The sequence below is a fragment of the Lycium barbarum genome, chromosome 11 (assembly GCF_019175385.1).
Source record: "Lycium barbarum isolate Lr01 chromosome 11, ASM1917538v2, whole genome shotgun sequence".
NCBI classification, from domain to species: domain Eukaryota; kingdom Viridiplantae; phylum Streptophyta; class Magnoliopsida; order Solanales; family Solanaceae; genus Lycium; species Lycium barbarum.
Window position 1 is genome coordinate 34,495,547 of NC_083347.1, and position 69,823 is coordinate 34,565,369.

A 69,823-nucleotide genomic window follows, 5' to 3' on the forward strand; every position below is an offset into this window, starting at 1 on the left:
AGGTGCATAAGAAGAGAATCATGCCTTTGGAAAGAAAGGGACTAGCCTTACATATCTTTAGTCTCCTTAACTACTTAACGTTTATCCTTCCAAGCTCGTAAATCTACATTCAAGAGAATTCATACTATTGTTAGGCTTATCATTATATGCTTGTCTTAAGCTTTCAAATTAAATCACTTTGGAATCTGCCAAAAATCGGGCAGCATCCCCCATGTTTATATCCCTAGCCCGAAAGCACAATACCAACAACTAACACAACAACAACACTCACGCCAACAACATCATCATTCATGCCAAAATATTCCATAAAACATGCCACACGATGTTTATCCAATTTCTCAACCAACAAATTCGTTATACGATCATTTAATAGATTTACCTCCATAAATAAACCTAAATCAATATCAATAAGGAAAGATTCATACCTTGCTCCTGCTAGAACTGCAATATCTTCAATATTCACCTTGATTTCAAGCCAAGATCCCCCGCAATACGATATTATAATCACAACTATACGCTGTCTGAACCTAAATCCGGAGATTCCACTTGATTCGCGCTAAAATTTTATGAACGGAAGTTGGGGGAAAGTTCCAGAGAGTTTGGGATGTTTTGAAGGGTGTTTGGATGAAAAATGAGGGGGTAACCCCCCTTTTATAATGTCCTAGAGTCGGCTTGCACCGACCTAGAATTTGCTCAGCGCGTTCGCTCCACCTTGGGGCGCGTTGGCGCTGAGTTATCCCTTGCTCCTTTGCGCGTTCGCACAACCTCCAGGCGCGTTCGCGCAGAGTTAATCCCTGCTCTGGTAGTCTATCTTAAAATGCTCATAACGTTTGATTCCGATGTCGGATCGATGCGCGGTTTGTTGCGTTGGAAACTAGACTTCATGAACTTCATTTTAGGCTTTTACTTTACCTCAAAACTCCTAATATACTAAAAGATATTCTTTCCCCAATTTAGACCAAAATTATCGTATGAAATCTTACCCAACTTTTCTCCAAAGTTCCAAAAACTTAATCTCCTTGATTCACTTGTTCTCCAGTCATTCCATGACCTATTGCATGAGCTTAAACCCTCATAACCACAAGATAAGCACATATAATCTCATATATCTTTGACAATATCTCCAATGTCCACAATTGAACAACTAGCACCTAGCGAATCTCAACGTACAAAAACTACGAGGTGTAACATATAACTTACATCAATTGAGAATTACGAGGAGAAAGATATAACTACACCAGTAATATAAAATAATTTATAAATGGTTAGAATATATAACTTAAATCATGTAAAGAATTACTAATAGCAATTGATTTTCAAATTTGCAGGAGGCTACAAGCAGACAGATTTTTCACTAGCAATTGTAATGAGGAGGCATACACCAAAAAAGGATTGGAACGGGTGAATACAACTGAAAGCTTGAAAGATGTGCTAGATCGTCATTATCCAGACATGACAGAGAAATGGATGAATTCCAGCAGCACCTTCTCTGTGTGGGATTCTTCTTCAGAACGTCATAATCCTATTCCCCTCTATTTTCGTGCCTCGGCAGTATATATATATCGAGGCAATTACCACATGTTGGGATTTACCATTTATATGCATGTATCAGATTGTGTGTTTGATGTTCTATTTTAATGTGATTACTGAGCCATTTCATAAAATTATTTTAGTTTGTTTTATGACTGATCTGGTTTAAAGTTTATGTTGTTTATCTCATTTATCGTTTCATAACGAGAGAATTATAATTTTCTTTCGTACTATAATGATGTTTGATATTGTTGTGTAACAAGTTAGATCCTAGTATGATTAGATTTTTTTAACTTGACTTCTTAAAAGTAAAACACCGAAAATTAATCAAAGAGAGATCAAGATGATTGGAACGATTTGAAAAAGTTTAATTTAAATTATACACAACAAACAGATTAACCAAAAAAAAATGGTTATACACAACAAACAGATTAACCAAAATAAAATGGTATGGGTCCATTTGACATTGACTCTAGTTAGAGGTCTTGTCCTGTTGTAAAAACCATATTCATTCCATGCTCTGTGCTCAAAGTGACATGCCGATCGCAAATTATCCCAAGAGTTCTGGGACAATGTTAACGAGGGGTATATTTGGCCCTTTTCTGATAGTACAGGGGTATATTTGGCTCTTTTCCGTTTAAACTACTATAGCTTAGTCGGTTATTTATTTTTCAGCGTTTTGGCGCAAACAAAAAAAAGACCTAGTTTAGTTGGTTTAATTTAAAAATTTTAAAAAAAAAAAATGGGAGCAAACCAACCGAGTCGGTCGGGCAAGTCAATTTTTTCCATTTTTTTTTTTATAGTCACTATTAGTTTTTAAGTCCATTCTATTAGTTGACTAAATGTGTTCCACTTTAGCAAGCTCTAAGAGATTAAAATGCTCAAGGTTATATTTGAAAGACCAAAATAGACCTACTCCATAAATAAGGGACAATTTTAACTAAACAATTGAAAAAAGGAACAAATTGATTCATGAGAGCAACTCCTTTTTGGGAATCTTAAAATTTTCTCCAATTAATAAGTAATTGAGCCCCAAAAAAGGTTCACTTTTTTCGAATTCCATCTACCAAAAAATTTCAATTAGTTTTAATACTTCACCGTCTCAAATTATTTGTCATTTTTTTGTTTTACACGTGCCTTAAAAAATATTAATCAGGAGAGTATTTGACGACTTATAACCTTATTTCTATCTAAACTATAATCTCTCTCCATTAAATGTTTTTATTTATGTGTCATCTCTATTAATGACAAAATTCTACTAAGAGTAAAACGGGAAGAACTTCTAAAAAACGATAAATAATTTAAGACAATTATTTTTAATAATCCCGACAAATAATTAGAGACGAGGAGTACTCTCGAACTTCCCTTCTCTATATCTACCAAAGGTTTTTCCTTATGCTTTTTCTTTTTACTTATTCTCCCGATGTACCACATTGGAATTCAACAAAGTTTTAGGGGTTAAAAAGTAAAATAAACAAAACAAAAAGGTAGAGAACACGAAATATATTTCGATGAAATCAAGATTTTGAAACTTCTCACAAGTGATTTTCAAACATGTCCATGTATTTGCCACAAGAAGTGTTGATTGAAATCTTGCTAAGACTACCCACCAAGTCCATCATTCAGTGTACAAGTGTATGCAAGTCATGGTATTCTCTTATTACTAGCTCTAATGTCATTTCCCTACACCTCTAAAACCAAGAAGATTACTTGTTAGTACGACATTGCTCGGGAGAACCATTAAAAGAAATTTATGCTTATTCTATGACAATAAAAAGTTTGATCAGTATGTTCAGTTTGATGTACCATTTGAGTGCGAAAATCACTTTAATATTGTGGGTAGTTGTAACGAGCTTTTGTGCATTTCAGACGAGCTGTGGGATTATAAGGACATTTTCTATATTTGGAATCCATGCATCAGAAAGTCAGTAAAACTCCCCGAACCAATATTTACATTTAAGTCACATGGTCCCTTTGATCATACACTGGGGTTTGGATTTGATCCTGTTACTAATGACTACAAGGTGGTAACAATAGTACACACTGGTTGTAATACTGATAAGGTACCACCTCATGTTGAGCTTTACAAGTTGAGCACCGGTGTTTGGCAAGATATTAGTATTGTTGCCCCATCTTATCTGTTTTTCCGCTGATACCAGGGGTCTATGTAAATGGAGCTTGTCATTGGGTTGCCGCTAAACGGAAAAAAGGAGATTCTCATAATATGGAGTATGATGATTGTTCTGTTTGATATGCAGGACGAGACGTTCTGGGAGATGATGGTACCGGGTAGTTTAGTTGAGAAATTTTGGTTTACTGATGATTGGATTGCTCCTTTTGTGGCTGAGGAGTCACTTCGTTTGGTTGATCATTTGTTTGATGATGATAAAACACTTGATATTTGGATGATGAAAGAGTATGGTGACCCAGAATCATGGGTTAAACAGTTCAGCATCAGTTTATATCACATTATATTCGACTTTGGTGTTGTTGATGATTTTTTTCTTGATGCGTCATGGTGGTTGTCAGCGTCAGATTGCTCATTTGTTGGTGAAGCCAATAGCTTCAAGGAAAAATATTGAAATATTTTGGAGAGCGAACAATGGGATCTTCGTTTCTTAAGATCCTGCAGTTGAAAAAGTTAATAATCTTGGCATTCGTAATTCATAGCATTTATCGTGTCATGGTGCACTTCATGTTAATACTTACAAAGTGAGCCTTATTTTACTTGATAAAAGGACAAACTGTTTTGCTGGAGACACCTGTGAAGAATCATCCAAATTAAGCAAGAGGGAGCCTAGAGGTGGAAGGAAAGTTCTTAGAGGCAACACTAAAAGAGGACTGCAGATTCTCTCCTTTTGCGCATTAGTTTATTGATGTCCATGTCAAAAGTTAAAGCAAAGAGGTTGCGCATGATAAAACGGAAGAACAGGCAAGTTCAAATATCTTGCTGGTCTACTTGTAGGCTGTAGCCCTTAGCTATGTTCTAGTTGATCTATACTTTGTGGCTCTGTTGAGGTTTTTGCTAAAATGCACGACAATATGATAGCTGAGTGAGTCTTTTGAGCTGACATATTATATAGGGAAAATGTGCAAATATACCCCTCAACTTTGCGATTTAGAGCAGATATACCCCTCGTTAAAAAAGTGGTGTATATATACCTCTGTCGTTACAAAATGGTGCAAATATCTTCTATGAGACAAACACGAACATACAAAAGATCATTTTGCTTGTATTACATTTCAACTCTTTTAGTCCTACAAGTTTTTGGATAAAGTTTACTAAAGTTTAGCTGCTGATCATCGTAAACATAATGCAGCTAGTTCTTGTTTTAAAATCTTACTGTCTCTTGCAACTTGAGATTGTTATGCAGGTTTCAGGGTGGCGTTGGGGACCTCCTTTAATTTATTGGAAGGTCAAAGTTTCTTGAATGGGCCAGGAGTGCGGGGAAATTTGTTATGCTCTTGGGTATTAAAACTCTTTGGATAGAGGCTGTAAGTCTAGTGTCATGACTACTACTAGCTTTTGGGTTCATCATACTTTCAGACCTTGTTGTTTTTGCAACTATCCGGTGATTATTAGTACATTATCTACCAAACCTCTATGTTGTAGGACATTTAGCAGTTATAATCCTAAAAACCACTTTGATGAACAGGTTTTTGCTTTCTTGATTATATTCCTTGTCAGCATTTCTTCCTTTTACAATTTGCTGATCTTAAAAGCAGGATTGGCTAATGTTTTCGTAGTTCCTTCATCTTCCTATTCTCTTCTATGTCTTCCTACTTGGAGTGTACTATTTGTCTTTGCTGAAACCTTCAAATTTAGTTGACGTCAACATCCATTTGCATTTTGAGTTTCTTTGATATACTAGAATGCGTTTCCAGCCACTACTTTACCCAAGTATTTTTGCCTCATGATAGGAAATCAGCTGAGTTTATTCTTTGTTAGGTAGCTCCCATCGTATAGTTATAAATCGTTGGTGTTATCTGTGCCCCTTCCAATCTATTTGATAGTTGTGACATCATGTATACCCATTCTTTTATGCCAAGTTCATCATCTTCTTTGGCAGTTGACTTTGTTCTAACTGACCAAAGGAAAACCAACCCTTCATTGTGTACCATTCTAAGGAAAATCTATTCTAATTGTGTCCAGCCTTCTCTTACCCTTCATTGATTTACAGCCTGTTGCTACGTTTGTAGTTTTTGCAAATGCTTAACAAATACACTAGTGGAGACAACTATTTTTGAGTTGCCATATTTGATATAAGATAGTCACAGACAACTATTTTTGAGTTGCCATATTTGATATAAGATAGTCACAAACCTACAAAAGTTTCATTTGTGCATATTATTGTTTTAATAACTTGAATAAGTTTCTGGGTGAACTTAGTTCACTAAAGCTAGGTGCTAATCTCCTTCAACATTTCACAGCTAGGTCCTATCTTAAAATCTGATCAATGCTTTGCAAACATGACATTTTATGTGGTGCTCAAGCTGAGACAGTGAGGTGAGTTTTCTCACTGGATGGGAAAGGATTGTGTTACCTTTTCGATTTTGAACCCCAGGTTGAATGTTGAAAGTTTGACGGATTTCTACGTATTTGAATCCGTTAAAGTGTTAGATTTAACGTGTAATAACCGTTAAATAGGGGTCATCCATTTATAAATCATCAATCAAATAAATCATTTAACTAATATAAAAGCTTCCTTTGGCAAATCTCTCATCTTTCTTATCTAGCATGCTCTTTGCGATCTTGAGTATAGTAAAGTTGGCTTGCCATTGCAAAAAGCGTGAAAAAGTCGTGCAAGATCATAAGCAAATTGCCAAGAGCCGCACGGTGTGCTTAGTCAAAGTATAAGGCCGTGACAGTTAGTTCAAAATAAGGTTGATTATGTGTTTGTTCAAAATTAATTGTCTCAGCAATATTTATGAAGGCTGGGATGTTCTTACACATGGAGGACATCGTGTGACATTTACCACTAAGAGGTGCTAGATATTACGTAAGATGATATAGTTTTCATAATAGTCACTAGATATTACGTATATTGTATTGTATTTTTCCCTTTTAAGACGGTAGTTCTAGTAATTTTAAGTAAAAGCTTATTGCATCGTACCAACTTCTGGCATTTTCTTCCAGGTTTTTGTGAGTGAACCACCGTGGGAAAAAAACAGGGTAAGCCCACCCATAGCTGCTTTTGGCCTTATATAAGTAGGCGTTTGGCCATCAATTTTCAAACCAGCGATCATTAATTTTCAGTTATGGTTTGAAACCTGATTTGAAATCATGATTTAAACCCAAATCATTCAAAAAGCATGGTTTGGGAAATGCAAAATTTAACCCATAAATTAATATTTTGTAAAAAAAAAACCCATAAATTGGTAAATATTTTTAACAATTACCCCCATTAATCATTTATTAATCTCATTAACTTTCATCAACCTTTATTTATGTCTACCAACCTTTAATTTATGTGAAAAGATTATATTAAATACTAATTACATTACTATTCATGTTAAATTTTCAATTTTATTGAAATAAAGTTAGATTAATTAATGTTGCATTTTTTTAAAAAGTCTTCTAGTAGTATACTAATTTTGTTATAAACCATGATTTGCTCATTTGGTAAGATTGTATAAGAATTGAGAATGTTTTGATAGTTTTCACAATTTATGAAATTTTTATGTCTATAAGAGAAAATACAACTTAAAATATCCAAATTGTATATCCAAACATGGTTTTAAACCAGGTTTCAAACCATGGTTTCAAACGGGGCCTAAGTTTTTGTCATACTAACGCTAGAATCTAGGTATAGCCGCACAAGTCATCCAAATCAGACACCAGAAAACGAGAACATGATAGATGGTTCACAAATCAATACAAATTTGCTAAATTACAGAGCAATAAACAACTTTTTTTGCTAGGATCAAAAAACATCCCCGATAGAAACATGTCCATTCATTTAGATATAGGAAAAAGCTCAACATGAGCATGGGAAGTTGCCATTTGACATCACACACAAAACAGCCTATCTAGTTTCAAGAGGGGTGAGGTTATGACCTCTCACATTCAGAGGATACTAAGTCCCATTTTTAATACTTTAAACAAAATCATCAGAATAAAGATGGTACTGCTGAATATCGTAGCGGCCCCTGCTGCAAAGAATCGGGTGCCTCAATGTGCTGTAGTATTGGAGTAAATTGCAATCCAATGATCTGAACTTGGGGATTTGAGTGCCCGTCCAGGAAAACACTAGTAATCTGCATATTCCCCATGCCAAAAGGTTATTTGTATTGCGTGTTGCTTAACTACATCTTCAACAGTCCATCAAGATGTTAAAGGGATTCAATGGAAGGGAAATGCAGTGGTAGCAATTATAGAGTCAATTATCAGAGAAGGTAAAAGAACTAGAAGAACTGTGGCATAGAAAAAACAAATGGCATCAAACAAAATATAAGAGCTGATTCTTCTCTTAAAAAATACTACAGGTTATGCTCATGAACCCTGGAATAGTGGCAGATTGAGGATTTTCACTAAGGGAGTCAAACTGCAAAGTAAACACATGAAAAAGTCGAGGGATTCTTATAACACAATTATTCTTTACCTATTTACACACTAATTTTCCAGCAAAAGGGTGTCAATTGACACCCTACTGCGTGCCACCAATTAGATATCATTTTCTCTCGAGAAAAATTGTATATAAGGACATCTGAATCTAATAAAGTTACATCGATCATCTTTCAATGATAGCAGGAAAAGTCATGCAGAAGATTCTAACTTTACCTTGACAGATGCACAAGAAAGAAGTTTACAAAATTCAAGGTTAACAGTTACCAAAAATGCAACCATCTTTGATCCATCACTTTACCACCCCACCCTTCCCTAGACTCATCTTAGCCCCATGGGAAATCTTTAGTGCTCCTTTCTTCAGATTATATGAAAACTTGATATTTTTTTAACCGAGAAATCCCCGAGGGACGTAGCGCAGTTTGAAACTTGGTGATTAATGAGCCCGCCCCTCTACCCTTGTCCACTTAACAAAAAGTTTTTGTCAGCGGCAAGGTTCAAATAAGTAACGTGAGCCTCACACACACGTCATACGTTGCACTCTTACCACAAGACCAAAGCCTTAGGGGCCAGTTCAAATGAAACCTTAAGATGAATGGACCTCAATTAAATGACAAAATATTTTCTTTCAGTTGATAGAATGGTGCACTAGAGGTGTAAAAGACTCAAGGTTACAAAAACACACGGTCAAAATTGTACAAGCACAAGGAATTCCTATAATTCTACATAATTGAGAAAGATGCCCTTTGTTTTTTACTCTGATACGAGCAGGTGCCTTTCAACACTCCCTGCTGTCAGTCGAGGTACAGGAAAATAGAGAAGAACCCCAAAAGAGTCCCACTATCTTTAGATTTAGTCTCAAAATAGTCCTAATTCTTTGAGGTGGAGCATTAATAGTCCACATTCTTTGATAAGGTGGTCCTAATCTTAACCACCGTTAATTTTTAAACGAAGCATAGAATGTCAGGTGTACCTCAGCTGATATTTTATTCTAAAGCAAACAGGATTTTTTTCCCTTTCTTCAAACAAACCCGACCAGTTCCTGACTAATTGGCTTTGTTGATCTAAGGAAGAATTTTATGTTTGCTTTGTTTGAATCATATATTGCTTTGACATTTACATGCTCTGAGACGGAGAGTAATTACTCTCTTAAGCTTCTTGCTCTAAATACAAAGTGGTCTTTTATAGACGATACTGCAAGACAAAAAGTTTGTTGGTCAACCTTTGGGTAAAATATATATAATATTAATTAATTTTTGGTGTTTGTACATAAATTTATTGTACTTCTCTACCTTGGGATAAAAAGATCACACATGACGACAGCTTCCTAAGTTCTATGTTCGACACTTGGATCCTTGTAGTTTTTTGTAGTTTTATGCTCTGTACTTTGGATAAGCAAAGACTACCTATAGTAAGAAAGTAAGCTCCTAAAACTACTTTTCCTTTCAGTTATTTTATCTGGTGCCAAAGAGAACAATATTTTCCTTATTTTAGATTTAGCCTCATAGATTCATACGAGTGTTTAGGATGGGAGGGACTGAGGAGAAGGGATCAAATATTATTTATATATAAACACAACAGTGATGACCCACTTGTTTCTGATCCAGTTGTGAAAACTTAATAAAATGCATATTCATACTACATTTTCTTACTGGAGGGAACAAGACAGCATTTTCTTTTTTTATCATTAGTTGGAAGTGATCTGCTGGCATGTCTATTATATTCTTAAACTATGTTTCTTCAATTTTTTTTACTGAAAAAAGACTGCAGCAATTTACTTGACTGCATTTTCTCGGCTTGGAGATATTCTGGACATATACATTCTATCATTTTGTACTTAATATAATATTTATTTATTTCTTGTATGGAAATAGAAAATGATGAATTGAATCAATGAGCTTGATGACAAATCAGGCACTAGGGTTCTTCGGGGAGAAAAAACACAGAGAAAAGAAACTCCGGAGAAAGTTGATCTCTAGTTGTGCAAGAGAAGCCAGAACAGAGATATGAGTTTGGAAGACGCACGTGAAATTATTGTCTCCGTTAACAAAACAAACAGTGGTTAAAGTTAGGATAGAAAGTGCACCACTTTATCAAACAATATGCACTATATAAGCTCCATATGAAAGAATTCGGTAGGACATTAGCTGTGACTTTGAATGATCGGGCAAACTCTGGGAGGTGAACAAAGTAAGGCCCCGTTTGTCCATAGATACCAAAAAAAAAAATCACTTTTTTTTTTGGAATTTTGGAGTTGGAGTTGTGTTTGGCCATAGTTTTTGAAATTGTAGTTTTTGGTGAAATGTAGTTGTAAAAAAGTGGAAAAAGTGGGAAAAAAAAAATTAAAAACAAGTTTTTTGAGTTTTTGGTATTCCGGAGTACAACTTCAAGTTGTATTCGGAATTCTCATGGCCAAACGCTGATTCCGGAAAAAAGTGAAAACATTTTCCGGAATAAAGTGAATAATTCTTATGGCCAAACGGGGGCTAAGTTTCTCATTTACCAAACTGAACAGAGCATACCTGAGTACAGCCAAATAATTTTAGTACTTCCAATGACAAGCAGTTATCAACAATCAATCCCAGGGCATCATTTGTCAAGTTGCGGCACCAAGACAAATCCAGACTAATCAGATTTTTTGAGCATTTGGCTAGAGAGATTGCAGTGTTGTGTGAAACCTATAAAAATCATATGAAGACATTGAAAAAAATAAGATTCCTTGACTTTCAGTCTGGCAATAATCAATTGATTTTTGGATTATCAAATTCCACGTAACCAGAAAAATGTAGAAGAGGAAAACTGTGGTCTAGAAATGCAATCAAAGAAAATCTGCAGGTTCAGATTACAAACCCACGGTTCCTTTGCTAGTTCTCTCAAAATTATATTTGTTTGATAAGTAATGTAGATTTACAAACAGTGCAGCACCAAGAAGGTCACCACAAAACTGAGTGGAAGTTCATCCCTTAGGATTGTAGGGAGTCTATGAACTCCATTACATTGTCAGGAACATCTACAGGCTTCCTTTTACACCAAAAGTTGCTCTCAAATTATAGTTGAATAGTTGTTATATCTAAGCAAAGTTCACAACATGCCACAAAGCAATAATCTTGATAAAATGGGTAAACCCTTATGTAACAAACAATACCTAAAAAGCAAAACTGGAAACTAAAATCATTAGAATCCCTTCTTCTATCCCTCTAATGGATTAAAACGCTGATCTAAGACAAAAAAATTTCTGGCTTGGTCAAAGAATTCTACGTCAAGTGTGCGATGCTGGTGATTACTAGATAACAAAGACATAAAGTAGCAGATACCAACTGGAATTCAGCAAAGAGAAGCACAATCAGAACCCAGAACACATTTTCCTAGGACATACAAACACAATAAAGAGGTGATGAGCAATACATGCTGTCAAATACCCTATTAACACAATTGAGAGACAGTTTGTCAAATACCTTATTGACACAATTGAGAGACAGTTCCTTCAAAGACTCGCCACTAGTTTCCACATAAGCAGCAACAGCTTCATCACTGCCATTAATAAAGATAATTGTAAGCTTATACCACTTTCATTTTGCTATTTATGAATTCAAGGAATCCAGAACATACAATCAAAAAAGATGGTACTTCTTTTTTCATTTTTTGAATAATGCATACTGCGAAGATCCTATATGTTGCTTGAAACTACTATTCTAAGCCTTCAAACAAATCCTTTTTTGTCATTTACAAAGAATGCCAACTGGGAAGATCCTATATCTCTTCTATCTTAAGCCTTCAAACAGGAAGCGTCTATCAAGTAAATCTGAAACCAAGCCCTTTAATAGTTTTTGACAAATTGCTCTTAAGACATAAGCACCCGACATTCAAGAAAAGAATAATACGCTACACAAAATGACGATGAAGATTGCAGGCAAACGATTACGGCTAAAGACACTGCATATGCTACACTTAGAAAAGCATTATCTGCTCAATTGCTATATTTTGGAAACCTGAATGCATTGCGATATAGTTTTAGCTTGTCAACTGCTCTACAACCAGTGGCAAGATGTCCAACTGCAGAGTCTGTCAATTTACGCAAGTCACTCAGGTCTATAGCGCGTAATCCAGGACAGTTTTGTGAAATCTCTTTCAGAGAACAGTCAGTCAATTCCCTGCGTCAGATTCAAGGCACAAAGAAAATCAGTATCAGTCAAATTTCTCTGTGGAGCATCATTTGAAACAGGACGAAAACCACTTACATGCATCCCTTCAGAACAATCTCTCTCAGACTCTGACCTCGATGAGTGACAAATTCTTTAATAAAAGCATCACATACAGTCTGGATTCCAGCTAGTGATAGAACTTCCAGATGTTCTAGCTTTAGTAATGCTGGAAGAATAAGCATGGGATCTATTGCTTCGCAATCGTCTAGATATAACTCTCTCAGAACTGATCCCAATGAATTAGATAAACAGCTAATCCCATCACATGTCAGCAAAGAGCATTGGCTGAGATTCATTGACCTTAAATTAGGTGCTGCAGAGATGATCGCCGTAAGCCCGGTATCCGAAAGACGACATGCACCTTTCAAGGATAAAGTCGTCAATGCAGGAAGATTGTTTGGCCAACGAGCTAATGTAGCCAATAGGATATAATCTGGCATACAGCGACCACACTGATCCAGTTGAAGCACCTGGTTCCACAAAGAAAACATCTTGAAGTTCACAATTCAGAACTAACATATCATTGATCTATTACTACATATACAAGCAAAACTTGACTGGAGAGACTGAAGACATTTAAAAGTTAATACAGATCACACAAAGAGGAACACTTTTATACAGGTCCAAGTAAGGAATAGGACAAATTACAGGCTATACATGGATGTCGTTTATCTAAAAGCACGGCGGGAAGAAAACAGCCTTATTTTTTATTAATTTTAGTTCCAACACCAATGCAGTGCTCGAGACCATAGTTAAGCTGAGATTATGCTACTGAACGTGGTCCATTTGTGGCTCCTATGTAAAAGGAAAGTACTTATCCTTTAGTAGCATTAGTAAGTATCATATGTACAGACTGAACAGCAATGCAGGTTTTATTTTCTTTTTCGTGTCTGGTTTTTTTTGGAGGGGTGGGGGTAGGGGGTGGGGGGTCTTGCTTCTACAATGAGAGATGAATATAACTAAAATGTAGTATTCATAAAAATGTTTGATTCCTCAAATGAGAGGTGAATAGGAAGGAGAGAGAAACCAACTATCTACTTCCCTATGTTAAGTATTGATGATTTACTTGCAATCATTTGGTATGCTGAAATGTAATATACTGCATCACCTTCCATCCAGCTTTGGACGGATTGAGAATGATGATGCAGAGTAACGCAACCCTTTCACTTTTACTTCACGTTTTCTAATATTTCCCACCTAACCGAGGAGGAACACGTACACTTCCACTTTTACCAACTACTCATCCAACCATTCCTCTTTTCACTCCAATAAAACATAGCATAAGTAAAAACAAAAATTAAAACTCACCACCAAGTTGCTGGTGTCGCATCCTTCAAAGCTCTGTGTGAACTTCTCCTCGTTCAACCATGAACAATCCCTTATGCGTATCTCTGTAGGAGATCCACGGATAAGAAGTTCAAAAAATTGATACGTCATTTTCCGAGAGTCGCACAGTGACTGGCAAATCCTGTGCCTGAGTGCATCAGGTACACAATCAAGTGAAGTGATTGCATCTGCATTATTCACTAAAATGCCCATGCATAGGTCTTGTAGTGAGGGAACCACCAGCGTTGTAGATTGGCACTGCTGGTCCTTTTTGGGAACCCATACCACTTCAATCTTACTTTTCTCAGATTTACTCTGCTGCTGATGCTTGTTGTTTGTTTCACGATCTCTAATAATCTTCATAGCAGTTGAAAATGGACCGGGCCAGTCTTCTATTTCTTCAGTGACCACTACCTCCTGTGGAATTTCCTCAGAAGCCTCATCAGCGACATTGATCTCCTGTTCCTCTTGGGAAGAGAAATGAGCAAACCTGGAAGCATTTCGTCTAGCAATATCCCTAAACCTGTCTCTATGAACTCTTCTTGTAGCAGTTAGACTGCCATCGGTATCTGCAGCTTGAGTTCCATCCTGAATTGTCCTATTCTCTGATAAATTTATAGCTCCTGAAACGATATCATCGACAAGTACCTCCGCCCCATGCTCGGATTTTACTTCCAATGTATCAATACCATGACGCAAATCATCGACCCCCATCACCTTTTTTCCTTTTTCCTCTCTGCTAAGCTTCCTTCTTGTCTTTGAAGGACCATTTTTTAAAATGGCAGCTTGCCCATCACCCTGAACAGCCAGATCTACGGTTTCTGACAAACAAGCAGACTGAGGTACTGTCTGCTCAATTGGCATCTCGAATGCTACCTCTGATTCCAATTTCACCGAATGAATCACTGACAAACCCTGTTCAGAAACTGTGTCTTTACATTTCTCTTCTCTACTGAACCTCCTCCTCTTAACACTAGAAGGCTCAACTGAAACGCAACTGTTTGACATTCCTTCACTTAGCTTTCCTTGAGACAACTTCTCATCACAACCACTCTGAACATTTCCAATCTTGCCAACGGAGCCACCACTGTTTTCTTCAACTGCTCTCTTCGAGATTTTCTTGCCAGACCGCAAACTCAAAAACTTAGTGTCCCCTTCTACCTGCACTTCCATACTCGCCCTTTTCTCCCCTTTCCCCTCTTTAACATATTGAGCTAAATTTCCTATATCATCAGATTCATTCTGACTTATTTCTTCAACTTCTTCACTATGTAACACCTCTAAACCCTTATCTTCATCCAAAGCCGAGCTTTCTATACCAAAAGCATTTTTCAAACTCTTCGCATTATCAATTTCAAAATCCTTACTCTTTCCTTTATGACTCAAATTTTCGCCAACTTCACTCAAACCGGTTTTAGAAGCCAATCTCAAACTCCTCCTTCTAGCAACACGAGGAATATCAGGACTAGCTGAAGTAGGAGAAGTCGGAGTCACGTCACATAAAGGCTGGACTGAAGTCTCAAGAGATTTCGATGGAGTTGCCGGTTCCAATACACCATTTTCTAGGGTTTTTGAAGAGATTTTAGGCTTGGTTGCCAGAGAAACCTCGCGAGACCTCATAAGTGTCATTATCTCTTAATCCTATGAAGTTACCACAATAAAGAAACCAAAATGAGCCACACAAAAAAAAAAAACAAAAAAAAAAGGAAACATATGCATATATATAAACACATAGTTGATTTCTCAAATGGTTACCCAACTAATAGTTATTATCTCAAAGAGTCACTTTCTTTGTTAGAAGAAAATTGGAATCAAGAAGAAAGGTGACTTTTTGAGATAATAAGTAGAGTACTAGTTGAGTGACCATCTAAGAAATCAACCCTATAAACACAAGTATTCATGTATAGTGCACGAAATAAAAGACAAAATTCAAACTCAGCAGAGACAGATTGAGAAACACTTATAAAGTTTGTTAAAACGGAACAAAGAAAGCTTATCTATATTGACGGATAGAGTTAAGTTGACAGTTGCCACTTCTCATGTACTTGGCAATAATACCCATAATAATTATTGTTTTATTGCCAAGTACGTGAATAAGTTTCTTCTATTTTTTTCTACTGAAACTTAAAGACCTAAACTTTTTCTAATAAACCTTTTTCTAGGGCTTTTGAAGAGGCTTTAAGCTTGGATATCGGTTATCTCTTACTTCTATGAAGCTAACACACGAATGAAACCAAAATGAGCCACACAAAACCACATATGCATATATATAAACACAAGTATTCATGTATCTACAATATAAAACAACACGCAAAAAGGGACAAAAATCAAACTCAGCAAAGAGAATTATTCACTTTTTCCCGGAAATACTTTTCACTTTATTTGAAAATCAAAGTTTGGCCATGAAAATTCCAAATACAACTTGGAATCTGAAAAACACCTAAGACCTGTTTTCACTTTCATTTTTTTTATTTTTTTTTGTTATTCACTTTCGGTACATTCAAAGGACCAAATATTCTTTGCAAAAACTATAACCAAACACAACTCCAACTTTAACTTCAAAATTACAAATAAAATGAAAAATATTTGGTTTCTATGGCCAAACGCCTAGTTAGTTGAGTTACCATTTGAGAAAACAAGTACTCATGTTTGAAAAAAAAAAGTCAAACTTATAAAGTTAGTTGAAGGATTAGAGTAGTAAGTTGAGAGTTAGTTACCAGTGAGGGGGAGTGGTATTTGGGGAACTTAGTGAAATGACGGTACTGTAACGGAGAAGGGTGAAATCGGGAAATGAGAGCATATATAGTGTGACAGTAAATTCCGTTAGTAAGTAGAGCGGCGGTAGTGGGCGAGCTGCTTACTGCAAGTGTAGAGAAGTGAGAGTGGGGTAACGGAGAAGGGCGAAATCGGAAAATGAGTAGAATATTGCGCGGCGGTGGAAGGAAGTGGCGGGAGGTTACTTATGCGCAAATTGGATTGGGAAAGCTTTGCGGACACGCCTCTTGGTATAACTTCGACTTTCCCGCCAATTATATATATTTGGCTTGGCCTTTTAACATATTGGGTTACAATCAGGCCCAATTTTTTTGCTCGGATTGTCCTTCAAAGCCACTGGTTCTTTGATTTTTGTCCCTCAAATTGCTCATCTTTAATTTTTTTTCCATTCGCCTAATAGCTCGAGGTTTTGGGTTCGAATCTCAACTCAGTTGATTTGCTATCTGTCTCACTTTATTAGTGAGGATTCGAATCCCCACATTGTAATTCCCTTTCCCTATCCCCTATGTAATAAAAAATAATTTAAAAAAAAAAATGCAAGGCAGAGATTTGGATTCGCAAGGTAAAGTTTTGCATTCAAAACTTTGCCTGAGGCCTAACTTTAGCCCGAATAGGCCTAACTTTGCTACAAAACTCTATTTTGCGAATTATTTTTTTTTAATTGAACGGGGGTTCGAACGCCAAACCTACTGGTATTAGGCGAAGGGAAAAAATTACATACCACCAATTTGAGGGGCAAAAACTTAAAGACCAGTGCCTTTGAAGGAAAATCGTGAGAATGACCCATATTTAATTTTTGTCCCTTGTATTTGTGGTCTTTAATTTTTGGCCCTGCTACTTATTCAATGAAAATAACCACAGTTACTTCTCAAGGCATAATTTTTATAACATTTTTATTTTCGGAAACTGAACTTTTATCTCGCTCGGCATAAATTCTGTAGGAATTAAGTTATGTAGCATAAGTTTTGTAATATTGTTTAGATTATGTTGAGTGTAGCAAGTTTTGCCTTGTCCGACATAATTTATGTGGATGCTATGATACATATGCCGAAGTTAAACGTAAATTATGTCTTACAAAATCTAAATTATGCAGCGCCAAAAATGGTGAGGGGAAAAAATTAAAGACCACCCAGAAATAGGGACATTTGTGCAGATCATCCACTATTAAGGGGTCATTTGGTAGGAGGATAAGTTATCCCATGTAGATAGGATTGGGTGGGATAAGATGGGATTACTAATCCCACCCTTTATTTGGGATTACGTATCCCACCTTTTATCCCATGTAGATGGGATTGGATGGAATATCAAAGAAGTTATCCCACCAACCAAACATAAGATTAATTTCAATCCCATTGGATTAATAATCCAGCTCATCCTATCCCTCCTACCAAACGACCCCTAAGTGCCTTTTCGAAGACTTTCTAATTCCCAATTTAGTGGATGTATAAGCTCAATCTTTGAAAGAAAACAGAAAGGAAAGTTGATATGATTTTCTAAAGGTAATTTGGCAACAAGTTTTAAATCTTCATTTTTGATGCTATTCAATACAAATGTAGATTGGTTATATAAAGCCCCTTAAGTTTTGAAAATACTAATTCGGGCTAATTACAATCTTAATGCGAGATTAAAGTGTTCCTAGGGTGTTAATGATACTACAACAACAACATACTTAGCGTAATCCCACAAGTGGGGTTTGGGGAGGGTAGAGTGGACGTAGATCTTACCTCTAACTTGGTAGGTAGAGAGGTTGTTTCCGAAGACCATCGGCTCAAGAGAAAACATGACAAAAAAGGTCACATAAGAGTTGATGAAAGTAAAAAAGTCATGATAGAATACTATAGATAAGCAATGCGAAGAAAGGAACAGTAACTACAACAAACTAATACAGTAATCAGAGTAGAAAAATCGAAGGGCAAGAAACTACAAAGTTAATACTACGCCTACTAGCATGGAAGGGTACATGAGACAACGCTTTACTACCTACTAACTTTCTATCCTAATTTGCGTCCTCCACAACCTCCTATCTAAGGTCATGTCCTTGGTAATAAGCTGCAATTTCACCATGTCCTGTCTAATCATTTCTCCCCAATACTTTTTCGGCTGACCTCCACCTTTCACGAGAGCATCCATAGCTAACCTCTCACACCTCTACACTAAGCCTCGGTGCATCTCCTTTGTACATGCCTGAACCATCTCAACTTCACCTCCCGCATCTTATCCTCCACCGATACCACTCCAACCTTATCCTAGATAACCTCATTTCTAATCCTATCTTTCCTAGTATGCCCACATATCCATCACAACACCCTCATTTCCTCAACCTTCATCTTCTAGACATGAGATTTCTTGACCGGCCAACACTCTGCCTCATACAACATAGTAGGTCTAACTATTACTTTGTAAAACTTGCCTTTAAGTTTTTGTGGCACTTTCTTATCACACAAGACTGCAGAAGCGAGCCTCCATTTCATCCATCCTGCCCCAAAACGGCATGTGACATCATGGTCAATCTCTCTATTTTCTTGAATAATGAACCCAAGATATTTAAAACTTTCTCGTTTTTGTATGACCCGTGTCTCAAGCCTCACTTCCAGGCCCTCCTCAAGCACTACGTGTCACGACCCAACTCTATAGGCCGCGACTAGTGTCCGTGCTGGACACCCAAACGTACCCAATAACCCAAATCAACATATTAGCAGAATGTATCAATATAAAAGTCAGTTGGCGGTACTAGTTATCATAGATGAACAAATATAGCACGTGGAAGCCGATAAGGCTATCACAGATCATATCAACCCAAAACATATATAGAACCCACACAAGTATGTCTACAGACCTCTACAGATCATAACAGAACCATAAGACGGGACAGGGCCCCGTCATACCCCTGAATAGCATACATATATATAATAGCAGCAGACTGTACCAACATATAGGCTCTGGACAAAAGAGCACTCCCAAAATAGCAGAATAGATGTCCTAGGCAGGCGGGTCAGCAAATCTGTCGTCTGTACCTGCGCGGCATGAAAACGCAGCCCCCGAAGGAAGGGGGTCAGTATGAAATATGTACTGAGTATGTAAAGCACAGAACGTAGTAAACAAAGTCATAATCGAAGCAGAAGATACAGAAAATGAACTGAATATCCAGATTAGCAAAATGCTGATCATATAGCATAAATAGTATTCGCTGAAAACATATGTCGTACCTGGTCCCATTACGGAACAAGATCATAACCGAAACAGAACTTACAGAGGAGTGAGTGTAATATCCGAAGTATCAAATGCATATTTTCAAAACATGAGGAGTGTGTACAGAAACATATACCATATCATATCCGACCCCTGCCAAGGGACTCGGCAAACAGAACGTGGCCACCCCCCGACGCTGGTGCCACAACACATAAGGAGCAGAATAGGGGATAACCCCGTAACGTAACATATCATATCAGATGGCCATATCAGATCATATCATATCAGAATGTGTGTACATGGCACAACATACTCCACAACCCATGTACATATATACCTGCCCCCTCACATCGAGGCACGGCGAACAATGCAGTGGAATACGCTTGACAACATATCCTGGCCCGGGCTCAGTGTGGGAAACATTGAGGCATCCACGAATGGAGTAGTGAGAAACTAAATGCAATAAAAATACCATATATTTCCAGAGACTCAATGAGGCATATCGAATGACAAATCAAACCAATGAAATCGGACAGAATCATAGTAAGTGTATGTCGTATGTCATAATGAATTACGGAAGAATAATCCTTACTGGGATCATTTTCATATTCCAAAATAGTTTACCAGACTCAAGGGAATCATTAAAACAATTTTCCTTAGTAGTCAAAAGGATATTTAAAACGTTTCATTTTATATTGTTCGAAAATAAGGCAATAGTACAATAAAAGGCAAAGCGGGAATAGTGGGAGACTAAATGAGACACAAAATATCATACCTTTACAGAGATTCAATAAAGTATTTAGAATAAGTATCATTGGTAGTTAGAAGAGTAGTTAAGGCGTTTCCTTCAGAACCTCTTGAAATTAAGTTATAAACACACAAAAAGGGTAAAATCGGAAATAGTGGGCCCACCTCGGGACAACGAAGCGGTGGGCTCAAATTACGTATATTAAGCTTATGGGGTCACCTATAGAGGTTCTAAGGACATTTCATAACTTTCTAGACAATTTGCGGAAATTTACACAAGTCTTTATCAAAACATACTTATAGGGTTCAATTCCATTGAATGAAAAAGGGATATTTTCAAATGCGGATTCCGATGAACAGAATATTTTCCGAGGCTCAAATCCGATCATAGTACACTTAGGACATGCCAAAAGAAGAATCAGGATAACTTTACATACCTTGTATGCTCTCTACGCCTCTCCAAATTCAATTCCCGTTTCGCCCAAAATCTGCAATTGGTCACATTTACCAATTCTCAATTTCCAATCTTTAAGTATTCAATCTTTCTTCATAATTGCTTACAGAAATTTGGGCAGCATCTCCCCTATACATATAGCGTCCCCGAGAATTTAACTCGGCCAAAACAATCAACAACAACCCAACAACAACATCAACAACAACAACAATCACTATAACCACAATATAACTTAACTAGCTATCTTTCCAACATAATGTCATAACCTTCATTTCAACTTCAATTTCCAAACTAACCTCAATGGTTTCACATTCATCATTAATCTAGATCATCACAATATAATTTGGAAATATTTCATATCATTTTTACGAAATATTCACAAGATATACAAAATATACAAACTTTCCACCAAAACATAATTCACCCAAAACTTCAAATCTTCAACCTACATATTCATAACATATTTCCATCTTCCAATTTCATCAACCATAATCATAATTTACATCTTAACAACTTCATTTCCATAATATCACAAAATTATTCTAAGGTGACATAATCTTCTACATTCCAACTTCAACCAAAATTCATTCAACTTTCATTCCCAATATAATTTCCATCATAACCACAACTAGAATACAACATAAAATTCAACTCATATCATATATACAACAATATACACGCACGACTACATACATATATACATACCCCCACTTTGCAAACTTTCTTATTTCCATAATTTCTACTCATTTCCATATACTACAACATAAACCAACCTTCATAACATAGTAAGGAGGGATAAATTCTTACCTTTTCTCTTCAACTTCTTCACTTAACCCAAGTGTGAGATTGATGAAACAAGTGCTCTATTCTCCCAAACAATTGCACCAAGTTGTAGAGGACCCTTAATATAGTAGGAAAGCTACAAGACAATAATTTTTGGAACAAGATTTGGAGGGTTGAATTTTCTATGGCCAAACCCGAAATGGTCCTTTTTTTTGCTCTTGTTTTGTTTGTTCTTTCTCCTTCTAAGTTTCTTGAATCATCTAAGGGATAATGATCCCTTTATAATTAATTTGCCACATGGAAATTAATTAATTTGGTGGGCTTGGACCAGGTATGGCCGGCCACCCTCTCACCTTGGGCCTAAAATTTTTCTTTTCATTTTTTTTGGGCCAACTCGGTTGGTCCCGAGTTGGGCCTAGCCCACTGACCTTTCGACCTTAAAACGTCCATATCTCCGTGTACCGACGTCACCTGGGAACCCACGACCTATGGATGGAAAGCTAATTCAATTATATACAACTTCTATTTCTTGGTATTTTTCCAAATTCCAAACTTATAATACCTTTTTTGCCCCCAAAGGCAGGTCACCCGAAAACGTTTTCTTAAAAATACTCGTTTGGAGGACTTCCACTTTGATTTGGCCCAAGGGTCCTTCTTGAGTTGTGTTTAACTTCACATATGTGATTCATATAATTTGTCACATGTCCCAAAAAATAAATCTTGACGTGTGGGCCCCACCTCAACTTACAATTAATCCGACGTTCAAAAATACGGGATGTAACACTACGTCACTGAACTTGCACTCTAAGTATGTTGTCTTGGTTCTGTTCAATCCGAACCCTTTGGATGTTAGGGTCTGTCTCCAAACCTCCAGCTTACCATTAATTCCGCAGCGGGTCTCTTCAATCGAAACTATGTCGTCCGCAAAATAACATACACCATGGCACTTTAACTTAGATTTTTCGCGTCAGTCCATCTATCACCAAGACAAATAAAAACTGGCTAAGAGTTAATCCCTGGTGCAACCCCATCGCAACTGGAAAGTGCTCCGAATCTCTTCCCGCTCTCCTTACTCTTGTCTTAGCTCCCTCGTAGATGTCCTTGACTGCCCTAATATACGCCACTGGTACACCTTTATCCTCTAAGCATCTCCATAAAATGTCTCTCGGGACTTTATCATACGTCTTTTCTAGGTCGATGAACACTATGCGAATGTCCCTCCTCCTCTCTTTGTACTGCTCCACCATTCTCTTAACAAGATGAATGACTTCTGTAGTTAAGTGTCCCGACATGAATCCGAACTGGCTTTGAAAATAAACACGCCCTTCTTCACCCGCAACTCCACCACCCTCCCCCAATTTTTTATAGTGTGGCTTAGGAACTTAAAACTCTTATAGTGTTGCAATTCTGGATGTCACCTCTGTTCGTGTACAACAGAATCACTATACTCTCCTTCCATTCTTCGGGCATTTTTATCGTCTTCAAAATGACATTAAACAGCCTCGTCATCCACTCCAGACCTGCCCGACCTACGCTCTTCCAAAAAATCCACCAAAAATCTCATCTGGTTCGGTCTCTCTTCCTCTACGCATCCTATGAATAGCACCTTTAATCTCCTCAACCTTTATACACCAACAATATCCAAAATCGCGACGTCTTTCTGAGAGTTCCGGATCCCCCAGCACAAGGGCTCTATCCGCCTCTTCGTTCAAGAGTTTATGGAAGTATGACTGTCATCCCCGTCTAATAAGTGCCTCCTCCACCAATACCTCGTCGTTCTCATCCTTGATGCACTTGGCTTGGTCCAAGTCCCGAGCCCTCCTCTCTCTCGCCTTGGCTAGCTTGTACAACTTCTTATCTCCACATTTATCTTCTAATTCAATATAGAAGCGTTCAAAAGCAGCCATTTTTGCCACCGTAACGGCTAACTTAGCCTCTTTCCTCGCAATCTTATATTTTTCCCTATTCGTCCGCTTTTCCTCCTCATCCTTACTCTCCACCAACTGCGCATCCTCCACCCTCTTTGCCTCCACCTTCCCTTGGACTTCACCATTCCATACCAATCCTTTCGATGCCTACCAACTCCACTTCAGGAGACCCCTAACACCGTTTTTGCTACTTCGTTAATGCAACTCGCAGACCTATCCCACTTACTGCTCGCATTCCCACTACTCCCCAAACCCACATAGCCACCAACTTTTCCCCCATCTCCTGGACACTGGCTGATGAAAATTATATGTTAGGGACACGAATATGGATGGTTGAAAGTGGGGAGAAATACTTTGGAGCAAGTGAAAATGCTAATAGGAAAAGATATCCGAAATAATGCAACAACAACAACAACAACAACCCAGTGAAATCCCACAACGTGGGGTCTGGGGAGGGTAGAGTGTACGCAGACCTTACTCCTACCAAGGTAGGACGGCTGTTTCCGAGAGACCCTCGGCTCAATAAAAACATAAAAAGAGGGATTTCCGAAATAATGCATAATCTAATTTTGAAAGAGTACAACTTTTAGTATAGAAAGAATTTGATTATGATTTTTAAATAAAGTTCAGCCCTTAAATTCTAGTTTCCAACATTTCACATTGTTTCCGGCACTTATTTGTACCCTAAGAAGCTAAGGATTGAAGAATAACTTTTGAACAATATAAATAATAGATAAAAAGTTACTAGAGTTCAGAGAGAAGAGAAGAGCTATTATTCATCAATGAATCCAAATGAATTACTACATTTTGTGTACGTATAGTTGTAGTTAGCTTCTAATCTCCCTTAACTACTAACTAATTGTGTCACAAATTAACTCTTAGCTTTTCTTGTATAATGACTACTACACCCTTACTTATATACGTACAAAGACATGAATAACCTTCCTTCATAATTGATATACAACATTTTGATTCTATATTGAAACTTAAGAACTTAAAACTGTCAAAATTTTATTTACTTAATTACATACAATAAACTTATCAAACTCAACTTATACGGAGACTGAACAAAATTTAAGGAAATTCTTCAAAGTAGAAACGGATCAAATTTGATCCTAATTCCAAAGTTTCTGAACGTAACCTAGATATATTCACGTAACATAGGGGAAAATAGGCAGGGTAAACCATGAACAGTAAGAATAGATTCTGAAATGTTCACGAGGAAATTATACTGACATTGACGGAAGGTAAACATGCATAATTGCTAAGATTCAGAGCTAAAATAAGCGGGATCTATTTCTCTGGTCACCTAGCAAATCTTCAAATTAGTACTAGGAGACAAAAATGAAAGTCCCATTAATTATTCAATTGATAAATAATTCAAAATGTAGATTCTCTTATAGCTTATTCTAACTATATAGAAGCACCAGTCCGTGTGCTTTTTCGTGTCCGTGTGCTTATATAGAAGCACCAGTCCGTATGCTTTTTCGTCGTCAAAATATAAAAAAATAAATTATGGGCCCTTCTATATTAGTAGTAATATATCCGTTCCAATTTAATTAAAAAAGATTATGGGCTCCATATATATTAAACAACAACTAATATTAAAAAAATAGTGCAAATTAATAATGTCAAAAAAAAAAAAGTGCGCCCCATATTAAAAAATCAAACAATATTCATGTAATTTCCAAAGTATCTCATTAAGTTAATAATGATGGATTCATTGCCACGTGCGTATTCGTAGCAAACACTAATATAATAAAGTTTTAAATACGGAGCACAAACTATAATGTTATATTAATCGTGTTTTGAACATAGTATCCCATATTGACAAAATCAAGCAATATATATATATATATATAAAAAAGTGAATCACATATTAAAAAAACAAACAATGTCAAAAAAAAAAGTGCAAAAAAAATTGTGGGCCCCATAATTCTAATATATATATATGCATAAAAATAGTGCAAATTAATAATGTCAAAAAAAAAGTGCACCCCATATTAAAAAATCAAACAATATTCATGTAATTTCCAAAGTATCTCATTAAGTCAATAATGATGGATTCATTGCCCAGTGCGTATTCGTAGCAAACACTAATATAATAAAGTTTTAAATATGGAGCACAAACTACAATATTATATTAATCATGTTTTGAACATAGTATCCCATATTGACAAAATCAAGAAATATACAAAAAAAAAAAAAGTGAATCCCATATTAAAAAAATAAACAATGTCAAAAAAAAAAGTGCAGACTTTGTATTCGTAGCAAACACTAATATAATAAAGTTTTAGATACGGAGCACAAATTACAATGTTATATCAATCGTGTTTTTAACATAGTTTATATATATATATATATATATATATATATATATATATATATATATATTATGCATAAAAATAGTGCAAACCAATAATGTATCAAGCAATATCAAAAACGAAAAAAAAAAGTGAACCCCATATTAAAAAAAATATAATGTTAAAAAAAAAAGTGCTGGCTTTATATTCGTAGCAAACACTAATATAATAAAGTTTTAGATACGGAGCACAAACTACAATGTTATATTAATCGTGTTTTGAACATAGTATATGTATATATATTATATGCATAAAAATAGTACAAACTACTAATGTCCAAAAAAAAAAGTGTGGGCCCCATAATTCTAATATATATATATATATATATATATATATATATATATATATATATATATATCCGTTCCAATTTAATTAAAAAAAATTATGGACCCCATATATATTAAACAACAACTAATATAAAAAAAATAATGCAAATTAATAATGTCCAAAAAAAAGTGCACCCCATATTAAAAAATCAAACAATATTCATGTAATTTCCAAAGTATCTCATTGAGTCAATAATGATGGATTCATTGCCACGTGCATATTCGTAACAAACACTAATATAATAAAGTTTTAAATACGGAGCACAAACTACAATGTTATACTAATCGTGTTTTGAACATAGTATCTCATATTGACAAAATCAAGCAATATATATATATATATATATATAAAAAAGTGAATCCCATATTAAAAAAAAAAACAAATAATGTCAAAAAAAAAGTGCAAAAAAAAAATTATGGGCCCCATAATTCATATATATATATATATATATATATATATGCATAAAAATAGTACAAATTAATAATGTCAAAAAAAAAAAGTGCACTCTATATTAAAAAATCAAACAATATTCATGTAATTTCCAAAGTATCTCATTAAGTCAATAAAGATGGATTCATTGTCACGAGCGTATCAATCCATTAGTGGGAGCAAATGAAATTGCTTTTCTTCAAAAGGTTAAGTAGTCAAACCATACAGTTTTTTTTTTTTTTTTTTATATTAGCCTGAGATCTAATTTAGATATTAAACTGTTGTATTTGTTATTCCGCCATGTCATTTATTTGTTATGTTCACTAAAATAAATATACTTAAAATATTTATATTTTAAAATAAGATAGAATTTAATTACTTCTTTATTTTTATTCTTACTCTAATAAATGTAAAAAGAGATTAATGTCGTAACAAAAAATATATCAAATCGAGATCAAATAATGAATAAGGTAAATTAATCAAATTACAATTCTAATCGACGTTTTCTTAAAAAACCATGCAAAAGACAACATGACAAGTAAAATGAGCTAAACCGAGAATATTTACCAAAAATTAAAAAATATTATTTCTTCATTTAAATAGAAAATCAATTTCTACTTTGTTTCGTCTTAAACATGTAAAATTAATTTAATAATTTGAATTAGAATTATCCAAATCAAAATTTGGTAAAAAAGAAAATAGTTTCCTTTTAAACAAGTCTTCTCTTTTAAAAAATATTAATAAATTTGCCGATTTTGTATTCGTAACAAACATTAATATAATAAAATTTTAGATACGGAGCACAAACTACAATGTTATATTAATCGTGTTTTGAACATCATATATACTCTCTCTCTCTCTCTCTCTATATATATATATATATATATAATCACTATTCAAAGATAACTACATACACATAAATGCATTATAATCTAAAGTGTTGGGCCCATGCACTGCACGGGCATAGGCCGTCTAGTAAATTGCTAATACCAGTGGACTGGTACTAAACTCGGCATCATTCTCTCTAATCTCAATTGGGACCCATTTAACGAGTAGAATAATGTAGATGTCACATGATCAATTGATTAGTTGTCCACCATTAATATTGCTCCTGTATTCTTTTAGAAAATTAAAAAAAGAAATTAGATAAAATACTTATGATTGTATCACATGATTTGCAGGCCATGCGGCGTACCACATGGTCAGGAAAATCAAGACTCATATCATCGTTTCATACACAAAATAAGTATAAAGAACAAAAGAACTTTTTAATTTAATCAATAATGAAATACTGGGCAAATCATCTTTCCTCTAATTACGCCTAAAAATGAACTTTTTCCAACCATACCAATAGACGTTAACTTCCTCTTATCTCAATTGAATTTTAAATATCTATTTTGTTCTTTAAATTATCAACTTTTATCTCTTCCTATTATTTTTAATATCATGATATTTTTCTTTAATCTAAATTACGAACTTACTTATAGATCTAATTTAACTCTTATTTTTGGAGTTAATATAAGATAATAACCTTGAATAATGAATATGAGTGAACAAAATACTAATTACAGGAAAAAGAAAATAAATTGCTTGTGATTGTAGCATTACTAATAGCAGTTAAAATCAAAAAACCTATTTACGTAATTGAGAATAAAAAAAAAGTAAAAGCGTTTTAATTATATATATTGATTGCACGTGTTGCGAAAAATAATTATTTTATATTATTAATAGATGAAGATTATATAACAAATTCTTCGATATAACACAAATTTAGGAAGAGAAGTAGATTATATAACAACTATGCTGACATTCGAGTAGCCCTTAGTTGGAAAACATAATTGATGCTGTCCGTATGAACACAAGAGATAGTACTTACCTTTGGATTACTTGTCATTTGCTATCAACAGCTAGACAAATGAGAAAAACAAAATGGGAAAAATCATATTCATCTTAGAAAATACTAGGAAATTTGATACTTCTTCAGTTCTCCTAGCTTTGGTAGTTCTCTTTGAATTAAACTCGTTTTAATAAGTACCACCTTTATTTTTATACTGCTTCAATCTATATATAATATAAAACTAGGCAGAGACAAAGTGATGTGACACCTCTCTATGGCCACCATTCATATTTATCTTTTTTCTCCTAATTTTGACATTTTTCTTATTTTTTTTCCATTTATGTGGTATTTTAAAAAATCTCAAAACACTTATAAATAATTCATGCACGTTTACTTATGTACTTTAATATCCATTTATGCGCTATTCTACAGTTTCAAATGTTTCCCCTCCACATTCTTATCATGCACCTCATGTAAAAACTGATATTTATTAGGAATTTCCTTTCACCCATATGTGCAACTTTTGGCAAAGATCCCCCAGGAGCATTTTACGCAGGATGCACGCTCGGTAAAGGTAAGTATACATTTCTGACTCAACGTGGAATCCTTCTAATTGACGTTTTTCGTCATATTTATTTTAGCGTTTCTCCACTTATCTGTTGAAGATATTAACATCTTCCTACTCTTTATTACAATGGAAAGGATAATAAATCATCAGCCTAGAATTTGATTGTGCAGCCTGCAAACTAACTTGATAATTTTGCTGCGTATAGGTGATTACCAAACATTATGTGTTGCCATTTTAAAGGTTTCAGCAGTGGCCGCTTATAATATGAGTCTAGAAACAGAGTCCCAGTAGGATTTTTTTTTCTTGTCCTGTCCAACTTACATTCATGCCATAATATGTTCAAACTTTGCATGTATTATGATTATGCTTTTTTTAATTGGTTGTGTCATGGTTATGCTTTATTTATTTGTTTCCTCCCTTCATCGGATTGGATAACATAGTGTTGAAGAAAAATGTAATATAAAGAAAATGCAGCAGGTCTTGTGCTCTTAAGATTTGAGAATTTATTGCTAATGTGACAAAAAGAGAGAGTGCTAAATGAAAAAGTTTAGAAGGCATAATTGTCATTTTTAGGAATTATTTACGGCTTTGAAAAGTAATATATAATTGCTGGGAGGCAACCGTTCCAAATTAGTTGGGCGTTACATTAAGTTGATACACTGCTAAATATCGTGCACTTGCAAATTTTCTCATTATTCTGGGCAGTATTTGATTCTTCTCTCCCCACTTTTTTTCTTATGCCAAAAGTCTTGTGAAATTTGCTGACGCATTAATTCTATTTGTTTTGGGCTAATTTTGTTTGTCGGTTAATTATATTATGCAGGATATAGCACAACCATTAATTCTAGAAGTTTAAGACCACGATTGGGTTTGCTACTCGGGAGAAATGATTATCCCGAGTATATAGACACATGAGATTTGATAAATATGAAAGGAAAAAGAAATAAAGAAAAAAGGAAGAGGTAAATGAAAACAAAAATGGAAACAAAATTTACATAAGAGATTCATGTACTTAATTCTTTGGATCGGAGAATTTCAAGAGAAACCATATATCTAATCGACTATAAGTCATTACCACTCTTTATGACTGGGAATTGCATGAACAGATGGATTAAATAATTCAATCAATTGTTTGAACCAATAAATCAAAGAACAAAACTAATGTGGGTTTCCAAAAATCTCTTGGCTGAAAAGTATATGATATATCAAAATAATTCTGAGAATTTAATACTCTTATTAATTTAATCCCAAATTCTTAGTTACTTCGACCCGATGAATCCTAGCGAAAGAATTATTAAATCATAATTCATTGGTTAATTGTACCATTAATCATTTCTTATATTTGGATGATCAATATATTAAGCAAGAATGATGGGACATAGAAGCTGGACGAAAGAGAGGCTTATTAAGAGAATGGAAGAAGTGATGTTTGAGTTTTTTTAGATGTTTTGAGAGGATGGTGAGGGTCAAGAAAAAAGGCAATTAAAATATACAATATGCTTAAGTGGATATATTCAAAGAAGGGGACAAAGATCCAAGAGAGGAACAAAAAATAAAGGGAAAAGATAAATAGCAATACTGATATTTGGACTGTGACATACATTAACTCTCCTAAATGCAATTACAATGTCGATTTTATGCTGATACAGTCAAACAAAGATTTGAATTGAACTTTAAGAATTATATCATTATGAATACGAAGAAGATATGATATGTGGAGAATGACGAATGCACATTGTACAATTGAACCTAAATACAATAGTATATATTTAGATCGCTCGGATGAAAGTAGTGGAGATATCTGTTTTCAGTCTCCTGCATGTCTTTGATATATTCATACTACAATTATGGGGAAGGGGAAAAACTAGAAAATTTAGAGACTTCAATGGAGATTGTTGCCTTTTTAACAAAAATTGAATGGGAGAATAAGGGGGAACAAAGATAAATAGGCCTCCTTTTATATTTTAAACAACGAGAAAGAAAATATTAAGATTTAATTTTCTTATATAAAGAAAAAAGGAATTGTATTCATATACGATGAAAAAGTCATGTAAAATTTATTACGCTTGTGCACATACAAAGATAAGCTTTTCTTAAACTTCTTTCTTTCCTTTATTTATGAAAAACATATAATAGTTCCAACTATATAGATTATACAAAATCTTAATTATCTCCATAAGGTTAAACCTTTACTTGATGAATTTTAAAGGAAATATAAAAATATGTGTTGATAATAAAATGGATTAAAATTTGAGATGTAATCTATTTGTATTTGGAGGCTAAAATATGCTAAATATTTCAATATTGAACATTTCTAGAAATAAAGGGCTTTCCCATCGACATTCAGTGGGAAACTTGTACTATAAAACAAGATCTTCCACCTCATTCGTACGAATCAGCTCACTGAAAAAATGAATGGCGGGAAACATGTTTCCATTGAAACAGATTTTTCATGTGAAAACACATTATTTAGATTTTTCCTACTGACATTCAGTGTGAATAGCCACTGAACACTTTTTGATGGAAAATTTAGTGGAAAAATAATATTTTTTAGTAGTGGAAGGAGATTTTTTACGACCGCGCAAAGCGCAGATAAATTCACTAGTAATTTATATATTTCGTACATTCGTATAATTCTAGTCACTTGATGTTTTATTTTGCTAAGAGTAAAAAGAGAAAAGAAAATACACAATGCTTATTATCTTGTAGTTGTATTCATTATTTTTAACATGTGTCTTCTGTCATGTCTCAAAATATATGTTTTCCTTCTCCAATCTTTTGGTTTATTCGGGATCTTATTCAGTGTTCAAATTAAGTAAACGAGGAAAAAAGTTAATTTTGGAGACCTCTAGCTATTATACGTACTACTTAGCCAGGATTCATAAATTAAAGATTATTACACGATAAATAATGATGACAAAATTATAATATAGTGAAAAGTATACTACTAAAAAATCTCTATTTTCTCACTCATTTCCCACTTCAGTAGTTATTTCCCACTGAATATTGGTGGGAAAAGCCTAAATAGTAGTGTTTTCACACGAAAAAATTAAGAAGTTTTCCAGTGTTTCAGTGGCAACCTGTTTCCCATCATGCATTTTTCCAGTGAGTTGGTTCGGCGGAAAATCATGTTTTATAGCACAAATTTCTAACTAAATGTCGGTGGGAAAAATCTCTGTCTAGTAGTGATAATTACATATATTCGCTGAATAATAATATGTTGAATGTTATCTAGGTATAACTTACTTGAAGTGCTTCTCCCATCGACGTTCAACAAAAAATTGCCTTCTTTCTTGTGGTGTATTTATACACAGAGTAATCTTATTTGATTTGTGGAAAAAACAATATCGTATTTGATAAATTTCTTTTTTTTTTTCATAAATACTTACATTTTTAGTGGTTTCTGGACTGTTCATGAGGCCTGCTTAGGTTTTTTTTCTTATATATGGCTAACCAAACACAAAATTGTTTTTAAGTTTTGTACACCTTCAGTATGAGACTGATCAGGTAAGGAAAATATAACGACCCAATTTAGCTAAGTCGTGCGGGCACTAATCTTTCCCACCTCGGTAAGAGAACTCTCAACCCAACGATAGTAAAAACGTAAATAAATAATTAACTAAGCGGAAGAGAATAAATCACGTAAGTCTGACGATAATAATATAGAAAAAGCGCGGAAATAAGGAACTACACCCCCGAATCTGATCAAATCCATACAAGAACATCTAGCTAGAAATATACAAGTCTAGAATATAATAATACATCAAGTCTAAATATGTCTCAGAATGGAAAGTAAGACATAAATAAGAGGAGTCTTCAAGTCAGCGGACGTCTCGTGCTCACCTTGTAGACTCTAAGCAGTACTGATAGCGACTATCAGCCATGAAAGACGGAAGTAGATCCAGCATGGAATTCTGCATTCATAAAAGAATGCAGCAAGTGCAGGTCAGTACAAAACCATAGTACTGGTAGGTATCATAGACTGACTAAGTATAACTAACATAATTTAGACAATAAAGCAAGATAAGTAGATAAATCAACAAGCATAAGTCAAACACAAGTCAAAACCAAGTACATGTCATCACCTATGTTGTAGCATCTAAACCTAAGTGTGCCAAGTCTCAATATATCCAATCTGAAACCAAACAACACAAGTAAATCGCCAGATCATCACAATATAAGCCATAATGCAATGCAATGGTGTATGAATGCAAATGCAATGCAATACTGTGTACACATGTACTCCGGATGGAAGTATCCACGTCTCGGTAGCACAACTCAGGGTGACTCGTGAAGTGTAAGTCCTACTCGTCCCGGATCTTTGCCCACGTAGGATTTTCATCAGCACAACCTATGGGGGACCCGCGGAGTCCATGTACCTCACGGTCCGGCAACAACCTCAGATACCGCTACCACTCAACCACGATTCCGGGACAACCATCGAATATCGGACCTCACGTCACTCTCATCCAAACCGAGCCCAGCTCATCACAGTGTTCCTCAACTATCAACAATGTATCATCGGTATATCATGAAGGATGAGAATGTGTGCAATGTATGAGTCAACATCAATAATCAGATCAATATCACAAGTACCAAGCATGGGTACGCCAACAATATCATGAAAGACTACACAAGTCATATAGAACACTATTCTCGTATCAAATGTCAACAAGTAAGATACTACAATATCATGAACAAGATAGATCAATAGTCTCTAATATTACCATCACTTCGTGGTATCAAGCCAACAACAATAGAACAAATCAAATCACAACACAACGGGGTGACTAGCCCCAATCACACAACAGAGCCCAACCTAAGACAATATCCAACCCAACTTTATACCCAAAGGTTTACATGATTTCTCCGACAATATCATCTAAATATATGCTTCGTTAAACGAAGTCTCACTATAGGGTAAGCCATAACCTACCTGGATGGCCGAACAACAATAATACCAACAATCACTCCTTAGCCTTTCCTTTCCGCTGAGTCTCGAAATCAAGAAAGTCTAAGCATATTCGAGATCTAGATTAGAAATCATGAAGATCAATACCTATATTGCTATCATTCAAATTGGGTATAAAACCAACCCTCGAATTTGAGGAAACGGGGAACACAAGGTCAAAACAGGAAATTCGAGGGGTAAATTATCCAACTAAACACTGGATAATCAAAACCCATCAAGCAATTGCTAAATTAACTCAATGATTCATCCAATTTCGAAATCCAAGCAAAACCCCAATTTTGGGTATAAACCCTATCTCTTAAATCCACAAATTAGCCTTTAATTAGGAAGAAGTTATGAAATAAGGGTTCTAATCATCAATTCAATGCTTATTGAAGCCAACCCAATCAACAAATCATGATTTAGAAGCATAGATAAAATATCCATTAAACCCACTTTAATCTTCCATTGCTAACGAACTAATAAGGAAAAAGAGATTCTAAGATGATTAGGGATTATGAAATAGCAAAGGAATTAGAAGGACTTACCACCAAGAATCTTCTCCATGAATCATCTAGAATTGTTCCCAAGAGCTCAATTTTCGGAATGGTAATAAATGATGAACTTAAGGCATTTAACACTTCATTTAATAAACTAACTGCCCGTCACCCGCTTCTGCGACAAGATTACCGTTCCAGCGGTGCCGCCCCAGCTGTCCCATGACCGCTACAGCAGTCATGCCCAAAAGGCATAGACCGCTTCAGCAGTACCGCTGCCGCGGTGCTGGTGCCTCCAAAGCGGGCACCAGACACCAGAAAATTTTCCAAGTTTCACACTTCAACTCGAATTTCCGAGGCCATTTGCTCACAAACCACATACACAGACATACATAAAAACACGCTACGAATGCGCTCGTGGTCTCGGAATTCCCAAAGGAGATCTCGTTGACCAAGTCAACCCCCGATACCTCAATTCCAACTCCCCAACCCAAGTCCCAAAATGCACCCGAGTGCATTGGGAACCGAACCAGATATACATACAAGTTCTAAATGACCATCCGGACCTCTCGGAATCGATGTATTTCCAAAAAAGGTCCGTTTATCCAAAAGTCAACTCTTTTTCGCTTTAACCCAATTTTCACAAAAAGTCACCCGAATCAAATCTAAACACCTCGGGAAGCATGTCAACGGTCTCCTCGGATCAAAAGTGAGCTAACCAAGCTCGGTAAAGGAGCAAAAGTGTCGGAAAAATTATAACGATCAAGCGAGTTGTTAAAAAAAAAAACAACGTCCAGTTCAAATACCCTTAGTTGCAATTGTCAAAAAGTCTAGTTTTACGGCATATGATAAGTGGAGGTCTCATGGTAGGTCCAACTTTTCTTCTTATAAAGATAAGTTCTCGGTTTTTCCCCTTTCAGAAAATAAAATTAGCTGTTAAAAAGCTCTGTAAAAGTTAAAGAGGAGGTCAACGTGTTCTATTTATAAAGTTATATTTTACAATCAAATTGTGACTCTATTCGAGAAACAAACAAAATTTTAAATCTTTTATGGACCAAAACAAACATTTATCTTTATCACAAACGAGAAAGCGGAGTTTATTATACTATAACTAGGGAGTCATTATTTTTTATAGCAAGAATAATGTACAATGGGGGGAATAATTGTGAGAGACGGCATTAACGTTTAAAGACAACTTTCCTTTAATTAAGCTCCAAGTGTATCAAGACTCAAGAGTAAAGCTATCGTTTTCATTTCCTCTTGAAGACTAAATAATTTTATTTTACTTTTTGCCTCTGAATATTTAAAACGATTGGGGTAAAAGTCACAATCCGTACTACGTTGTCAAATCCCTACTAGCACACAGTAATGACAACAATTGACTAAATCAACCAAGTTTCAAGATTAGTTACGATGATGAAGATCTTTGCTAACTATTACTATTCTTGAAAATTAATTCCTTAAAAATGAAAAAAATCACTCCTCTAACAAAAATATAAAAAATAAATTTCATAAGTGACATTTCATATTCAACGTCGCCTCCCCACCCACCTAACACATTGAAATCTCAACACTTGACCACTCCAACCCCAGCCACCCTCGAACCCCCAACCCCCACTCCATCTCACCCTCATAATTTTTTTACTACATTACATATCTACAAATGCTCTTAGGATAATATCGTTTTACTTACTTACTAAACACTAGAAAATAAGTATTCCCTCTGTCCCAATTTACGTGATATACCTTTTTTTTTTGTAACATGTTTCAAAAAATATGATACACTTTGAAATAATTTAACTTAAAACCTTTTCTTTTACTCTTAATGAAATAATTTTCTAAGAAAACATTTTCATTCCTACCAAACACACCTTTAGATTTAATTGTTTTTTAAAAGTAAAAAGAAGGATAAACGAGTGAGTAAGCCGGGTGATGTGTTCATCCGCGTTTACCATGTACGGACCCTCTAAAGTAGTAGTTGAAAATGGCGGCTCTTCTATTCAACTCCATCCCCCACTTAAATAAAGCATAAAAAAAGATTAATTAAACTCTCCTTTCCTTTTACTACTGCTACTAGAAAAAAAAAAAAAAAAAAACACCTTCCATCTCTTCTCCTTAACACCCACCATTTCCTCTCCATTAATGCCAATATAATCATCTTCAATACACACAACATACATGTATTCATATTGTTCACAAAATTAAATAAATTACAATAATGGGTCATCACCATAACAACCACCATAGTCACCACCATTCCACAGCCACAGATGGCATTCCACAACGGGTCAACAGTCCAAGATTCTCGGGTCCAATGACCCGAAGAGCCCATTCTTTTAAACGAACCAACAATAACACTACCCAAAACAACACTAGTAGTACCACAAGCAGTAGTAGTGGTACTACTACTACTTTGAATACACATCATGAGATTGATGTACTAAACTCGCCTAGATCTGAAACAAATGCCAACAATCTTACTGATGAGATTTTAGTTGAAAAGAAGCAGTTTTCACATTTGAGTAATGTTATACAAAGGGTACATTTGAGGAAAAAGTTTGAATCTTTGAGTGTTGATTTTGTGTTGGAATTGAAAGGAAGGAGGAAATTGGGACATTGGATGTTCTTGGTGTTTTGTGGGCTGTGTTTGTTTTTGGGTGTTGTTAAGTTTTGTGCTTATGGATGGTTTGGATCTGCTATTGATAGAGTTGGGTACACTCAGGTTATTTTTTTAAGTTCTAGATATGATATTCTTGATTCCCATGTGTTAAATTACTGGCCCTTGTTCAAATTTTGGTTTCTTTTTGCTTGTTTTTCAAGAACAGTTGGAGCTTAGTATTCAAGAATTAGTTTTAAATGATTAAATATGTGTTTGCTTTTGGTTTCTTTTTGGGTGCTTTTCAAGATCAATTTGAGGTTGATATTCAAGGCTTAGTTTTGAATGATTAAATATGTGTTTACTTTCTGTTCTGGAGGCATTTGCTTCTAAATAGAGGTCGATCTTTTCTCTTTGCTATTTATACTATACCGTCTAGATGCTTGCCTTTGCTAAAACTTCAATTTAGTTGGTTGTTCACATGTCTAACCGATTTTACCAGCAAAGATAGCGTGGATGTGGCACTATAGTGTGTATTCTCTTTGAAGAAAATTTCACATGATCGTGATAAAATAGAAGTATCAGGCTTTAGGTGAAGCATGTAAAACAAAGCACATGTTACATAGAGAACAAAGGAAAAGATTGAGATAGGCAGATAGGATAGCCTTGGGTTGTATTAGATTTTAATCAGGAGTTTCTTTGTTTTGAAAATGCAACTGATGATTTAGCTGTTCTGGATTACTAATATCAAGACTAATTGCATCAGTAAAGTTATGTTTTTAAAATGACCGACATTGCTCAACAGGATTCATATGACTCACTGGTCAGTCAGCAAAATCTAAGGGATCAAAGCACTCGTGCCTATAGAACTATGGAAGGAGATACTGAACATAGTGGAGAACGGAATCATGTGAAACAGACTCTAAGTATGGTTGCATCAGGTGTTGTTGGTAACCACAATAGCCTGCTAGATGTAAGTTCTATCACAAATCTTCCAGCTTCTTAGAGTATGAATTTACTAGTGAAAGTATCACATCTAAATGCTGTTTTCTTTTCCTTTTTCAGTATTCAGAAATATGGTTGAAACCTAATAGTGAAAATTTCACTCAGTGCATTGAGCGGACTAAGAGTCAGAAGCGTAAACATCTGAACCATTGAAATTTATTTTTATTTGGCCTCTAACTGTTTTTACCTTTCCCTCATCCCTTTTTCCTTCTTTGGCAGTTGTAGATGCAAAGACAAATGGATACCTTTTGATAAATGCAAATGGTGGCTTAAATCAGATGAGATTTGGGGTCTGGTTGTTATATGTTTCATTCTTCAGTTCCTTTTATTAAAGATTTCTATCAGCTCCATCTGATGAACAAATAATTCTAGAATGCAGATCTGTGATATGGTAGCTGTTGCTAAAATCATGAAGGCAACACTTGTACTTCCTTCTCTTGATCATACATCCTACTGGGCAGATGAAAGGTGCTCCGCTTTTACCACCTCATTGAATTCATATTCATAAGATCATCACTATCATTTGTGATGATTATTTTGCTTTGGGTTATGATAGGCTAAAGTTATTGAAGATACCCACCACCCACAACACATTATCTAGTCTAGTATGAACTATATCTAGCATGTGTGTTGGATTGTTTCTTGTTATCATGTAGTCTATATCGCCCAAGCAACCTTGTAGTTTCTAGTAGCTTGTTTCTCCATTTGTGTTATGTTTACTGATTGCACCCTCACCTCAGTAAGCTCCATGCTTGTATAAACTTATAAAGATCATTGTTATCCATATGTAGAGCTCAAAACTATAGAAGTATGGGGTCCTTGTGAATGGACAAAAAGTCTAACATCAAAGAACAACATAGAGCCCAAGTTAGGGACTGTGGTTGCACGTGCTTCTACTTGTGAAATATGCAGTCTCATATGTCTGGAGGACAAAGGCGGGGATAAGAAGTTGTTCAGGCTAGCCAAGGTAAGGGAGAGGAAGGCACGGGATCTGGATCAAGTAAAGTGTGTCAAGGACGAGGATGGCAAAGTATTGGTGGAGGATGCTCTCATTAGACGGAGATGACAGTCATACTTCCATAAACTCTTGAACGAAGAAGGTGACAGAGACATTGTGTTGGGAGATTTGGAGTACTCTGAGAGACATCGCGATTTTGGGTATTGTAGGAGTATAAAGGTAGAGGAGGTTAAGGGTGTTGTTCGTAGGATGCGTAGAGGAAGAGCAACCGGGCTTGATGAGATCCCTGGGGAGTTTTGGAAGAGTGCAGGCAGGGTAGGTTTGGAGTGGCTGACTGGGTTATTTAATGTCATTTTTAAGACGGCGAAGATGCCTGAGGAATGGAGGTGGAGTACGATGGTTCCTTTGTATGAGAACAAGGGCGACATTCAAAGTTGCAACAACTATAGAGGTATCAAGCTGCTAAGTCACACTATGAAAGTGTGGGAAAGGGTGGTGGAGATGAGGGTGAGGAGAGGCGTGTCCATTTCAGAGAACCAGTTCGGATTCATGCCGGGATACTCGACTACAGAAGCCATTCATCTTGTGAGGAGACTGGTGGAGCAGTATAGGGAGAGGAAGAGAGACTTACATATGGTTTTCATCGATCTAGAAAAGGCTTACGACAAAGTGCCAAGAGAGGTTTTATGGAGATGCTTGGAGGTTAGAGGTGTACCTGTGGCGTACATTAGGGTGATCAAGGACATGTATAAGGGAGCCAAAACCAGGGTAAGGACAGTGGGAGGAGACTCGGAACACTTCCCAGTGGAGATGGGGTTGCATCAGGGATTAACTCTTAACCCATTTTTATTTGCCTTGGTGATGGACGGTTTGACGCGACAAATTCAAGGTGAGGTGCCATGGTGCATGTTATTCGCGGATGACATAGTCCTGATTGACGAGATCCGCAACGGAGTGAATGCTAAGTTGGGGTTTGGAGACAAACTCTGGAGTCTAAAGGATTCAAGTTGAGTAGGACCAAGACAGAGTACATGGAGTGCAAGTTTAGTGACGTGACACATGAGGCTGGCGTGGAAGTGAGGCTTGGTACCCAGGCCATTCAAAAGAAAGGAAGTTTAGTTTCAAGTATCTTGGGTCTATTATACAAGGAGATGGGGATATTGACGATGATGTCACAAATCGTATTAGTGCAGGGTGGATGAAATGGAGGCTCACTTTAGGAGTGCTGTGTGATAAGAAGGTTCCACCAAAGCTTAAGGGCAAGTTCTACAAAGTCGTAGTGCGACCGACTTTGTTGTACGGGGCGGAGTGCTGGGCAGTCAAGAACTCGCACGTCCAAAAGATGAAAGTTGCGGAAATGAGAATGTTGCGATGGATGTGTGGGCACACTAGGCGAAATAGGATTAGGAATGAAGATATCCGAGACAAGGTAGGAGTGGCATCGGTGGAGGACAAGATGCGGGAAGCGCGACTGAGATGGTTTGGGCATGTGAAGAGGAGAGACACAGATGCCCCAATGCGGAGGTGTGAGAGGTTGGCTATGGACGGTTTCAGAAGAGGTAGAGGTAGGCCGAAGAAGTATTAGGGAGAGGTGCTTAGACAGGACATGGCGCAGTTTCAGCTTACCGAGGACATGACCTTAGATAGGAGGCTATGGAGGACTCAGATTAGGATAGAAGGCTAATAGGTAGGGTAGAAGGCTAATAGGTAGTCCCACATATCCCGTCGTACTAGTAGTCGCAGTTTTGATCTTCATTTTCTTGTCCTTTGATTCTTGCAACTATATGTTGTTTCTTGTACCAGAATTATCGTATTTATCTGTGGTAGCTATTGCTTCTTTTTCTCATACTGCTTTATCATGGCTTTTGTCGCTTTCGTTAGTTTCATTTTCGTATTGCTTTGAACTGTTTGTGCTTATCTAACCTTTTCTCGTCATGTTTTCTCTTGAGCCGAGGGTCTTTCGGAAACAACATCTCTATCTTCCGAGATGGGGGTAAGGTCTGCGTACACTTTACCCTCTCCAGACCCTACACTGTGGGATTTCACTGGGTATGTTGTTGTTGTATATGTCTCGAGGAAATGAGGATTCTAGGATTCTATGGTAAATAGATGACCTTTGGCAGGTGCGTTAGTTGATGTTGAAGGGGAAGCTTTAGAGCCTGTTTGGATGGACTTATGTCTATAAGCTGCAAACAGCTTATAAGCTAAAAAAAATAAGTTGGGGTAGTCTAACTTATTTTTTTTGGCTTATAAGCTGTTTTCAGCTTATAAGCTGCTTTAGATAAGCTAAGTCAAATGGGCCCAATTATTTTTTTAGCTTATTTTAAGCACAAAATGACTTTAAGCTGGCCAGCCAAACACTCAAAAAAGCTGAAAACAGCTTATAAGTAACTTATAAGCCAATCCAAACGGGCTCTTAGTCTGTAGATGATTCTTAGTTTCTCATTTAAATGGATTGGTGGTGGTCCTGAGTTGAAGCACTTTTGTGCTTGCAAGTTTATGCCTTTAGCTTCGAGAGAAAAACTTTCAATATCTAACTGGGAGAAGAAAGAAAAGCAACCAAGTAGAGAAAGAAGAAAGAATAAGATAGTTCTTTTGAGATTACTTTTTTTGACGACATCAAAAGCATAAAAGGTGTATGGGGATCGCTGAAACCCCTTTATAGTTAGTGGAAGCCCTGTTATAGACTTGAAGTTTGTTCCCTTATTCTCAAAGTTACTGCAGATCACTGAAGGAAATGAGCTAGAATGGGTGAATCCACTGTCTAGTGGTCTTTAAGAGAGTCATCTTAGGTTAAAGACAAATTTGTAGTCATCCTTTTCTATGAGCCTATACGAGTGAGGTTAATGTTTTTCAAGCCCACAATGTAATCTGGTGTTTTTTTAGGTAAAGTAATCAAATGTCATTAGAAAAGCATCAAGAAGATGCAAGGTTATAGATGAGCAAAAAGCTGCACAACGTAATCTGGTATTTACAGTTAGATTGCCAATTACTGACTGCGGTTGCTATCCTTTGTAGCTACTTTTATTGATAGACATTACACAACTATGCTCACGATTAGAGAAAAAGTGGCTTGTCACTTGATGAATGGAAGCATGGCTCCAGGACTGAGACTGATAATTCAGTTCAGATGCATGTTGAGTATCTAGAGCTAGATAACATGCTTTATGAAGGTACAATGATGGAAAGAATCTTGCGTCAAAGGAGAATTGTAAAGAATGTGGCTAGTCCTCAATTTTCTTATAGGTTTATTGGTCTAGAAATCAATCGGCTAATGGCACTTTGGGAAACTTAAAACAGAAGTAGTAAGAAAGAAATGTCAACTTCACGATTTTGATTTTGAAGAATCTCCTTTAAGATGCAAGATGTTGAGGAAGTTGAAAGAACTCATCCTTGGGCTACTTAATAGGTGACTCTCTCTTTTTGTTAGGTAACAATTATGCGTGCAATATTTTTTTGAGAAATCTACCCAGTATACCATATGGGAAAGCCACTTAACACAATATGACAGTGGTGTATCTAAATTCCATCCGCTGACCATATTAAGTTCTTAAATCCAATTTTGGAAACTCATGTTACCTTCTCAAAAAAAAAAAAAATCCAATTTTGGAAACTGAAGTTCCATTTTATACCATCATAAAAAACCACTAATTCCCACCTTTTAAGGGATTTTGATTTAATTTTACCCACCACGTTGCAGGTCTAATTTCAACCATTTATACCATCAATTTCTCTTCTTTTAAAAAACTTCATTAACACAACAAAATTGGTAAAATTCATATCCAGTTCCTCTATATTCTCTTAAATATTTCACACACAAAAAATCGAAAGAATGTATATCCCCGATTTTTGATTCCTCATTCAATATTCAAATAAAACTAATATAAAAACAATACTGATTAAATAAAAATTACAGTATAACAAACCAAACTTACTAGTACTCAAATATATACTCGCTTCGTCCCAATTTATACGAGGGTGTTTGACTGGGCACGAAGTTTAAGAAAGCAATGAAGACTTTTGAATCTTGTGGTCTAAAACAACCAAAGAATTTGTGGCTAGAAATCATTTCATTACGCGAAAAATGAGAATTTTGGAGTTAAATTATTGCTCAATATAGAAACGTGTCATTCTTTTGGGACCGACTAAAAAGGAAAACGTGTCAAATAAATTGGGGTGGAGGGAGTACTAAAAAAACTGTAGTACTGAGCAGGATATTCAAAACGCACATACATAGATATTCAAAACGTTTCCATAATAAATGCTAAATTTTAGGAAGAGATTCACTTTCTCAAAAAAGAAAAGATAAGGCAGAGAGTTGTAGATGGGGAAAGATATGGTTTGCTTCTTCAAAGGAGCTGATGGGCCACCCTCCATAACCTACAACTAGTGCACCCAATCTTCTCCCAAGATTGAGGGGGCCTCTTTAGCCACATGGCGACTTCTTAAAAAGCTATGTACATGAGTAGTGCTGGCAAAATGAACCCAATTTTCACTAACCCGCCCATATATAAATAGGTTGGGTGAGTGATATTGATAATGGGCAAAATTTGGGTTCAGCCCATATTTAAACCGTGCAAATATGGGTCACTCACGGGTTATTTATGGATCTGATTTGGGTTGGCTGCAGCTAAATCACTCATGGCTTCATAGTTAACTAATTATGACCTGTTTTCAACCCGCCCATTTGCCAACACTAGACATGAATAACAGAGCTGCAAAGGAGGTTAGTCACCATCTTAACTTATGAAGCAAAACCACTATCTGCTGCCGACTTCAACTCTTATTGGAATGGCCAAAGTAGCTACAAAAATAAAAGACTTGGTTAGGTTATAGTGTTTTAAACTTGGCAAATCAGTGGTAATGAAAACATGCAGCTATTGATTTGCTAGATATTAATAAATCCAACTGACAGTGTTTGCAGTGAAAGATTGGGTCATCTTATATCTTCTTGAAGATTGCACCTTAATTCGTGCTTGGGATGTACAACCCCCCCCCCAAAAAATCAGTTATCCTGTTGAATTATGCAAGCCATCTCATCTAAAGTTTAAACTGTAAGAGATGAGACACTTTCTATTTGTTTTAGGTTTGCGACATACTCTGTCACGTGCGGGTCTTTTTCTCTTTCCTTTCTTAGTGGCAAGCATGTGAAATATTTTGCTCTGGGGTTGCACTAAGATTTGAACCGAGAACTTTTGCTGCCGTCAAGCCGTTAACAACCTTATCTAAAAACTCAAACGGGTAGATGTGAGACAATTTGATTTATCTGTTTTTAGGTCTGCAACAGTGTCCTTGCCCAATGCACTCAACACCAATAGAATAAACAAAGTGCTCATGATTGTTTTATTCACAAATGCTTTACATCTATATTCTCTTGTTTGATTTAAGTGACACCATAGATGCTTTTCTTGACTTGGCTCCCCTTGATCTCTACCTTTGTTTCCTAAATGCAGCGGCTTCAAAGATCTTTTTGATTGGCAGCACTTTATTGAAACTCTGAAGGATGACATCCACATTGTCGAGACATTACCACCAGAATTGTCTGGAATTGAGCCTTTTAACAAAACACCAATATCCTGGTCGAAGGTGAAGTTTGAACTGTTTGATTGCACAATTAGGAGGTTCAAGAACAAGAGCTCTAATTTATGTGTGTATTTTTGACATGGTTGTGAGTTGTCCTTAGAAAGAAGTATAAAACTGACAATGGATTCCAAAATGTTATGGTGTAATGATGAGTATCCTGCTATATACTTACATTATTCTCTCATTTGATCAGGTTAGTTACTATAAATCTGAGGTCCTCCCTCTTCTGAAGCAGCACAAAGTAATGTATTTTACTCACACTGATTCTCGGATAGCCAACAATGGGATACCCAATTCTATTCAGAAGCTGAGATGCCGTGTAAATTACCAAGCGTTAAAATACTCAGCTCCCATTGAAACTTTGGGAAAGATTCTGATTTCGAGGATGCGACAAGATGGAAGTCCTTATCTTGCTCTCCATTTAAGGTCAGTTGTGGCCTCTCTCTCTCATAGCTGTTAACATACAACTCTATTATTGTTCGTGCCATTGCTTTTGATTAGAGCAAGGGCTCTAAAATGAACGTAGTGCGAATCGAACAAGGATAAAGAAGAAGAGGACAAATTCTGGATTGCCACTTTTTCATTTGACGGATCAGGCCAGTTGATATAACCAGATATGCCACTCATTGTAATAGTGTAATTTGATTTTTCATTTGAATCAAAATACTTTTAAAAATGGCAACTAGACCACGCCATGCCTGTATTGTTATGTAGCATAACACTTGTGTTTGCTCTCTGTACAACAACAACAACAACAACATACCCAGTGAAATCCCACAATGTGGGGTCTGGGGAGGGTAAAGTGTACGCAGACCTTATCCCCACCTTGGGAGGTAGGGAGGCTGTTTCCGAAAGACCCTCAGCTCAAGAGAAAACAAGACAAAAGAGTCAGATAAGGGCAAGCATATAAGAGTAATGCGAAAATAAGAAATAACAAGAGCGAAGAAGTCATGATAAAACAACCTGGAAAGACAAGACCCAACAAATATAAGCAGAAATCAAAGGGCAATAAACGATAGAGCAAAACTACGACCACTAGTGCGAAAGAATAAGTGAGACTACCTACTAGCCTTCCTAGCCTTCTATCCTAATCTCAGTCCTCCACAACCTCCTATCTAAGGTCATGTCCTCAGTAAGCTGAAACTGCGCCATGTTCTATCTAATCACCTCTCCCCATTACTTCTTTGGCCATCAGTTGAACAGTCCAATTTACAAAATGATCATCTAGACACCTCAACTCGTTTGTGTCAATTGAACACTCCAACTTATAAAATGATCATCTAGACACCTCCATAATTTATCCAGGACTAAATACATGGCTCCGCTTAGTAAAGCTCGCATAGGCCAATTCAGCATATTAAATATGTAAGAATAAATTTTTCACGACACTAACAGTGGAGTAATAAATAAGCAAACCAAAAAAGACGAAAATGTGCATGGACATTCTTCCTCCTTTTATTTTACTTGTCACGTTTCGCTTCTCAAGAGTAACTAATCTTCGGAGCTAAATTGGATTAGATTAATTTAAAATTTAGATGTTAAAAAACTATAATAAAAATAATATAATTTGCAATTCCATATAGTTTGACTCTCAAGAAGCGAAACGTGACAAGTAAAAGTGAACGTAGTTAATATATATGCACACACAATATACAAGAGAGAGAGGTTACACTTACCTGCCGGCAACATAAAGAGCAGCCATAGCAGAGAACATAGAGTGCATGAGAAATGATATTCGTGGTCGGAAAGTGGTGGTGGATGATGATAGCTGGCTATTGGAACCCCGGCTATTCATTTCTTCTACGGCAATTGATAACGGAGTCCGGAGAATTGAGACTGATTCACTTGCCCAGGTTGAGATCTGATTGTCACTTTCAGATTTTTTAATTTTCTTTTTCTTTTTCTTTTATACTATGTAAATGAACGAGGCAACAAAGTTCTCTAAGAACGTTATATAACTTTGAGGTCATTACTTTTGCAGGGTCAGTATTCATAATTTGATGCTTTAATCGCACACAGCTATCTAAGTTTTTGTTTCTAATCTTATATGACCATTGCACTCTTAAAGCAACGGCTTTGACTGAACTTCTTTTGTAGCTTCAAAGCTGTAATATCAGATATATGTAGTTAAATTTGTTTCTCAATTATCTTGATGGACATGAAGTCATTTGGATGGTAAATCACACAAATTATAATGCTGATGTCTTATCTTAGCAGAGGCATTTGCTATAAATTTTGAATTTTCTTTTCCAGCTAGAACTGTTGTTTCTGAACCCATTTCACCTTAGCAGTTTACTGTGCTACTTGCAGATACGAGAAGGATATGCTTGCTTTTACAGGATGCAGTCATAATTTGACAGAGGAAGAGGATGAAGAACTCCGTAGGATGCGTTATGAGGTAGGCCATTGGAAGGAAAAGGAGATCGATGGTGCAGAAAGAAGAAAGCTTGGTGGTTGCCCATTGACCCCCAGGGAGACTGCCCTTTTGCTTAAGGGGCTGGGATTTCCATCTAGCACGAGGATTTACTTGGTGGCTGGTGAAGCTTATGGGAATGGAAGCATGCAACCTCTTCTGGATAATTTCCCAAACATCTTTTCACATTCAACTCTTTCAACGGAGGAGGAATTGGATCCTTTCGAGAATCACCAAAACATGCTGGCTGGTTTGGACTATGTTGTTGCTCTTCAGAGTGATGTTTTCGTTTACACCTATGATGGAAATATGGCTAAGGCAGTACAAGGTCATAGGCGCTTTGAGAATTTCAAGAAGACTATCAATCCGGACAGGTAATTATTCTTGCCATCCGTAGCCCTATCTAGCTAGACAGATTTTCTATTTTCAAATTACGAAAAATTCCCAAATCGAAGTACCTTCTTCAACCTAACTTTTGGCATCTAATCATCCTTTTGCAGGATGAATTTCGTGAAGCTAGTTGATGAACTTGATGATGGTAAGATCTCGTGGAAGAAATTCAGCTCGAAAGTAAAAAAGCTTCATGAGACTCGTTCTGGGGCTCCTTATATGAGAGAGCCGGGGGAATTCCCGAAGCTGGAAGAGAGTTTTTATGCTAATGCTCTTCCTGGCTGTATATGCGAGAAAACCCACAGATAGCAACGTTTGATCTCCTAGGAGTGCAGCTTGGGACATAATGGGAGTATTGCCATGCATATAAATGGTTCTAAGAGCATGTGGATTGAGCCTCTACTAAAGAATTCATCACTGGGACAACAGTTCTCCCTGTTTAGAAACAGGTGACTTGTATATATGCAGACCATCAAGGTCAAGTTCAGCAATTTGCTGCTGGTGCAGAGTCAAGTATACCGTTCAACCATACAAAGACATTAGTTACTTTTGTTAATTGAACGTTTTCCACGATACTTTCTTGGCAAGGAGGCTGGAGCTGCCAATATCCACATATGGCCGTATATGCACCCTGCGAAGCCGAAACGATAAGATTTGTGGGTGGTTGATATACACTGTATTATTTTTTGAGATACAAATGACCAAATTATATTGTTAATCTTACAGCATTTGTCCTGGCCTCCTTGTTTCTATTGAATTGCTTGAGATGAGCTTAAACGGAGTAACATGATTCATATAGTTGACTCTAGTTTGAGAGTGAGGTACAATTATTTCTATTGAATAGTCCTGCTTATAAACGTATCAGATTGAAAATTTCGACAGTCTTTATGTTCTTTCACTCTTTCCTTGCTGCAAAACTCAAATTTTTAGAACACATGAGATGGAAGGCCTCGCTCTTACTAATTCCTTGTGGTTGCAGAGTATAGCAAATCTATGAGCCGCAGGACATATGAATGTCTTTTTTGATTGTAATGCTTTAGGTAAGCAGCACAATCTTGAATGGATAATTATAAGTGCAGTAAAATGAACTTAAATTGCATACCTCCTCAGCTGAATGGTGAATCTGACAGACCTATCTGGGAAAAGACCAATTCGGGTATGTTCTCAATAGGATCTGCTTGGAACTTAATGACAAATCCTAGGCCTGAAAAAAGTCTTACTGCTAAGCTGTGGCACAAGGCCTTACCCTTTAAAATGTCCTTTCTTGCTTGGAGGGTGATTCATAAGGAAGTGCTCACCGATGGTCGTATTTCTAGATTTGGCATTACAGGACCCTCCATTTGTATCTGCCCAACATAAATCTCTCTCTCTTCTTTTTTTTTTTTTTTTTTTTTTTTTTTTTTTTTTTTTTTTTTTGCGCGGATTGCTCTTCAAAGGCACTGGTCTTTAATTTTTGCCCCTCAAATTGTTGATCTTTAATTTTTTTTCCCTTCGCTTAAAAACGCATGGGTTCCGGGTTCGAACACCTTTTCAATAAAAAATTAAAAGCAAAATCGCAAGACTGACTTTTGGATTCGCAAGGCAAAGGTTTGAATTCAAACTCTACCTTAAGGACATGGGCGGATGTACATGGTGGTGAGGGTGTTCACCCGAACACCCTCGGCAAAAAATTACAGTGTATATATACGGTAAATTTTCTGTGTTTATGTAAATATATTAACTTTTGAACACCCTGAACAAATGCAAAAGGTCAGCTCAAGTGGTCCAGGGTGTTCAAAATTGTCTCTAGCGTGTTGGGTCCATCCCATAATTTGAGGAAGGAAACATCTCCCTCATTTTAAGGAAGAAAACAAGGAAGAAAACATTTCTCCTGTTTTGAGGAAGAAAACATATTCCTTGTTTTAAGGAAGAAAACATCTTCCTTGTATTTGGCAAATTGTCAAGTGCTTGCTTGAGTCACAAATGACATCAATAGGTTCATTTCATCCCTATAAATAGGGAAGCCTTCCATCATTTGTTGACACACCAAAATATCAGACATTAGATCATCACAGCACAACCAAGAAGAGTTGTGTGAGAGATTTGTGAGGTTTTTTTTTTTGTTGAGTTTTTTTAGAGCTTGTATGTCTCTTCTTTCTATTCTTGAAAGTAATAGAAGTATTTTTTCTCTCATATTAGCTCGATACTATAATTCCCCCCCCCTCAACAAGTGGTATCAGAGCCAAGGTTCTGTCTGAGTATGTTATGTGGTTGCAGCATAGTCTGAACTTCCACATCAGAAAAGAATTACCTTGGTGCTCCTGCATCAGCTGCCACGTCACCGGTCAGTTTTGTAATTTTTTGAAAAAATTGCAGTTTGGTCCCTCAATTTTTTTTAAAAATTATTCAGAAGGTGAAAATGACCATTGACGAGTCAACTTCATCTTCTGGAGCTATGATTATGCTCACGGCTACCAACTACACGCTGTGGAAACGTCGGATGGAAGATTTCCTCAGTTGTAAAGACCTTTTTGATCCAATAGAGCTGAAGGGTATTAATCCTGACCCGCCCAAGTCAATAGAGTGGAGGAAAATTAATAGAAAAACTATTGGTCAAATCCGACAATGGATTGACCATAGTGTCTTCCACCACGCTGCACAAGAAATCGACGCTTATGCCCTTTGGAAGAAGTTGGAAGACATGTACCAGGCCAAGACCGCTCGGAACAAGGCCCTTCTGATGAGACGCCTTGTCAATATGAAGCTCAAAAGTGGAACTTCTGTTGCCGAACATACCAGTGAGTTCCAGAGTCTGGTAAATCAATTATCTTGTGTAGAAATGCCACTTGGAGACGAAATGCAATCTCTACTACTTCTTAGTTCCCTTTCTGATAGTTGGGAAACACTAGTTGTTACTCTCAGCAACTCAGCCCCAGATGACAAACTTACCATGTCTGTGGTCAAGGATGCATTGTTCAATGAAGAGGCAAGAAGGAAAGACATGAGCACAGATCAGACTCATGCCCTTGTGACGGAGAATCGAGGAAGATCACAAGGAAAACAACAAAGAAACAGTAGAGGAAAATGGCAAAGTAGAGGCAAAAGTCGGGGGAGATCATCGGATGGCCGGAAACCTTCTTATACCTGCCACCATTGCGGTATAGAGGGTCACATGAAGAAGAATTGCTACAAATGGCTAGAGGAGCAAGGCAAGAGCAGTTCTCAACCGACGAACAAGGGTGGTGAAACGCTCATCACAATCTCAGGTGATGTAGCGTACTGTACTACCCATGATGCGACATGCCTTCACGTCTCAAGAGAAGACACGGAATGGGTGGTAGATACTGCAGCATCCTACCACGTAACTCCCCACAGGCACTACTTCAGAACATACAAAGCTGGAGACTTTGGAGCGGTGAAGATGGGTAATTCCAGTTCCTCTAGAATAGCCGGAATTGGTGATGTACAAATAAAGATAGGTACCGGGAGCACAATCACTTTGAAGGATGTCAGACATGTGTCAGATCTTCGGCTCAATCTCCTGTCAGTGGTATCTCTTGACAAACAAGGGTATGAAAACCATTTTAGCAGAGGCACATGGAAAATGTCAAAGGGCGTTTTGACAATCGCTCGAGGACATGTTTGTGGCACATTGTACAAAACGCATTTAAGAATTTGTACAGACAGCCTCAACATTGCAGAGGAGGCTTCTCAGGATTTATGGCACCAGAGACTCGGCCACATGAGCGAGAAAGGGTTGACTACCTTGATGAAGAAGAATCTTATAAATGTTGACAAGAACGCTGCACTGTGTCTTTGCAATCATTGTCTATTCGGTAAGAAACACAGAGTGTCATTTAATTTCACTTCAACAAAAAGATCAGAGTTGTTAAGTTTGGTACACTCTGATGTCTGCGGTCCTATAGAGGTTGAATCACTCGGTGGAAGCAGATATTTTCTGACTTTTATCGATGATGCTTCTCGGAAAGTGTGGGTGTATTTCCTGAAGACGAAGGACCAGGTGTTCGAGTGATTCAAGTCAATTCACGTCTTGGTGGAACGTGAAACAGGAAAGAAGCTGAAATGTCTCCGATCTGATAATGGAGGCGAGTATACTTCCAAGGCGTTCGACGCATATTGCAGAGCATATGGCATTCGACATGAGAAGTCAGTACCACGCACCCCTCAGCACAATGGCGTTGCTGAAAGAATGAACCGGACTATCATGGAGCGTGTCCAGAGCATGCTGAACATGGCTAAACTTCCAAAGCTATTTTGGGGAGAAGCAGTCAATACCGCATGTTATCTCATCAACCGATCACCTTCAGTACCACTCAACTTTGAAGTTCCAGAGAGGCTATGGACAAGTAAGGATCCTACATACTCACATCTTAGAGTATTTGGGTGTTCATCATATGCACATGTATCCAAAGAGCTCAGACAGAAGCTTGATGCGGGAACTATCCCATGCATTTTCATTGGCTACGGAAATGAAGAGTTTGGATACAGGTTATGGGATCCTAAGGAGAAAAAAGTGATCAGAAGCAGGGACGTTGTGTTTCACGAAAATTTGACAATAGAAGACATTGAAAAATCCACGATGTCTCAGAAGTCAAATGCGGGTGCTCAAGTTTCAAATGAAGCACCAGAATTGTTCTTGAGAAATAATGACGAAGTGCCAGAAGAAAACTCAGAAGCAGAAGAAGATAAGGAGACAGAAGAGAGTGCTGAGCAAGGGGAGCCACAACCCACCTCACCAGAACCATCACACGACACAGATGATGGTAGTTATTCTCAGATGGTTCCAATTGCTCGTAGATCTGAACGAGGCCATATACCATCAAAAAGGTACTCATCATCTGAATACCTTTTGCTTACTGAAGATGGAGAACCGGAGAGTTTTCAAGAAGCTATGTCTCATAAGGATAAAGAAAAATGGCTGATAGCAATGCAGGATGAGTTAGAATCTCTGCAGAAAAATCAAACTTATGAGATCGTAGAACTTCCTAAAGGGAAGAAGGCACTGAGAAACAAATGGGTGTTCAAGTTAAAGAAGGATGCAAGCGGACAAGTGGTGAAACACAAAGCTCGGTTGGTTGTCAAAGGGTTCCAGCAGAAGAAAGGAATTGACTTTCATGAGATCTTTGCACCAGTTGTCAAGATGACCTCAATCCGAGTTATACTTGGCTTAGCAGCAAGTATGAACTTGGAGCTTGAACAGATGGATGTGAAGACAACATTTCTTCACGGAGATTTGAAAGAAGAAATCTATATGCAGCAGGCAGAAGGTTTTGAGGTTTCAAGTGATAATCTCGTGTGCAAGCTATCTAAAAGCTTGTATGGTTTGAAGCAGGCACCAAGGCAGTGGAATAAGAAGTTTGACTCATGCATGAAGAGTCAAGGCTACAAGAAGACTACTGCGGATGAGTGTGTATACATCAAGAGACTTCCAGACGGTACCTTCATTGCTCTTCTATTATATGTAGACGACATGTTGATCGTTGGGAAAGATCAAATGAAGATAAGCCAACTGAAGAAAGAACTCTCTAAGTCTTTTGATATGAAAGACTTAGGACCGGCTCAACAGATTCTTGGGATGCAGATCACTCGAGACAGGAAGAATCGCAAGTTATGGCTATCTCAAGAGAAGTACATTGATCGGGTACTTGAGAGATTCAACATGAATAATACCAAACCAGTTAGTGTTCCACTTGCGAATCACTTCAAGTTGAGCAAAAGAACATGTCCCACATCCAAGGAAGAGATCGGGGAGATGTCAGCGGCGCCCTATTCTTCAGCAATTGGAAGTCTGATGTATGCCATGGTATGCACACGGCCAGATATCGCTCATGTAGTGGGTAAAGTGAGTCGTTTTCTCTCTAACCCCGGGAAGGAGCATTGGGAGGCAGTCAAATGGATTCTCAGATACTTGAAGGGTACCACGAAGTTATGTCTTTGCTACGGTGGAGCTGATCCAGTCTTGGAAGGCTATACAGATGTTGATATGGCCGGAGATATTGATAGTAGAAAATCTACTTCAGGATATATCTATACTTTTGCAGGGGGAGCTGTTTCTTGGCAATCAAGATTGCAGAAGTGTGTCGCTTTAGCTACAACAGAAGCAGAATACATTGCTGCCGCTGAAGCTGGTAAAGAAATGTTGTGGCTAAAGCGCTATCTCCAAGAACTTGGGATCCAGCAGAAAGAGTACAAGATACATTGTGACAGTCAGAGTGCTCTAGACTTGAGCAAGAACTCCATGTACCATTCCCGTACAAAACATATTGATGTTCGGTATCACTGGATACGCGAGACGATTGATCAACAACTGTTGAGACTAGTGAAGATCAACACAAAGGAGAATCCATCAGACATGCTGACCAAGGTGGTACCGAGAGACAAGTTCGAATTGTGCAAAGAACTTGTCGGCATACACTCAAACTAAAAAGCCAGTGTACCCTCCTTCAGGTGTATGGGACTGGAGGGGGAGATTTGTTGGGTCCATCCCATAATTTGAGGAAGAAAACAAGGAAGAAAACATTTCCCCTGTTTTGAGGAAGAAAACATATTCCTTGTTTTAAGGAAGAAAACATCTTCCTTGTATTTGACAAATTGTCAAGTGCTTGCTTGAGTCACAAATGACATCAATAGGTTCATTTCATCCCTATAAATAAGGAAGCCTTCCATCATTTGTTGACACACCAAAATATCAGACATTAGATCATCACAGCACAACCAAGAAGAGTTGTGTAATATCCTTGAGAGATTTGTGAGGTTTTTTTTTTTTTGAGTTTTTTTAGAGCTTGTATGTCTCTTCTTTCTATTCTTGAAAGTAATAGAAGTATTTTTTCTCTCATATTAGCTCGATACTATAATTCCCCCCCCCCCCCCCCCCCCCCAACATAGCGTCCTAGGTTCAATCCCCAAGGACAACATAATGTTTTATATTTAGCTTTTATTGTTTTTTTGGAACCTCCTGAGTGAAAATCTTGGATCCGCCACTGCTTAAGGAGAGTTTGCCTTATCCGTGAAGGCAAACTCTGCCTTATAAAGTAGAATTTGCTATCTTAAGGCAAACTCTGCCTTGCGAATTTTTTAAAATTTTTAATTGAGCGGGGTTCGAACCCCAAACTCATGGGTTTTTAGGTGAAAGACAAAAATTAAAGACCAGCAATTTGAGGGGCAAAAATGAAAGACCACACCCGAATAAGGGAAATCGTGCAAATTGCCCAACATAAATTATTACGCCATGTAGCCCAATATACAATATTATACATGGGAGGAAAACATTATAACGTATCAACCTTGTATAAAGTGTATAAAAGGTGTTTTATACACAAATATGAATTATATCGGGTAACAAACTCAAAATATGGGTTACGTGGCGTAAATATTTTCAAAAATAGATAGAGAGCGTAATGTCCCCCTCAAACCGAGACAGTCGATCATGTTTTGTCACTGGTAACTTAGCCAACACTTTACGGGCAACTACTTTGGAGTTAGAGTTGCCTTCCATACCTTAAATCATATCTTGAATGCTTGGTGGTCTCTAACCCCTTTGACTGCCTTGTTTTTTAAGATTTTTCCTATCATTATTATCCAGGAACTCTGGGAATCAGATGTATAGCAGTAAATATGGGAACAACAAACCTTTCCTCCCAAAACTCATCTTCCAGATCGCTCAGTCTACTATTGGAATTATAAGATTGCAATTTCTTAATTTCAAATATGATCTTGCCTGGAGTCGAAGGGTTTCAAGCTGAGCAGGACTAAGACAGAGTACTTAGAGTGCAAGTTCAGTTATGAGAGTCAAGTAGAGGACGAGGACGTGCAGTTGGATACTCAGGTCATCTCGAAGAAAGAAAGTTTCAAGTACCTGGGGTCGATCATCCAAGGGACTGGCGAGATTGACGACGATGTCACACATCGTATTGGAGCGGGATGGATGAAATGGAAGCTCGCATCGGGGGTGTAGTGTGATAAGAAGGTGCCGCCTATTCTAAAGGGAAAGTTCTACAAAGCGGTGGTTAGACCGGCTATGTTGTATGAGACGGAATGCTGGCCAGTTAAGAAAGCGCATGTCCAGAAGATGAAGATAGCTGAGATGCGGATGCTGAGATGGATGTGCGGGCATACCAGGAGAGATAGGATTCGGAATGAAGTGATTCGGGATAAGGTGAGTGTGGCCCCTGTGGTGGATAAGATGCGGGAAGGGAGGTTGAGGTGGTTCGGCCACGTGCAGCGGAGATGCGCTGATGCGCGAGGTGTGAGAGGATGGCTGTGGTGGGCCTGAAGAGAGGGAGGGGTAGGCCAAAGAAGGCCTGGGGAGAGGTGATTCGGCAGGACATGGCGTTACTCCAGCTTACCGAGGACATGACTGGTGATAGGAGGGGGTGGAGGTTGAGTATCAGGGTAGAGGGCTAGTGGAGGGGCCGCGAGGTTTCCTTTCTCATATTATGAGTATTTTTATCCTGCTTCTATGTGTTGGTCTTGTCTATCTTTGTTATTTTATCATGACTTCGTTGCTCTTGCTATTTCTCATTTTCACATGGTTTTGATTTGCTTGTCCGTATCTGACTCTTTTCCCTTTTTTCCTTTGTTTTCCTTGTTTTCTTTTGAGCCGAGGGTCTTTCGGAAACAGCCTCCCTACCTTCCAAGGTGGGGGTAAGGTCTGCGTACACTTTACCCTCCCAGACCTCATGTTGTGGGATCCAACTGGGTATGTTGTTGTTGTTGATCTTGCCTGGGATGATCTTGTGTTGTTAGCTGACAAGAGGATAGCTGTGAAACTTTGCAAAAGAATCCACTGGTGTAAACCCTCCTCTAACTTCTTCAAAGTCAACAGTGAAGGTAGTCTTATAGCTGATAACAGTGGAGGAGGGGAATTGTTAGAGATTCAAGCTCTATTATTTAGCATTCAATGGTGCAATTTTAAATGAGATTGACCAAATTGAATTGGAGACTGAATCTATGCTTCTTGTATCCTGGATTAAGGAAGTGTTCAAAATTCCTGGCAGCTTGAGACTACTATCAGGGATATTAGAATTCTCTTATTGGAATCAATTGGTCTATTAATCACTGCTTCAGGGAAGCAACTGACAAACTTGCCTCTTTAAGCCTCAGCAATCAGAGCAGCAGTATCTGTTTGAACCGTGGAGATCTTCCCCCACAGGTCAAAGGCATTAGTGAATCTAGACAGATGTATGGTTTCTAATTTTAGGATTAGGAACAAGAAACTGCATGAAAGTGTATATTCTGATGTGCTATAACTTGTATGTTTTTGCCATGTTGACAGGAATGCTATGTGCAGTACATGAGAACCTCCTTCTCATCATCCTTAATACACCGGCACCTTTTGCTAATATGCTAAGGCTAAGTGGGCATGTCCACTGTCTTAACTTTTTTTTTGAAGAGTTTAGGCTCTTCATACCTCTTGTACATGTATTTCACTTCTGGATTCTAATATAGGAGGAAGGGGTCATGCTTAATCCTCACCCGGAAGGTGGCTTTGAATAAAAAAAATGCATTATCCATAGCTGGGAAAAGTTTAGTTAACCTCCAAATTCCAAATATAACTACCATTACCTTTCCTCAAATAAAGTCTTTGAGCTAAAATATGGCATTTTTTTACAGTAATACGCACACCATATTAAAGTAGTTTCTTCAATTACAGAATCCTAGCAAAAGGTGTTACAATTCAATATCAAGCCATGAAAGTTCTTATAAATGGGTAAATACTCGAACAGTTGACTTCCCACACTCTTTGGGGTTTCCCCGTCCATCATCAAAACCATCTTCTCTCCATGCAAACTAATCAATGAATCATGAAAGAATTTTTTTTTTTTGTAGAAAATGAATTGAATTACAACATGGCACTAAAGCTGCAGTATAGACTCGACGAGTTCATAGAGAGGTGCAAGCTCTGCCTTGTCAATTAAGCGGAACTCCTGTATCAAGCAAGATCAAAAAGCAAGAGCATGCATCAGTTTTCCTCAATCAACACTAGCCATATTTTACTTGTGGAGATATATGATGCACTACAAATTCATGAAATGCATCAAATCAGTAGCATAAGATGTACTAGTACAAACTCACCCATGTGAACAGAACAAAGTGCTTAAAGCAAGTATTCATATGAGCTTCTTCCTTTAGACTGATAATCTTTTGGAAATGTGAATGATAGATATGAGCATATACACGAAATAATCGCTTGAATATTGTCTTCACAACATCCTGAAAGTTAGACGGAAATGGCGCACCTGTAGCATACCATTGATCAGACATAAAATTTGGGAACTTTGAAGAGTAATATGCACAGCAGAAAGAGAGCGAATACCCACCCAAATTTTGTGGAAAAATTGATTCATCATCTAGCTGAGTTTCTATCCAACCCATCAAATAATCCACATATTTTGGAGCAGAAACTTCTATGGGTCTCTTTATATTAACTCCGTCGGCCCAACGATACTCGTACCTGCCAAAAGTTATATGCAAGATTATCAGCCATGCCAAACAAATAACATATTTCATTGTGTTTTCATTTCATTCAGAGTAGAAATCTGAGAAGACAACTGTCCTGTTTCATTGCAAATTTCACTATACATGTTGAAATCTTGCATTTCCACTACCCAATGTTACAGTGGAATTACCAAGATGAGTGGAAGAGACAATCATGAATAGGAGGACACATAAGATCAATAAAGAAAGAAAATCAATCTCAAGAATTAAACCATTATGCATATTGGGACAGCGTGCAATGAAGAATTAGAAGATAGTGAGAGATATAAATAGTCCAGAATATTCTTTTTGTTTCATGAACATTTTTGTGTAAAGAGAAAATTTCAATGTGAACCATAATGGTGGTTACAGAGTTGGAATTTTGCTTAACATCATGACTGTTATGCAATTCTTCCAGCAGTTTTGAAGATGGGTAATCTTTTAAACATCTTTCTCGTCCCTTCCTCTCATCCTGAATGCATAAGTAAATGGGCGCTTTTATAGTAGCACATCGGCAGGGTAACAACAATCCGATCTCTCATTACTTCTATATTTTGTTCAAGGAGATATTTATGGTACTTAGATCTAAGGCTATGTTATCTTCTGCTGCTTTAAGAGTTTCACTTCACTTATATTTCCTCGGATAGTTTAGCTATCTAGGCAGGGAACGATGAAGAATCTTTTACCGATAATATTATGCTTAACAAACAAAATAAGTTATGTCAAACATGTTGGTCAAATGATGAGGAAAGTTCAAGGGCATTATATTATTGCCATCATATTTTCATGCTGTGGCTGCTTTGCAGTATGTTCCAACATATCATAGTTACCGACTGACTCTCTTTGGACATAGCGAAGTCAAGACTTAGAGTGTCAGGCATAGTTTTCGAAAAGAAGATTGGACCATGACCTCTGTAGATGACTAAAGTCCTAGTATAGGAGGCACTCTGAATGTTCTACTTGGTTGGGGAAACTTGCAGTATCCCCAACAGTTGAAAATTAGGAATCACAAATAGGTGCTAAAGTTTTAGGGACAATAATCCCAAATAAATATAGCAGTTGGGAATTGAGTTTGGCATAAGATATGGACATGATAAATATAATTGTGGTGTAACATATCTATAATGGTATTTATGTACTTGATGAATCTATAGGATCTACCACAATCTGAACAGATTTAGAAACCTACTTTGGCCCTGCAGACATTGTCGGACAGCTCGACGGGGTGCAGAATTCTGTGAGAGTGGCATACAATATATTCACTTGGTTGAAAAAGTCAACAGCTGTAAAACATAGAAAGAAAAAAAAGTTAGGATCAACACAAAGATGCTTAAGATATTCAGAAATCATCATATGGATGCACGTACAACATCTGCATTGTTAATATCCAGGGCAGACACCAGACAACTTAATCGCAAAGGATATTCTGTTTTAAGCTATACAAATTGAAGAGAGGAGGTTGTGGGATAAAAATCCAACATAGATGTCACAAAGGGGCACCAGAAGTTGCTACAGAGCAGTATATATCCTTATTATTAAGTCAATACCATGGATACCAGTTTTGATACTGTTCCCAAACAGTTGTCACAATGGACAAGATAAATCCACATATTTTATGCAGGCCAAGTTGAAGTTAAGGACTAAGTGAAGTCGATCGACATGTTCACAAGTCGCGACAAGGTATATTATAGCAACCTAATGTCAAATTATCCATCTGAAATTATTTATAATCTGACTGGATCTAAGTGACAGACGCACCATCTGTCATCCAAATACACAAACAAGTACAGAAAACCGACAAAATCGAAGCTTTGCAATGTATCATAAAAGAACCCGAGCCATTGATATTTTGAAGTTGTATCTTCCTACAAATGGAAAACGTACTATTTACAGCCAGCCACTCGTGAAGATCTTCTCCAGGGGGTAGCCGCACTGCTTCCCTCAAGTTCCCACTGCCCAAAGTAGCATCAATGTGTTTCTTAAGTTGTGCACCCTGCATTTCAAAATAAGATAAAAAAGACTTAAGGAAGAAAATCACAACAGCAATAACAACAAAAGCAAACAAAATATAGCCTCTATTATAATGATTTATGATCAGTTGGATTTTACTCATGGTTTAATTAGCTGCTGCAAACTAATTGTAACTGATTAAAAATGAGATGTAAATAATATAGGCACATCATAGAACTAAAACATATTCTAACCTTGCTTCCTGATGGAGCACTCTTTTTAGGACGAAAAGTCTTCTGATTTCTGAAATAATCAAATCAATGAAAAATTTACCAAAAATCTCTAGTAAGGGAAAAAAACACATTAGTGCTGCTATTAGTCATAGAAACAAGACACTAACATGCAAAAAGGTTGAAGATATCCCATTTTCTTTAAGTTTAAGACTCAGATAAAGAAAATTATACACTAATTCTCTCTACCAAATTGGGAATCCAAACATAGTATAAGTTCCAAACCCCAGAACAAAGAGATATAATTAATCAAACTGAGAAACAAAAAGATCATTTCAAGACTAAAACTTGGTTTAAAATAAAAGGAAAACATGTTGTATAAATGGATATACCTGTTTCCAAGGCCAAAAAGACTCATGATTCAAGATGGTCCAAACAAGGAAAAGGTGATGTGTATGAATGAGATACAAGGGTGAAGGTTTAGTACATAATATGTGTTGTATATAGTCATTATCATCATATAAATAAAGGAGAAAAGAGTGTATTGAGTATATTACAGACTGGCAATGGAGATCAGGTCAAGAAGGACCCCTTCTCTTTACCAAATATCTCTCTCCTATAATAAATATAGACAACATATATAAGGAATGTGAAGGGAGGAAGCATAAACCAACCAGCCAGGTCAGTCTTCTTTCTTTGCCATAGCCATGCTTACCTGGCTCCTGTCTCTTTCATTGTCCTCTCTTTCTCTATATGCATGCCCCTCTAAATTTTTAAGGTAATCTCAGTTTTTGTGACACTATCTATTTAAAGCTAAATATGCATTTATTTTTATAAAAAATATAGTATTATTTTTAAATATAAACTAAATTACTTCTTCTCTCAATTTATGTGAGATAATTCGGATTTCGAGAGTCAAACCTTTTTATTCTGATCGTGAATTTGACGTACAATCTTTAAGTTTTTTTTTTTTTTTTTTTTTTAGAAGTTCATAAAACGTACTATAAGTCTGGATAATCGATAATTTAAAATATTTAAAAGGCACAAGAATAAATCGCAATGTTTTTTTTTTTGACTCTCGAAATCCGAACTGTATCACATAAATTGGGTAATAAATTAAGCGGGCCACGTAAAATGAGAAAGAAAAGTCTGGAGTAATTGTTTTCTGTAGCCTCTTTCTTTTCTTTTCACTCCATCTTATAGTAGTTAATATCATGCAGCATCTAAAATATAAGGGTTGAGCATAGATTCTACTACAGAGACAATAAATATTTTAAGAAATATAATTATTTTTATGGTGAATTAGAGATTGATGTGAGTAGTAATGAGCAAACAAAGGTTTTCCGTGAAGAAATATAGTGTTTTGTTTGTTTTCCTACTGTAAAGTTATATTACATCATGGACATGTAGTATTCTTAAAAAAATATTCATGGTGAAGTACAAATTGATGTAATTATTAATGAGCAAATAAAACAAAGATTTCTGGTAAAAAATATAATCAAAGATTTCTACTTGAAGAAATAAAATATACCTGTTTGTTAAAATATATTGAAATAGTAATGTGCTAATAATAGCCATCAAAAGAGTGATATCGGTCTAAATATAGAGACGTGACCTGAAGGTTTGGGTTCGATTGAATTTCTTCTTACCTCGAAAGTATTTTTACTAAATTTTCTTCTCTTTCTATTTTTCATTTTTTGGTTCTTTTTTAACAATTTCTTCTACAACCTTTTATTTAACAAAAACTACGCTAGCAAAAAGATAGTTTTTTAATGATAACGAAAATTTAACATAATAAGAAAATAACTCAAAAAATGATATAGAAATAAAAGATTCTATAATCAGAATAATGCTTCCGCCGTATAGCTCTAATGATGAGAATCAACAAAATTAAAAATATTTCAAAGATAATATACTCCAACTTTAGTTACAATGATTGGAAAAGCTAGCCCGGAACAAAAATAATGGGTTGTAGACTTTCTAAAGTAGGGAGGTGGGTAGGGTCTACTTAACTAAATGCGATTAGCTGGATTTGGATTTAAAAAATGGCAGAATTGGCACAATTCATTTGTGGGACTTTTACACAGATATTGGAAAATAAATTCATATTTATCATAACTTTCAAAAGATAGCAACAACCTTTACAAAATATATACAACTTTCAACAATCCCGCAAAATTAGAAATTTTGAAGATTCTCTTTCTTCTTCTTCTTCTTCTTCTTCTTCTTCTTCTTCTTCTTCTTCTTCTTCTCTCCCATGGCTTCTACAATTTCTTCTCTCCATGTATACTTGTATATCAATATATATCATCGTATGTCATATGTATATTACAGTACGTACAATGATACACATGACATACACACGGGATAAAAGTGACATACACATAACATACATTGATATATCACTTATATGTCACTTATATTTGTCTGTGTCAGTTTATGTACAATGATGCACTTGACATACAATGACGTACATCCGACATGCAATCATTCCACCACCGTATCACCACTATAACCATCACGTATCCCACCATCATAATGCAAAAACCATTTTCATACAAAAAAATGAAAAAGAGAAGTAGAAAAGAATTTCGCTGGGGCAACATGTGTTAAGATATTTCTAAATCTATTTTGCCGGAGCAAGATCGTTCGTTGATGCGATGGGGAATATTTATAGCATAATTTTTTTTTAATCATCTGGGTGGAATGAAAAACACATTTAGCATGATTATTTGGTCATCTTCTAAAGTAATTTCTTTAGTTTGCTCCATAAAGCTTAAAAGAAGTCCAGACTAAACGATAGAGACGACATGGGTGATTTTAGTTAAAATAAATAATCATTGTATCTAAAATAACAATAAGAAAATACGGAGCTATAACTTCATTATTTTGGTAAAATTTTCTTACTTGTATAGAAATCTGAATCTAACAGTATGAACTAACAACATTCATCTATAATATACACGCAATATATATGGAATATATTGCAAAGCAGTTACTCAAATATTGGAAGCATGAGAGCTTTATTCTGGAGAGAAGAAAACTTTATTGATTAAGGAAAGAAAATGTCTACATTACATTTCAATTCTGAATCCTCTCATGTATATGTAGAGAAGTAAGGAGAGGTGAGTATATGACAGCTGTAATGACAGTTGTATACAGCTGCCAGAACCACCACCACTACACCACTGCTACAGTCGGTTACTTCCAGTAACAGCCTGTCAACTAATCTGCCAGCTTAGCTAACTAACTTAGGCTGCTAACTACTTGCCACTTACACACACTCACATACGAAAATACTACTCCATTACACTTGCATCATATTTGTATATCATGAATTCTGAATTGGCATACTCCTCCTCAAGCTGGAGATTGGTAGACATCTAGCAGGCCCAACTTGGATAATAAAGTGTGATGTTGAGTAGCTCCCAGGCCTTTAGTTAATAGATCAACAAGTTGAGACTGAGTGTGAAGATATTGAGGCTGGACCAAGTGCTATTTGATCTTTTCCCTGACAAAGTGGCAGTCTATCTCTATGTGTTTGGTCCTCTCATGAAATATGGGATTGGATGCAATCTGAATGGCAACTTTACTATCACAATGCAGCTGAATAGGTGTCTGAACTGAGACTCCCAACTCTTGTAGCAAACCAACAAGCTAAGTAGGCTCAGCACTAACAACAGCTAAGCTCTTATATTCAGCTTCTGCTGAGCTTCTGCTTATAGTCTGCTGCTTTTTTGACTTCCATGAAATAAGTGATCCACTAAGCTTAATGACATAACCAGTGATAGACCTTCTTGTGTTTGGGAACCAGCCTAGTCTGAATCACAAAAAAGCTTCAAGTGTGTGCATACTCCCCTGGATAGAAAAATCCCAAGACCAGGAGAAGTCTTAATGTACATGACAATCCTCAAGGCAGCTTCAAGATGAGATTGTTTAGGCAATTGCATGAATTGACTAAGAACCTGGACAGCAAAGGCAATGTCTGGCCTGGTGATAGTTAAGTAGATAAACTTGCCAACTAGTCTTTGATAAGCACCAACATCAGCCAAAACAGGATCATATTTAATCCCAACATGTGCATCATACTCCACAGTAGTGAACTTGTGATTTTCTTCTAGGGGGTGTGCTAGCAGGTTTTGCAGCACTCAAACCAGCATTAGAGATTAGCTCTAATGTATATTTTCTCTGACATAGGACAATGCCATCCTTGGAACTGAGAACCTCTATGCCAAGGAAATACTTGAGCTCACTAAGATCCCTTACTTTGAAGTGTTTATGCAATGCGTCCTTGGCTTCTTGAAGGAGAGAAGCACTACTGCCAGTGATGAGTAAATCATCCACATAAACAAGGACCATGACCAAGTCTGAACCAACTTTCTTGCTGAAAAGAGAGTGATCATAGGCACTTTGAGAGTAACCAGCATTTGTCAAGGAAGTTGTGAGCTTGATGTTACACTGCCTTGAAGCTTGCTTCAATCCATAGAGAGATTTCTGAAGCTTGCATAATTTGTATTGGCCTTGCTGTTGAAAGCCAAGAGGGAGAGACATATACACGTCCTCGTCCAGATCTCCTTGCAAAAAGGCATTACTGACATCTATCTGTAACAATTGCCAATGTTGAGAAGCAACTAGACTAATTACTGTTCTTACTGTAACTATTTTGGCTACAGGAGAGAAGGTTTCATGGTAGTCTAGCCCTTCCTTTTAAGTGTAGCCCTTTTGCAACCAGCCTTGCCTTGAACTTGTCTACTTCACCATTTGCTTTATCTTTGATCTTGTACACCCATTTGGAGCCAACAACTTGTTTTCCTGGTGGCAAATCAACCAATATCCATGTATGATTGTCCTCTAATGCACTAATCTCTTGTTCCATGGCCTGGATCCATCTAGGATCCTTACAGGCTTCCTTATAGCTAGATGGTTCAATATCTTCTGATAAAGCAGTCATATAAGCTTGATATCTGGGAAATAGATGGTCATATGAGATATAATCAGCAATAGAGTACTGACAGCTGCTGTGAGGTGCATTGGCTATAACATAATCCTTCATCCAGATGGATGGTTTCTTGCTTCTACTAGATTTCCTGACTTTAACGTCAGGGACTGTATCTGATGTCATGGATTGAGGTGGAATTGCATCATCTGTACTGGCTGGATTTGATTGATCACCAGCTTGATCCAAGTGGTCTGATACAACTGCATCTTGAACTTGAGCTTCATCTGTATCTGGAATAAAATTCGCATTTGAGGTAGGAGCATCACTATGAGGAGGAGCACTATACGTTTACTCTGAAAGTCCTTATGTTCCTACTGGATCATGCAGAACTTCAGAAGAATCACTCTGCATGTCTAGACCACCAGTGGGAACAAATATGTCTGCTATTCCTTCCTTTTCTAGCTGTTGAAAAGGAAATACATTTTCGCTGAAAACAACATCTCTACTAATAACAAAACTGTTAGAGTCAAAATCATATAATTTATAACCCTTTTGTGCTTCTAAGTAACCAAGAAAGACTGTTCTCCTGGTCCTTGCACTAAGTTTGTCACCTCTAGGTAAGACACTTGCAAAACACAAACAACCAAACACCCTCAATTGCTCTATATGTGCTTCCTTACCATATAGCATGGTATAAGGTGCTCGCCCACTCAAAACTGGTGTAAGAAGCCTATTGATGAGGTACACAGCTGTTTTGATGCAATCTCCCCAAAACCTATTTGGCATGTATGACTGCAACTTTGGTGCTCTAGCTACTTTTAGTATGTGCTTATGTTTCCTCTCTACTACTCCATTTTGCTGAGGAGTGTAGGAACAACTACTTTGATGTAATATACAATGAGATGCTAATAATTCATCACATTTAGTATTAAAGAATTCTATTCCATTATATGTCCTTATTACCTTTACAGAGTTAGCAAATTGATTCCTTACCATGTCTAGAAAATTAGTCAAAACTACTATCACATCAGATTTAGACTGAATCAAACGTGCCCATGTATATCTACTGAAGTCATCCACCACAGTTACAAAGTAATGCTTCTTGTCATATGTAGGGACTTTATATGGTCCCCAGACATCTAAATGAAGCAATTCGAATACAACATTAGTGGTTGTGGTACTAGAAGGAAATTTGAGTCTATGTTGCTTAGCTAATGGACATATCTCACAACTATCCTACAACTTTTCCTTTATTGCTTCTCTGAATCTAGTGATATACTTCATTTCCTGTGGTGATGGATGCCCCAATCTCTTATGCCACAACATGATCATTTTATTATCAACTGTACATCTAGGCGCTATAGCCTTATTCTCCTTTGCTTTATTCACAGCAGTAATTGCTGATGCTGCTGCATATTGATCTTGCTTCCTTAGTATATACAATCCACCTTCATGTCTACCAATCCCAATCACCTTCCCATTGTAGAGCTCCTGGAACACACAAAAAACAGGATAAAATCCTACCATGCAATTCAAGTCTCTTGTTATTTTTTACACTGATATCAAGTTGAACTTAAAGTCTGGCACATGCAATACATTCTTCATTAGCTTGGATCTCAGCATATTAGTATCTCCTATATGTGCCATATGAGATCTATTTCCTGTTGGATTATGCACACCTATACCCTTATCTCTTCCTACTGACTTAGTGTTAATCAGTAAATCTTTACAATATGTGATATGGTGAGAGGCCCCTGAATCAATAATCCAATCAACTAAGCTATCATGTGATATTAAAGTACTTATACCTGCCATATGAGACTGATAGTCACCTGTTTCACCCTTATCTAGTTTATTCAGAAAATTCAGCAGTTGTTTGTATTGCTTCTCAGTGAAGAAATGACCTTAAGAAGTGATAGTGCTAGCTTCATTAGAAGGGATGGCTGCATTTGCATAAGACTTGGTTCCTCCAAATTGTGGCTTCTCAGTACCAAATGGGTTTTTCTTACTTTTAAAATCTGGTGGAAAACCAATGATTCTATAGCAGTTATCCTTTGTGTGTCCCTTGTATCCACAGTGTTCACATATTATTCCAAATGATTGTGATCCATTTGATGCTGGTTTTCTAGGCCTGATCCCTTGACCTCTCCCAGCAAATAAGGTAAGTGACTCCTTGTTAGTGTTCATGAATCCCAAATTCCTTTGACTATCCTCTTGAATCACCACTGAATAAGCTTCATTAACACTGAGTGCAGGCTTGTGCTAAAGGATTGCACTTCTAACTTGACTATAGCTTTCATTCAATCCTACTAGAAACTGCAACAACCTTAGATTGCCCATATGCTCCACATAAGGTTTAGACTCATCATAACCACATGTAGGAGGAGTTGACACATCTAACTCATCCCAGTAATCCTTCAATCTATTGAAGTAGAAAGTGACTGAGTCTATATTCTGCCTTAATGCTCCAATCTCATTCCATAAATGATAGACTTTAGTGAGGTTGGTTTTCTCAAATCTTTTCTTGAAATCTTCCCATACTCTTTGTCACGACCCATCCCCGTGGGCCGCGACTGGCGCCCTACTTGGGCACCCCAAACGGACATACGAGCCAAATCGTCAAATCAAAGCTTAACTCAGATTTCATAATAGTTATTTTAAACATAATTTAAAACAAAACTTGTCTTAAGCGGTCGCATACCAAAATATCATACCGGAACAAATAGAAGCGGCGGAATGCACATCGCCGATCATATGTATAAATATAAACATAAGAGCCATTCTGGCCACCTTAACAGACGGACCGCATTAAGACACAGATCTTAATCCAACAGACACATATAGGACCCTCGACCCACAAACATGTCTACAGGCCTCTAACAGACAAAACAGAATCAGATGACGGGACAGGGCCCCGTCGTACCCCACATAAACATATGTACAGAATATACAATAGAAAAGGGTATATACCAAAAGTATAAGCTCCGGATCAAAAGGGAGCACTCCAAACTGCAGAAGGAGATCCTACACTGGTGGCGTATCACGCGGTGCGTCTGTACCTGCGGGCATGTAGCGCAGCCCCCGAAGAACAGGGGGTCAGTACGAAAAATGTACCGAGTATGTAAAGCGAAAATGTAACCACAATAATCATAATCTGAATCAGAAATACAGAAATACAACGGACGGAGTCGAACCCGAAACCGAAGCAGAAATACAGAGTATACGGACAGATCCACAATATGTATCGTAAGCACGGGGCATAGCCGACAGAACCGTAATATGAATCAGAGGGACAGGGTATAGCTGACAGAATCATAACACAGATCAGGAGTGCAGAGTGTGGCTGACCAAAATCGTAATCTGAGTCAGAGGTACAGAAAGTGATAGACTGAATCATAACCCAGATCAGACACACAGAATTGTAACAGACAAAATCATGCATGCAGAGTCATAAGCATATAACATGTCCCGGCCCTCTGATAAGGGACTCAGTGGGTGAAATCTTGTATAACAAAATCATGTATCATATATGCACATAGCGTGTCCCGACCCTTTGTTAAGGGACTCGGTAGTGAAATCATACATGGCAGAATTATGTACCATGTATTCATAACGTGTCCCGGCCCTCTACTGCGGGTCTCGGTGGATAATCATCATGTGCCATCCTGGCCGCCATCCCCGTAACATCATAACATAAACATACACAGATAACGTGTCCCGGCCCGCAAGTACGAGGGACTCGGTGAATAATGCAAAGAGGTGCGCACGAGATCATGTCCTGGCCCAGGCTCAGTGAAAAGACATACTATAACTTGCACGAACAGAGTAGTGCAGAAACATATGCATATAAATCCAGGCTCGATAGACAAACCGAATAATATGTCATAGGACGTACCTTTCGTAGGTTACGATGGATTATGTCAAGCAGAATTTCTGAGATTGTTCGTACACAGCAAATATACCATGGGGTTTAACGGCATAGTCAGAATGGTCACTCTTTAACAATTAGAACAATTCAAATGACAAATCGTTTCAAGGAAGTCGGACGTCAGTCATAGCGTACATGTATGCCCTTTTTGGGGATGGCACGATTCACTATATCAAATCATGTTTCTAGAATCATAGCACGTATCAAAGTATAATACAGATTATTCACATTTATTATTTGCTAAACAGAACAATAACCCAAAGTTTCTTTTAAGCACTGTATAGGTATAAGACAAATAAAGCGATAGTAGGAGGTCTCGGAATCTGCGGGCCCACCTCGGACCAACTCGAGGCGGCATTCGTAAATTATAGATAATAGACCTTATGAGGTCGTCCATAATCATTTAGAAGTATTCCGACTCCGTTTAGGAAAGTTGCAAACTTAAAGTTCACTTTAAGGACAAGTTAGAAGGAAATTGATTCAATCTTACTGAAGGAATTGGAGCGGATTTCAATCTCGAATGCCGAGGGACGGAGTCGTATTTAAGGCTCACGGCCGAGCCTATTACGTTTAGAACATGCCTAAGAATGAAGGGGTAGGCTTTACATACCTTGGCTGCATCCTACGCTCGTCCAAACTCGATTCCTGTTTCGCCCAAAAACTGCAAATGGTCACATTTACCAATTACTATTCATGAGACTTAAAAATTCTAACCTTAACCGATACTTGTCTATAAAAATTTGGGCAGCACCTCCCCTATGCATATAGCCTCCCCGAGATTCAACTCGGCTCAAAACAACCAACAACAACCCAACAACAACATCAACCACATCAACAATTATCATAATTCACAATATGCGCAATTAGTCTACTTTACGACATAA

General features: G+C 37.0%; 4 protein-coding genes across 5 annotated transcripts; 2 read left to right on the forward strand and 2 right to left on the reverse strand.

Moving 5' to 3' along the window:
- The first annotated feature begins 3,280 nt into the window (after positions 1-3,280).
- Positions 3,281-4,175, forward strand: LOC132620496 (uncharacterized). Its single transcript, XM_060335177.1, has one exon. It carries the CDS (start codon positions 3,702-3,704, stop codon positions 4,110-4,112), a length of 411 nt encoding a protein of 136 aa, XP_060191160.1. The 5' UTR covers positions 3,281-3,701; the 3' UTR covers positions 4,113-4,175.
- A 3,189-nt stretch (positions 4,176-7,364) lies between these two features.
- On the reverse strand, positions 7,365-16,633 carry LOC132617078 (uncharacterized). Its single transcript, XM_060331966.1, has 7 exons — positions 16,341-16,633; positions 13,606-15,264; positions 12,334-12,767; positions 12,085-12,246; positions 11,551-11,626; positions 10,618-10,773; positions 7,365-7,788 (listed from the first exon to the last, which is right to left on the reverse strand). Exons 2-7 carry the CDS (start codon positions 15,250-15,252, stop codon positions 7,642-7,644), a joined length of 2,622 nt encoding a protein of 873 aa, XP_060187949.1. The 5' UTR covers positions 15,253-15,264; positions 16,341-16,633; the 3' UTR covers positions 7,365-7,641.
- A 19,878-nt stretch (positions 16,634-36,511) lies between these two features.
- Positions 36,512-48,151, forward strand: LOC132616646 (O-fucosyltransferase 35). Its single transcript, XM_060331192.1, has 9 exons — positions 36,512-37,193; positions 37,873-38,040; positions 38,133-38,205; positions 38,292-38,362; positions 38,452-38,540; positions 44,484-44,616; positions 44,807-45,039; positions 46,924-47,400; positions 47,527-48,151. The coding sequence occupies exons 1-9, from the start codon at positions 36,690-36,692 to the stop codon at positions 47,723-47,725; spliced, it is 1,947 nt and encodes a 648-aa protein (XP_060187175.1). The 5' UTR covers positions 36,512-36,689; the 3' UTR covers positions 47,726-48,151.
- An 8,830-nt stretch (positions 48,152-56,981) lies between these two features.
- LOC132618118 (MOB kinase activator-like 1A) lies at positions 56,982-60,675 on the reverse strand. Of its 2 annotated transcripts, none has more exons than XM_060333179.1 (7): positions 60,465-60,675; positions 60,097-60,145; positions 59,777-59,885; positions 59,082-59,175; positions 57,736-57,869; positions 57,491-57,654; positions 56,982-57,342 (listed from the first exon to the last, which is right to left on the reverse strand). In XM_060333179.1, the coding sequence occupies exons 1-7, from the start codon at positions 60,488-60,490 to the stop codon at positions 57,271-57,273; spliced, it is 648 nt and encodes a 215-aa protein (XP_060189162.1). In that variant the 5' UTR covers positions 60,491-60,675; the 3' UTR covers positions 56,982-57,270. The 2 variants fall into 2 exon arrangements, with proteins under 2 accessions (XP_060189162.1, XP_060189163.1); XM_060333180.1 differs by lacking the exon at positions 60,465-60,675 and adding an exon at positions 60,243-60,420.
- Positions 60,676-69,823: the final 9,148 nt, after the last annotated feature.

Coding starts and splice junctions, on each gene's coding strand:
- LOC132616646 (XM_060331192.1), top strand. CDS start 36,690: ATGGGTCATCACCATAACAACCACCATAGTCACCACCATTCCACAGCC. Junction 38,541..44,483: donor TCCTACTGGGCAGATGAAAG/GTGCTCCGCTTT, acceptor TCCTAAATGCAG/CGGCTTCAAAGATCTTTTTG. Junction 47,401..47,526: donor AAGACTATCAATCCGGACAG/GTAATTATTCTT, acceptor ATCCTTTTGCAG/GATGAATTTCGTGAAGCTAG.
- LOC132620496 (XM_060335177.1), top strand. CDS start 3,702: ATGGAGCTTGTCATTGGGTTGCCGCTAAACGGAAAAAAGGAGATTCTC.
- LOC132617078 (XM_060331966.1), bottom strand. CDS start 15,252: ATGACACTTATGAGGTCTCGCGAGGTTTCTCTGGCAACCAAGCCTAAA. Junction 11,627..12,084: donor CTATATCGCAATGCATTCAG/GTTTCCAAAATA, acceptor TATTAATGGCAG/TGATGAAGCTGTTGCTGCTT. Junction 7,789..10,617: donor AATTATTTGGCTGTACTCAG/GTATGCTCTGTT, acceptor GGGAATATGCAG/ATTACTAGTGTTTTCCTGGA.
- LOC132618118 (XM_060333179.1), bottom strand. CDS start 60,490: ATGAGTCTTTTTGGCCTTGGAAACAG. Junction 59,886..60,096: donor GTGCTCCATCAGGAAGCAAG/GTTAGAATATGT, acceptor TTTGAAATGCAG/GGTGCACAACTTAAGAAACA. Junction 59,176..59,776: donor CGAGTGGCTGGCTGTAAATA/GTACGTTTTCCA, acceptor TATGTTTTACAG/CTGTTGACTTTTTCAACCAA.